Source organism: Ipomoea nil, unplaced genomic scaffold, assembly GCF_001879475.1.
Source record: "Ipomoea nil cultivar Tokyo-kokei standard unplaced genomic scaffold, Asagao_1.1 scaffold1562, whole genome shotgun sequence".
In the NCBI taxonomy this organism is placed as follows: Eukaryota; Viridiplantae; Streptophyta; class Magnoliopsida; order Solanales; family Convolvulaceae; genus Ipomoea; species Ipomoea nil.
Window position 1 is genome coordinate 2,320,735 of NW_017617990.1, and position 71,433 is coordinate 2,392,167.

General features: G+C 36.9%; 8 protein-coding genes and 1 long non-coding RNA gene across 12 annotated transcripts in view; 3 read left to right on the top strand and 6 right to left on the bottom strand.

Annotated features, from left to right (window-relative positions):
- The window catches only part of LOC109189735, a 4,254-nt gene extending 3,350 nt beyond the window's left edge, over positions 1-904 (top strand). The window contains exon 3 of the long non-coding RNA XR_002055616.1: positions 895-904. This is a non-coding gene — a long non-coding RNA (uncharacterized LOC109189735). The remainder of the gene's footprint in view (positions 1-894) is intronic.
- Positions 905-10,993: 10,089 nt separating this feature from the next.
- Positions 10,994-11,742, top strand: LOC109189746 (14 kDa proline-rich protein DC2.15-like). Its single transcript, XM_019340352.1, has one exon. It carries the CDS (start codon positions 11,075-11,077, stop codon positions 11,486-11,488), a length of 414 nt encoding a protein of 137 aa, XP_019195897.1. The 5' UTR covers positions 10,994-11,074; the 3' UTR covers positions 11,489-11,742.
- A 3,860-nt stretch (positions 11,743-15,602) lies between these two features.
- LOC109189747 (NADH dehydrogenase [ubiquinone] 1 beta subcomplex subunit 8, mitochondrial) lies at positions 15,603-18,824 on the bottom strand. The gene is made up of 4 exons (XM_019340353.1): positions 18,550-18,824; positions 18,337-18,423; positions 18,095-18,190; positions 15,603-16,009 (listed from the first exon to the last, which is right to left on the bottom strand). Exons 1-4 carry the CDS (start codon positions 18,685-18,687, stop codon positions 15,953-15,955), a joined length of 378 nt encoding a protein of 125 aa, XP_019195898.1. The 5' UTR covers positions 18,688-18,824; the 3' UTR covers positions 15,603-15,952.
- Positions 18,825-19,590: 766 nt separating this feature from the next.
- On the bottom strand, positions 19,591-22,049 carry LOC109189745 (L-lactate dehydrogenase A-like). The gene is made up of 2 exons (XM_019340350.1): positions 21,365-22,049; positions 19,591-20,261 (listed from the first exon to the last, which is right to left on the bottom strand). Exons 1-2 carry the CDS (start codon positions 21,971-21,973, stop codon positions 19,818-19,820), a joined length of 1,053 nt encoding a protein of 350 aa, XP_019195895.1. The 5' UTR covers positions 21,974-22,049; the 3' UTR covers positions 19,591-19,817.
- An 8,848-nt stretch (positions 22,050-30,897) lies between these two features.
- LOC109189748 (autophagy-related protein 8f-like) lies at positions 30,898-36,388 on the bottom strand. Of its 4 annotated transcripts, none has more exons than XM_019340355.1 (7): positions 36,194-36,388; positions 35,934-35,992; positions 35,807-35,862; positions 35,378-35,430; positions 34,983-35,101; positions 34,676-34,858; positions 34,499-34,635 (listed from the first exon to the last, which is right to left on the bottom strand). In XM_019340355.1, exons 2-6 carry the CDS (start codon positions 35,968-35,970, stop codon positions 34,752-34,754), a joined length of 372 nt encoding a protein of 123 aa, XP_019195900.1. In that variant the 5' UTR covers positions 35,971-35,992; positions 36,194-36,388; the 3' UTR covers positions 34,499-34,635; positions 34,676-34,751. The 4 variants fall into 4 exon arrangements, with proteins under 4 accessions (XP_019195902.1, XP_019195901.1, XP_019195900.1 ...); XM_019340354.1 differs by having other exon boundaries at positions 35,934-35,989; positions 36,170-36,387; XM_019340357.1 differs by lacking the exons at positions 34,499-34,635; positions 34,676-34,858 and adding an exon at positions 30,898-31,247 and having other exon boundaries at positions 35,934-35,989; positions 36,170-36,379.
- Positions 36,389-52,291: 15,903 nt separating this feature from the next.
- Positions 52,292-52,759, top strand: LOC109189714. Its single transcript, XM_019340323.1, has one exon. The coding sequence runs from the start codon at positions 52,292-52,294 to the stop codon at positions 52,757-52,759; it is 468 nt and encodes a 155-aa protein (XP_019195868.1).
- A 1,903-nt stretch (positions 52,760-54,662) lies between these two features.
- Positions 54,663-58,352, bottom strand: LOC109189699 (short-chain dehydrogenase TIC 32, chloroplastic-like). Its single transcript, XM_019340310.1, has 8 exons — positions 57,929-58,352; positions 56,469-56,700; positions 56,294-56,373; positions 56,009-56,162; positions 55,803-55,881; positions 55,387-55,471; positions 55,137-55,183; positions 54,663-55,024 (listed from the first exon to the last, which is right to left on the bottom strand). The coding sequence occupies exons 1-8, from the start codon at positions 58,032-58,034 to the stop codon at positions 54,854-54,856; spliced, it is 954 nt and encodes a 317-aa protein (XP_019195855.1). The 5' UTR covers positions 58,035-58,352; the 3' UTR covers positions 54,663-54,853.
- Positions 58,353-60,420: 2,068 nt separating this feature from the next.
- On the bottom strand, positions 60,421-62,658 carry LOC109189715. The gene has a single exon (XM_019340325.1). It carries the CDS (start codon positions 62,656-62,658, stop codon positions 60,421-60,423), a length of 2,238 nt encoding a protein of 745 aa, XP_019195870.1.
- Positions 62,659-65,120: 2,462 nt separating this feature from the next.
- On the bottom strand, positions 65,121-68,351 carry LOC109189773 (pentatricopeptide repeat-containing protein At3g58590). The gene is made up of 2 exons (XM_019340391.1): positions 68,111-68,351; positions 65,121-67,681 (listed from the first exon to the last, which is right to left on the bottom strand). Exon 2 carries the CDS (start codon positions 67,519-67,521, stop codon positions 65,212-65,214), a length of 2,310 nt encoding a protein of 769 aa, XP_019195936.1. The 5' UTR covers positions 67,522-67,681; positions 68,111-68,351; the 3' UTR covers positions 65,121-65,211.
- Between the last annotated feature and the right edge of the window lie 3,082 nt (positions 68,352-71,433).

Below are 71,433 nucleotides of genomic sequence, written 5' to 3' on the forward strand. Positions count from 1 at the left end.
AACCCCTCGAACTCTTGCCCCTCGAATTGGCGTCCGTTGTCGGTGATGAGTTGCATCAGGACGCCAAAACAGCACAAAATATTTTTGTACATGAAGTGTTTGCAACAGGCACTTGTTATGGTTGCCAGCGGTTCCGCCTCTACCCACTTGGTAAAGTAGTCCACTGCAACTATGAGGTACTTTCTTTTTCCCAACCCCATGGGTAGAGCTCCCACTAGGTCCACTCCCCACCTGTAGAAGGGGATGACCGAGCTGATGGGGGTGTAGCTCGTGGCGGGTTGGCCGGGGGTGACCTGGAAGTGCTGGCAGGTCTCGCAACTCCTAGCGTAGTCGGCGCACTCCTTGGCCATTTTGGGCCAAAAGTACCCCTGTATGATGGCCCTTCTGGACATAGCGAAGGCCCCCTGGTGGGCGGAGCAAGTCCCCTCGTAGATCTCCTCCATGACTAACCTAGCCTCGTCTGGGTATAGGCAGCGCAGCAAGGCACCGTTGTAGGACCTCTTGTAAAGTGTGTCCCCCATGATCACGTACGTGGGGGCTCGACGTTTCACCAGCTTGGCGTCGACCTCGTCGGGAGGTAGTGCACCTGTCTTTTTGTACTCCTTGAGGTGGTACAACCAACAAGGAGGTCGGGTCTGTACAGGTAGGAGCGGGTAGGCGTCCAAGCTCAAACTCTTGAAACCTTCAATTCGGGCTATTTTTGAAATATGCTCCGGGGCCCCTTGGGCAAGCTTGGATAACATGTCAGCATCTGTGTTCTGGTCTCGGGGTACCTGTAGGACCTCGTAATTGATCAGCTACCCCAAAAGTTTGAGCACCACGTCCCTGTACCTCCTCATTCTTTCATCACTTGCTTTAAATTCACCTGTGACCTGTCCCACCACGAGTCTAGAGTCAAATCGGATTTTGAGCTTCTCCACCCTCATATTTAGCGCGAGGCGGTGCCCCCCTAGGAGTGCCTCGTACTCGGCTTCGTTGTTGGATAATTTGAACGCGAAGCGGAGGGCGTAGTAGGCCCGAAACCCCTCCGGTGTTATGAGGACGACTCCACTCCCGCAGCTTTTGGTGCTGGATGACCCGTCCGGTGAGAGGGTCCACCACTCCTCCTCTTCATCCCGGATCCGCTCCGTGGCCTCCCAGGCAGTTCACTAGACTATAAAGTCAGCCAGTGCCTGCCCCTTGATGGCGGGTCTGGGCTTGAACTGGATGTCGAACTGGCTCAGCCGCATGGCCCACCTGACCAACCAGCTTGCCGACCCCGAGGCCCTCAGTACTGTGACTAGTGGCTGGTTGGTGAGGACCTGTACGGGGTGGGCCTGGAAGTAGTGGTTCAGCTTCCTTGCCGTCACATCTACCGCGAAGATGGCCTTTTCCACGGGTGTGTACCAGATCTCCGCCCCCCTCCCCCCCGTAGAGCTCGGCTCTTATAGTAGACGGGCCGTTGGACCCCCTCGTCGTCCCGGGCCAGCACGGAGCTGACCACGGCCTGCGAGATGCCCAAGTACAAATATAGGACCTCCCCCTTAACGGGTTTGGCCAAGGGGGGAGCGACATCAGGTACGTCTTGAGGTCTTTGAACGCCTTCTGGCACTCTTCGGACCACTCGAAGCCCTTGGTCTTTTTTAGGACTCCAAAAAACGGCAAAGATTTCTCGGCCGACCTTGAAAGGAAACGACCCAGGGCTGCCAACCGTCCGTTGAGGCGTTGGACCTCCCGGAGGGACCTCGGAGGTTCCATGTCCAGGATGGCCTTGACCTTGTCGGGGTTGGGCTCAATGCCCCTCTTCGAAACCATGTACCCCAAAAATTTCCCTCCATGCACCCCGAATGTGCACTTTTTGGGGTTCAATCGTAAATTGAAACGCTGCATAATTGAAAATACCTCGGTAAAGTCGTCCGTGTGGAGGTCGACGTCGGTGCTCTTAACGATCATGCCGTCGACGTAAGCCTGCAGGTTGCGGCCGAGGGCCTACTTGAACACCTTGGCCACCATTCGGGTGTAGGTGGCACCTGAATTTTTCAGCCCGAAGGCCATGACCTTGTAGCAATAGACCCCCTCTAGTGTGGTGAAGGCTGTCTTCTCCTCGTCGGCCTCCTCCATGAAAATCTGGTGGTACCCCCTGCGGTACGCATTTAGGAAGCTCATGAGGGCACAACCTGCGGTCTCGTCCGCCAGGTGGTCAATGTTGGGGAAAGGAAAGGGGTCCGTGGGGCAGGCCTTGTTGAGGTCGGTGTAGTCCACGCACATCCTCCAGGTGAGTGGCTTTGGGGCGAGGACCACGTTGGCTAGCCAGGTGGGGTATATGACCTCCCTGACATGACCGATCTCCAGTAGGGTGTCGACCTCCTTTTTTACGAACTCCCTCCTCTCGGCGGAGAGGTACCTTTTGCGCTGCTGGACTGGCTTGACCGCGGGGTCGACAGCCAACTTGTGCGTGATCACGTCTCGACTGAGGCCCGACATATCCTCGGGGCCCCATGCGAAGACCTCATTGTAGCTCCTGATGGTGTTAATTATCCATGCTCGGAGCTCGGCCGGGAGGCCGACCCCTACCTTCACGACCCGGTCGGGTCGGCTGAGGTTGAGGATGACCTCCTCTGTCTCGACCACGGGCTCGGCCCGAGGTTGACCTACTTCTTCCCGAAATGCCTTCTCGGCGATGGTGTGGACCTGGAGGTCCTTCTGACCAATTTGGCGGCAAGCCTTCAAGTAGCAGCTGCAACTTACCTTTTGGTCCCCCCCGGGCGACCCCGACCCCGGCTGGTATCGGGAACTTGAGGCACAGGTGCTCCTTAGAAATCACGCACCTGAGGTCTTCTAGGGCAGGTCGGCCGAGTATAATGTTGTGGGCGCAGCTGATTTTGACGACTACGAATTCGACCTCCCACCTCCTGGTGTGAGGTGGGGTACCTATCTCCACCTCTAAATTGATCGACCCCTCCGTCTCAATTGAGTCCCCCGTGAACCCGGACAGGGGGGTCCGTACTTGCTCCAGCTGCCCTCTTGAGAATCCCAACTGGGTGAACGTGTCGTAGTACATGACGTTCACCGAGCTACCCATGTCTATGAGCACCCGGTGCACCATTACGTTGTTGATGTCCAGCTTGACCACCAGGGCGTCTCGGTGGGGGAGGGGCCCATCTGGTAGGTCGGCGTCGGTGAACGTGATGGGCTCCCTCTTCGGTTTCTTCTCGTGGGGGGTTCGTGTGACCTCCCCCACATACAAGCTCCTCGCCCACCTCTTCTGCTCGGCTGGCGAGCCCCCTCCCTCGGGCCCCCCGAAGATGACGTAGATGGTACGTTTCTTCGGGGGCTGGGAGTCCTCCGTCGTCTTCTCCTCCTCCTCGGAGTTGTTGTTGTGATCCCTCTTACGAGGTGCCGAGGTGGATGGCGCCTGGCCACCCTCTTTTCTCCATACATTGCCTTGCTTCTGGCCTTGCACCTGGCCGGGCTTCTTAATGAATTGATCGAGGTAGCCCATTTAGATGAGTTCCTCGATTTGCCTCTTCAGGAGGATACATTCGTACGTGTCGTGTCCTTTCAGCCGGTGGAACCTGCAATACTTGTTGGGGTCCCCCCTCGATGATATCTTCAAGCACTCCTCTTTCGGGAACACCACGATCCCCTGGTCCTCCGCGTGCGCCAGGATGGTACCCACAGGTTGTGTCAGCGGGGTGAGATAGCGCGTGGGGTTCAGCCTAGGCCCCTCAGCATACTCACGCCGATGTGGCCGTGGCGCCTTGCGCTCCTCCTGGGGTGTCTTGTCTTTTCGACCTCTCCCTTCCTCCTGCTCCTTCTTCCTCTTCTCAGCGGCCTCGGCATCAGCGTACCTGGCTGCCCTGTCCATCAGGTCGGTATAGCTCCTGGGGGGGTACCTGATGAGGTCCTGGTGGAAAGCGCCCGACCTCAAGTTGTTTCGGAAGATTGGCATGGCCGACTTCCCATCAAAGTTGGCAACCCCCATGGCCTCCTTCTTCCACTTGCTGAGGTACTCGGCTAATGACTCCGAGCTCCCCTGCTTCAGATCGCACAGGTCGGCGATTTGCTTTCTCCGCTGCATGCTGGTGGCGAAATGAGACAGGAATTGCCGGGTGAGGTCCGTAAAGGTGGTCCGGGAGCAACCCGAACCAATCGTGCGCCTGCCCATTGAGGGTGGCGAAGAACCCCCTACATAGGATGGCGTCGGTCGCCCCGGTGATCATCATGGCGGCCCGGTACCGGGTGAGGTGCGCCCGCGGGTCCGTGGTCCCCGAGTACGCTTTAATGGTGGGAAAGCGAAAATCTCGAGGTAAGGGCTCCTCCATGATGGCATTTGCGAACGGGGAGGACAACACATCCTGGGGCTCTGGAGACCCGTCCCTCTCGTCGATCTTCTTCTGGAGCTCGTCCATCCTCCTCCGCAGCTGCTCGACCTCTTCCCCCCGATGGGAGCTCGGAGCTCTACCATTCGTTTCACCTGACCGTTCGACCCGGAAGGCCTGTTCACGCCGAGGTGGGGCTCGGGTCCCCCGACCTGGTGACCTCCGCGAACCCACCTCTTGTCGCGACTGGGCTCGGGGTCCGTGGCTTGGCAACCTCCGGGTGACTGATTGTCGTCGTGCTTGCCTGCGGGAGCATGATTCTGCTGGGGAGACTCGTTGGCAGCAAGCCTTGGTCCCAACCTCTCTCGGGCTGGCACCCGACTGCCCAACCTCTCCATGGCAGGCCTGGTTTGGTTTGACCTCCTCTCCTCGTCCTCCTGACGTCGGTCACGTCGTGAGTCCCCTCCTCCCCGTGTGTCCGTCTGGTGGGGCGAATTGACCTCCCCCTATGTGATAGGTGCCTGGGGCGGCCGGGTGCTTGGACCGCTGCGCCCCCGGGTGGGATGAGGTGGAGGAGGTGCCGGTAGCCCTTCGTCGACGTCCGGGTCAGCAGGCATACACGCTTGGAGGTCCGCCACGACCCGGGCCAGCCCTGTGGAGGCTTGCTCAAAGACCGCCATCCCCTCCCGGATGAGGGCGAGATCCTGAACAGGGGGGCGGGAGGTGGAGCTCCACCACTGCGGTAGTTGGTGAGACGATCCCTCATGTCTCCCCCCGACCTGGTAGAGGTGGCCGGTTGGAGGTTGGGGACCCCCTTGGGGCCGTTCCCGGTCGCAACGGGCTGGGTGCCGCGGGAACCGTTTGTGTGGCGAGAGTTGGATCTCGATCTTGTCATAGTAGCTGGTCGCGGTAAACCACTGGACATAGAACACGCTTGAGCTGGTACAGCAGCTCTCAACAAGAGCACCAATGATGGATTTAATTAAACCGGGGTGGACCCGAATCAATAAATCCGGATAAGAACGTAATATAAATAATATATAAATAAATGAAATGATGTCGTAAGGCCGTGAGACCGTATATTGTATTAAATGCCATAAATTGACTATTACAATGTTTCTCGGGACAAAGTGTATGTAATAGATGTAGAATGTAGATAGAATGCCCTTTGTTAGGACAAGGAGGGAGGTTTTTATACAAGCTAAACCCCCCAACCACCTCCATCTAAATCGGGGGATGGTTAGATCACTACTTTGACCGGGCCCGGGTGGACCGGGTCGGGTCAGGTCCCGAGCTCGGGTGGTACCGAGCTCCCCTACCCGAGCTCGAGCAGGGTCGTGCCATCTGATCCGAGCCCCACGTAGCTCGGCTCGGGTCGGGGCACCTCCATGGTGCTCCGGGTCCGTGTTGTTCTTGGGCTCCCACGTGGTGCTCCGAATCCGTGTTGCTATCCCGGGTCGAGTCGTGGGTATAATAATCCATCTGAGGAGACAAGGTATATGTTGATTGGGTGGAGCCTGGAGGCAAATGAAACATTTTTAACGTGGAAGGTTTCAAGTGTGAATTGAAGTGAACCAAATTGACTTCTCAAAATTTTACATTACCTTAAATTATCCTACCAATGTTTCTTTAATTTTTCTCTTCCAACCACTAGGAGGAATCAAACATGGGCTTATTGTTCTTTAGACCAATTATTGTATAATTGAAAGAGATGAAAGTAAAAGACAATATTTTTCACATTGGATCTCTTTGGACCAATGTTAATCCATCAGAAATTTGGGGTTGACATTGGTAGGTTCCTGTTTAGCCCGTGACTCAATTAATAACGTTTTTTTAGTGGCTGCATACAATGATACAATTACAAACAGTGTGGTAAAAATTAGCCTAAGCTGCTGCCTAGACGCCCCTAAGTGGAGGCGATTTAAGCTCTAGGTGGCTTTTAGTTAGCTGACCGACTAACCGGTTGACTAGGCGCCGAGTTTGGCGCCTAACTCTGCCTAGTTGGCGCCCAACTCGGCCGAGTGGTATTTTTTACTTGCTCAGTTGCTCCTCTTCTATATCCCTAGCTCCATCCATATACTCAACTAACCATCTAACATAGTTGATTAGTTTGTGCGATTATAATACTTTAACAATTCATAACCTTGAGTGAGAAAAGTATGAATGATATACTCGAATTACTCGACCGTCTCGAAGGCACTTCTACAACATTATTTACAGAATTATTAAATCAATAAATAGTACAATTTAGGTTAATTCTTAGACTTTCAATTATGGTGACATTTCTTGATTTTTTTTTTTTTTTGAGAATGACATTTCTTGATTAATGATTCAACTTAATTTTGCCATTAGCTTCCATGGTGTATTGGTGTTTCCCAATTTAATCCCGTAATAAATATTGCCTTATTTTCGTAAACTTTGAGGCCTAAATGATAAATTATTATCTCACTAATAAGGGTGAAATTTTCAATGTTAATGCCATTTAGCCACCATTTTTACTCTTGTAGTTAGATCCAAACATGACACTCAATATCTAACTTTTGTTAAATTATCTCACTGCACTGAAAAAGTTTCAAAGAAGTTAAAAGAAGGAATTAGGAGATAAAATAATTAAGAAAATATTTTTTAAAAAAAATAAATGAATATAAAAGTTGATTTAACTAATTAATAAGAAACACAAGTAAAATAGGTCGATAATGAGAGTAATAATAAATGTAATAAGTTTCTTTAAGCAACGTTGAATCTTGTGAATAGACTAACAATCATTTGAAAAGTTTTTGAAAGGGTGTTGCTATTTACACCACCCTTTGGTCAAAACTAAGTATAAAGTATCTTGAAATTATAAAAAGATGAACACTTTCAATAATTACATAGGTGGTGTAAATAGTCAAATGGGGTTTCATTTTGCTATTTGCACCACCTTGGTCAAACCTCATTTATGAGGTGTAATTAATACTTTTTTAATTCAACATTTAATTAAGAGAAAATAGTACTTTTCCCCCTAAATTATATACTTATAGTATTTTTTCCCCTTAATTATTCATGTTAGCATATTTGCCCCCTCAATTATTCTAAAAGTGACGATTTCCCCCCTGATATATTAAATTGACATTTCTACCCTTAAAGTAAACATTTTATTTATTTTTCTTCTCTAACAAATTATTGCGTATACGTAGGGATGTCCACGGTTCGGTTCTAACTGAACCGGACACTATAACAATCGAATTAAAAGTTTCTGGTTAAGGGAAAATTGTACACTTTTTCCCTCTGAGTTATATGATTATAGCATTTTTTTCCTCTTAGTTATTTGTTTATCCACATTTGCTCCCTCAATTATATTAAAAGTGACAAATTTTCTCCATTTTATGTTAGGTGAACATGCATGTTTACCCTTAAAACTAAATATTTCATTTATTTTTTCTTCTCCAACAAATTATTGTTTATATGTACAGATGATTATAGTTCGGTTCGAACAATTTTTTATTTTATTACCAATTCAAAATTTATTTATTTATTTATTTATTATAAATTCTATTTCTTATTTTTAAAATAATATAAATTCAATAATTATTTTATTTCATTTTATTTCATTTTTTCGGTTCTGAATCGTAAGTATAAGCAAATAAAGTTGTGTTGTGCCTTCACAATTAGTTATATTTGTTCTATATTTTCTTAAACATTTTTAACCCTAAGAATCTAAGCTTCACTCCCAAGGTTCGAACCTATGACAATTTATTTGAAATGGTAATTGAAATGTCATCATATTACATGATAGTTGGCTTAATCATATTATATATAATAATCATATAAAAACCAATTGTTGTTAAATCAAAGTAATTGTAGATTACTAGTATATATGTCCTCTAATGAAGGTGTGCATTCCTCAAATTAAAAAGAGAAAAATCAAATATAATCTTAGATATAAAATCACACTCCAAAATGCCATTGGAACGTAATGGATTGTCAACTTCAATATGATTGCGAAAGCCTAAGAAATCAATACTTTTTCCCCCTTTTTAACAAGAATGAAGTTGGGAAGAGTAATATATAACACGTGTGATTGCAAATTAAAACAAACTCCCTTTAGCTTTGCCTACGATTCAGAATTGAAAAAAATAAAATACAATAAAATAATTATTAACTTTATTTTTTAAAAAAATAAGAAATAAAATTTATAATAAATAAATAAATTTTGAACGGGCAATAAAAAAAAAATTGTTTGAACTGAACCGTGACCATCCGTACATATAAACAATAATTTGTTGGAGAAAAAAAAATAAATGAAATATTTAGTTTTAAGGGTAAAAATGTCTATCAAACATAAAAGGAAGAAAACATGCCACTTTTAATATAACTAGGAGGCAAATGTGGATACATGAATAACTAAGAGGGAAAAGTGTTAAAAGCATATACCTAAGGGAAAAAAGTGTCATTTATAATAAATATTTGTTTAAAAAATAATGTTTGACTAAAATTAATGAAGGTGGTGCAAATAACAATTTTCTATTTACACCACCTATAAAGTTATCACGCCTATTAAATAGGTGGTGTAAATAGCAATTAGGGTGGTGCAAATAGAATTCCCCTTTTGAAAATAGAGTCTAGCAATAACTAAACTTTATAAAAATATTGACCTATAATATTTTTATAGGTCAATAAGTATTATATTTTCCCTATAAAAATATAACATTTTCAGTGTATTTATAAATGAGCCAACAATATAATGCTTTTTAGTGAAAAATGTACCGATACTTAATCGGTTCATATATAAAAAAATATTACATTTTTGTTAAAACAAAAAATATACTAATTGAGACGCTCTCACACAAATTTTAGTAAAAGTTAATTAATGTATAGAGTTAATACCCAAAATCGTCCTCGACTATAGTGGTTTTTCTCAATTTCGTCCTAAACGACTTTGGTGACCTAATATCGTCCCAGACTTTTGTGTTTCACTAAATTTAGTCCCAGACTTTTGTGTTTTTGCTCAATTTAGTCCTTCATTTGTTATTCTGTCCATTTGGTGTTAAATAAATAGACAATTCAGTAATTTTAATATTGACATCTCTTTACTCATAGACATGTGAACTGCGAAATCCTTTTTTTTTTTACGAATTACTCCCAGAATTACTCCTAAAACTGCGAATATAAAATTTGATTTGCAGGTCCGGGAGTAATTCTAGGTGTAATTCGTACAAGAAAGAGGAATTTCGCACTTCACAAGTTGAAAGTAAAGAGAGATCAATATTGACATTACTGAATTGTCCCTTTATTTAACACCAATTTGACGGAATAACAAATGGAGGACTAAATTGAGCGAAACACAAAAGTCTGGGACGATATTAGGTCACCAAAGTCGTTTAGGACGAAATTGAGAAAAACCACTATAGTCGAAGACGATTTTGGGTATTAACTCTTAATGTATATACCAAATGAGTTTGTATCTATAAATTGCTTTTTTTTTTTTCTAACGCAAATCCATTACTTGAGGATGTGTACTGAGTAAACTTCACTTTTGTCAAATAATCTACAAATCACACCGGAGAAGTAAACTCTTCAGCTCCAACTTCTTTATTTATAATGTTTAATTAAATCTAAAATATAAATAGGAATCAAGATTCTTCTAGGTACTTAGACCACAGGTTATTGGTATGAAACTTTGACATGCAATGGTCAATAATATCAACTAACTCTCAAAAAGGAACCCAAAAAAACAAAAACAAAAAAACAAAAAACAAAAAAAAAAAACAAAAAACAAAAAAAACAAAAAAACAATAAGGGAAAGGAAAATAATGACTTAATTAGTAGGACAACATGCATGCTTAGGAGGGGAGAAAGGATGTTAGAATTACTCTCTAGCAATGTAATTGATTGTGAAAGTTATGATACTAAAATACTAAGAACAAACTCAATAGAAATATTCAATTGAAGCTATACCAGAAGGTTATGAATTTGATTTTATTATTCTTGCCAACACCCTCTCAGTTGAGCTTATCACATAGGGTTGTTCTAGTGCAGTTTACCTCTCTTGTGTGATTTGCATGCTATTACACATGAGCAGAATTTATCCAATACACAGTCTTCCTTTTCGGTTTACCTACCATATGTAATTTGCGAGTTATTCTATAGGAGCGGGGTTTATCCCGTACGCACAGATCGTAACTACAATCTTATATATATATATATATATATATATATATATATATATATATATATATATATATATATATATATATATATATATTTATAGGGTAGAGCAATCCTATTCGTTTTATTTAATTTATATATATGCTATTGAGACAATGAGGATTACCTTCAACTATTTACTATGAAAAAAATCAAGATTAAAATTCGAATCCCGAAAGAAATATAGTACTAATAAAGAAATCAGAAATTTTGATTGGAAGAATGTGAATGCAGCATGCATGCAGACAATGAACAAGTTATCTAGGGATTAGGGAATGGTATATTAATATGATCAGATTTGGAGCTAATTACAGAATATTAATTAAGTATATACGGCCTTCACTTACATCCAAGATTTGAGAAAATATGCTTTATTCTCTTGCCAGGTAAAATTCCCGTTGTCACACATGGGAATATATAAATGCAATTTTCTTTCTTTATTTTATTATTATTTTTCGCAAAATTCACCCTATAAAACTCACATTTCCTTGTTTCTCTTCATCACCACCAAGAAAGTAAACCACTCTTCAATTCATCTATTATAATCCCTCTTGAGCTAGCTAGCTTGCTTACTGAGTTCTTGAGAGATGGATTCGAAGGGCTCTAAGGTTTTCGCTCTCTTTCTTGCAATCAACATTTTGTTCTTCACCGCAGTGAGTGCCTGTAGCACTTGCCCGACCCCTAACCCTAACCCTAACCCTAACCCTAATCCAAACCCTACCCCTTCACCGTCTTCTGGTGGGAAGTGCCCTAAGGATGCCCTAAAGTTGGGTGTTTGTGCCAACCTTCTTAATGGCTTGCTCAACGTCACTGTCGGCACGCCTCCCAAGACTCCATGCTGCTCACTCATCCAGGGTCTCGCCGATCTCGAGGCTGCCGTTTGCCTTTGCACTGCCATCAAGGCAAACATCCTTGGCATTAACCTTAATGTCCCTCTCTCCCTAAGCTTGCTGCTCAATGTTTGCACCAAGGACACACCAAAAGGCTTTACCTGCCCTTAAGTTAATTGATTCTTATATGAATTCAATGTTTATTTTGAGGTTGTTTTTGCTTATTTAGTTTGCATGTAAGATTTAGTTCGAGCATGCATATATGTCTTAATTTAATTTGTTGTTATTGTTGTTGTTTGAAGCTAAGTGTTCAATGTAGTATGTTATGCTGGTTTTTTTAATGATTCCAAGATGTTTGGTATCTACTCTCATTGGAGGTTTGTGTCTTGTACACAGTTATTAGCAAGAAGATATCCATATTTTTTTTTTCTAAATAAAAACATCATTATATTATGAGTAATTATAAATTTCATGATATAGCTTATGGATTGAGTGACTGGAATTAATTAAGAGTCAAATATATTCCTTTTGTCCTAAAAGGCGCAGCTGAGTAGAATATGATTCTCGTACTTAGAATGTCACGAGTTTAATTTTTGCCAACATTTTCTTAATCAAGCCCGTCTTACAAGGACTTCCTAGTGTGATTTACAAATTATGACACAATATCAAGATTTATCTAATTCATACTCAATACATATCATCACATAGTGAATACAAATTTTCCTCGCTCTCGTCACCTTTAAAAAGAAAAATATTATGGAAATAAACTGCATTCAAATTAACCCTTAGCTTATTCAACTGGCCTGGCCGGTCGGGGTGACATGTCTGTAATATTTGTCAACTTTTAAACAGTCCATAATTGAATCTAATAGATTAATCAATTTTCGTTTTCTTCCATTAATTAATATAAATGACACTGTTTCGATCTACGGGGTAATTACACATTCCTATCTTAGAGGGAATCTCGGTGAACAACGTAACTCATTTCATTTACTATACTTTGAAGTTTCAATTCCTTCCATTCATATTTGAATTTCATGTTTGCTTGTGAACCTTGTTTTTTTTTACAACGTAAAGTCATACTTTATAAGTATGAATTTTGTACCTCATCGTTTCAATTCAGGATCCATAATGATATGTACACCATGGTCCATGATATAAATTGCCCTCTCATTCGGCTTTCGCACTTGACAACTCACCCCTCCAGGGCTCCAAACTCCAATCCTTATACCATGGAGGGCTCAGAGTGCACTGTGGAACTTAGTGCATGTGTATGTATCTTATGTTGTGAGTTTTTATGTATGTTATGAAATTTTGTACCTTAAGAATATGAATTATGTACATGAAACAAATTAGTAATTGTGTCTTATGTTATAAATTTATTTTTGTATCTTGTGTTGTAAAATTTTATGCCTATGAACTAATGAACACAACTTATATACTTAAATCATATTTGAAAAATAAGTAAATATATAACATGTGTATGTGTCTTGTGTTGTTATTTCTTGTCTTGTGTTATAAAACTATGTACCTTACCAATCGTTATACCGTGCCCAAGGGCGCACATAGCAATGTGCGCCCCGCGTCTTCCAAAACGGCGTCGTTTTGTTAATTTCAGGTATAAAATTCTGTGCACTTTATTATATAATTCTGTACATTCGAAACATGGAAATTTTCAGTTATAAAATTCTGTGTTTCCAGGTATAAAATTCTGTGTTTCCAGGTATAAAATTCTGTGCATTCTATTATATAATTTTGTACATTCGAAACATGGATTTTTTTTTAAGATATAAGAGTTTATGTGTATTATACTAAGAGTTTATGTATATTATGTATTATGTTAGATTATGTGTATTATCCTTTCAAAAAATAGTATGTGTATTCAGTTATAAAATTTTGTGTTTTCAGGTATAAAATTCTGTGTATTCTATTATACAATTCTGTACATTCGAAACATGATTTTTTTTGTAAGGAGTTAACAGTAGACACGCGAAAAGGTACAAAATGACATCATTTTGGGGTGCACGGTATAATTTGCCGTACCTTACAAGTATGAATTCTGTAACTCTCGTTCTGATCCAAAATCCATAATGCAATGTAAACCTTGGTCCATGATATAAACTACTCGGGACGTTATGCCATGGAACCGTGTTCACCATGAATGGTGAACACCGTTCCAACGGTGTTAGTACACCGTTATCTTTTTTTTTTTTTTCTTAATTAATTGCGTGATTTTTCTTCTTTATTTTCACATTTTGCGGTTTCACTTTAATTTGAGGTGAACAAAGATTTCGGACATTCATAAATTATGAATTCATGCCTGCACATTCACTTTGGAACCATGCCTACACATTCCCGTTCGAAATCACGGACATTCATAAATTATGAATTCATGCCTGCACATTCACTTTGGAACCATGCCTACACATTCACTTTGGAACCATGAGATTATGAATTTTCTGTTATAAGATTATGAATTTTCTGTTATGAAATTATGAATTTTCAGTTATGAGATTATGAATCTTCTGTTATGCGATTATGAATTTTCTGTTATGAGATTATGAATTTTCATTACATTCATAATTTCGGACATTCATAAATTATGAATTCATGCCTGCACATTCACTTTGGAACCATGCCTACATATTCCCGTCCGAAATCACGGACATTCATAAATTATGAATCCATGCCTGCACATTCACTTTGGAACCATGCCTACACATTCACTTTGGAACCATGAGATTATGAATTTTCTGTTATAAGATTATGAATTTTCTGCTATGAGATTATGAATTTTCTGTTATAAGATTATGAATTTTCTGCTATGAGATTATGAATTTTCAGTTGTGAGATTATGAATTTTCTGTTATGCGATTATGAATTTTCTGTTATTAGATTATGAATTTTCATAAAATTCATAATCTCATAACAGAAAATTCATAATTTGATCAAACGCACGCCGTTAAATCCACATCCACGAATTTTTTTTTTTTTTTTGCCTAAAAACGACATCATTTTGCCTTATGTTCACCATTCTCGATGAACACGATTTCATGGCATAATTTGCGAAACTACTCTTCCAAGGCCAATCTCTCCATTCCTCCTTGATCCATCCTAGGCCCAATATAATTTCCTCCTATGTTTCATGGGTCTGGCCCCTAGGCCCCATCATTTTGGTAAAAATGAAAAAAAAAAAAAAAAAAAAAAAAAAAAAAAAAAAAAAAAAAGTAATAACAATAAAAACCTAATTAAAAAAAAAAAAAAAAAAAAAAAAAAAACCTTTCTTCCATGAGATATTTTAAAATCTTTATCACTTTGGATTTTTTTTTTAAAAAAAAGGGGGGAAAACCCTTTTATAACACAAAGAGTCAATTTTATTTACTTTCTCAACAACAAAGAGTCAATACCGCATCCACTAAGGCTCAATCTCATGACCTCCCATATGAAAGAGTCATTACATGTCATCTAAGCACGTGAGACTCAATCTCATGATCTCCCATATGAGAGAGTCACTACATACCATCTAAGCACAAGGTACTTTGCTAATATAATAACATTTGGATGCATTTATATTAATTTTTTTTTCCACCAAACAAATGATAAAATATAAAACTACTTTTTCACACATACAAGTCGAGTTAATTCCATAAACAGTCCTTTGACTAGTGAGATTTATTAATTTTTATCTTTTAACTTTTAATTAAATCATAAATAGTCGTTTGACTATTGACATTTACTAATAGTCATTGACTTTCAATTTAGCCATAAATAATCTCTCAACTATTGATTTTGTTCCAAATTTGGTTCTCCAATTAAATATTCATAAATAGTCAAATGACCATCTATGGTCCAATTGAAAGTCAAAGATAAAAATTGATAAAAATCAATAGTCAATTGATCATTTATGATCCAATTGAAAGTCATAATAAAAAATTGTAAATGCCTGCTTGGGAAAGCTATCCATATAGAGTTAATAATACCAAGGATTAGATGAACCTAATTTGATTACCAAATATCAGTAGATGTTTTACAATAATATAAGCTAGCCACCAAAATAGTGACTGATACATAAACTTCAAGAACATATACTATTCATATTGTTCTGAAGAATCTGCAGTGATTCTTAAAAGCTCTGGCATGTCTACCATATCAACAATCACTTTCATATATATATATATATATATATATATATATATATATATATATATATATATATATATATATATACATGCAGGCATGCATAATTTCAGGTTGCAGGTTTAACTTGTAAACATATAAACTATTCTTGGCTTATAAAACCCAATTAAAGAAAGAACAAACATAATTTCAGTAATTACATTCCGAGTGTCGGAGAAACTCTTTAAAGACCATTACAGAGACAAAATTAAGAAAAGTTTTACGTGTCAGACAGAGCTATCTTAAAACGTAAAAACCATTATTCATATTGTAGTGATCCAGAGTATTCAGATTCTTGTAAGATGGCAAGAATGATTAGTGTGCTTTCAAAACTAATTTCAACTATTTGATTGCAGATGTTCAATAAAGCACAATAGTTTATAGTTTTATTTTAACCTCAAAATGAAGGAGGGTACACAAGAAAGCATGCATCGAGCTCATCCACTGACAATCAGATACCTACGGCTCTCCTCCAAGCTCCACTTTCAGGTTGTCATATGGGTATACCTTCGGTGTCTGATCAAGAAAAGAACATGTAAAGAAGTGAATCAACTTCAGGCAAATAATAAGAAAACTAGAATGAGAATACCAACAGAAACAAGGATAAGAGGGCACAAAGGAGGCTAGTTAGTCTGCTTATCTATTGCATTTGCCATTTAATCTACTATGAAAGTTGAATGTCATTCTGCACTTCAAAGAGGTAGAACAGAGAGAAGAGAAATAAGATATGGCCAACTGGGCTTTCTTTCAAAGTTAGATCAGTAAACTGCAGCTATACCCCAACAGCACTTGATTTCAAACTGCTACAATAGAGATTAATAACATAATTTCTTTAGGTGGGCTGTAGATTTTAACTTTTAGGGGGCGTTTGGTTCATGTTATATAACATAACCAAGGGAATGTGACATTCCAAAGCTCACATACCAGTGTTTGGTTCATATTATCTTAGGGAATCTGACATTCCCAAGGAATGTCACATTCCCTCCACATAGGATTTTGAAGGGAATGTGATTCCCTTCAAAATCTTAGGTAATGTAAGATAACCTTAGTTATGTTAGTTTATTTTATATATATATATATATATATATATATATATATATATATATATATATATATATATATATATATATATATATATATATATATATATATTTTATTATGTTATATTAGCATATAAAATAATTTTGTTTCTCAAGTTCAAGATTTTAGTTAATATTTTAAAATCATGTAATTATATATGATACCGTTATCTTATTTATTTATTTTAATTTTTAAATTTATTAAAATATGTTAAGGATATTATAGTGTGTATACAAGATAATCCTAAACCAAACAAGATTATATTACATACCCCAATTTTAACCAAACACAGGAATCTAACATTCCCAGTAATCTAACATTCCCAGCAATCTAACATTCCCTAAGGTAATCTGACATTCCGTGAACCAAACGACCCCTTAATATTACTCTGTGTTGTGTGAATGGTTTGAAGATGGTTTTGACAAAGTGTAGGGTGCTGAGGATCAAGAAAAGGGTATTAAGGGTCTTTGCAATATTAAAGGAGATGCATCAACTATTATCTGCTCAAGAGTGAGCATGTTGTCAAGTGGGATATAAAAAAAAATGACGGTAGAATAACAGCAATAATCTTTTATGTGAGGCTGAAACATATGAGAGTAGGCAGTTCAAACAGAAAAGTGTCAAAGACATCATTATCAATCACAATAATAAAGATATGAAAGTAAAGTTTCTCATGGATAAAGTATAAATACAGGGTTTTCACAAGGATGACAGAAAATACAATTTTCAACATATCAATTTTGTATCATCTCTTAGAGGAATTGGCATATGTATTATGTATAAGCACACATAAATTGAATAACTAAGATACAGAAAGGCATATATTTGACTGAGTTATGAAAGGATTATATACTAAATTTCTAGAAGGCTTGGCATGTCTATAATCAAATTCCTAAAGATAGTTTTCAGTAGGTGGCAGATCAAAGGGATTTCCTTGATTTCATATAAGAAATACAAAGACTACAAGAGAGCACTTCCACAGAAAATAAAAAATGCAAAATGTCTCGTTTTATTTCATGTATACTTTTTAGCTTAGTGCCCTGGAAAGTTATTATCTTTTAAGTATTTTATTATGAAGAAAAGAAAATAAGGCATTCAAAGGACAAAACCTTTGCACCTAGAAAAAAGTAAATACATAATCTTACACATACCCAACAAATAGCACTGCCGACACAATATGATATCAACAATCATGCAAAGATACCCAATTCTTCATGTTAGTCATGTATTTCGTGTTAACTTATGAAGATAGTATAGCACAAGCAAGTATGACTATCCTCTACAGCAGCAAACCATCGTCATTCCCTTTTGACAAAAGGCTCTCTCAGTTGAGAGCATTATGCAAAGAGACCACACAATGAAAGCAGCATCATAACATATCTTGGCGCAAGTAGATTTAATTTATTTAATTTGAAACATATATGCCATTGCAACTTGATTTCATCCCTTAATACACAATATGTAAGCTAATCTGATACAATGGCAATAACCAAACAAGAATAAATGAACGTTGTAACTCACAAATGGGATTTTGGAAGCTTTGTCATTCCAGACAGCCATCAGTCCAAGAGAAGCAAAAAATCCCAATCCACCACACATCCAAGCCAATGCTTCATACTGATCCAACAAATAACACAATTAAAAAAAAAAAAAGAAAAAAAAAAAAAAAAAAAAAAAAAAAAAAAAAAAAAAAAAAACTCAATTTAGCAATGCTATATCACCTCAAAAAACAAATCAATAGAAGGAAAAAGCACAAATCTAACCTTTCCAACGGTATCGGCAATACGATCAATACAGGGTTCCGGGAACGGAGTCCCATTGTCCCACATGAGTTCATCATTCACCGGGAGCTAAAATGAAATCAAAACGCCGAAACTTAATTAGGGCTTCATACTCTAATAACTAGAAATGCAAAGAAAATTCACACTCATATTACATAAACTATCAATGTATCTATTTGGGGAATGGAAAATTACAGGTTTATCGGGAACAATATGTTTGCCGACGGGGAGGCCCATGCCGGCGCGAGTACGAAGGGAGGAGGCGACGGAGCGCGCGACGACTCCTCTACCGCCCATGATGTGCGCCGCTGCTTGGCTCAATCTTCCGGCCATTTTCCGATGATCGGATCGCTCGCTGATTTGGGGATTTCAGTGCAGAATCAGGTAGGGTAAATGTTGTTGAAGCTTACCTATCAGATATCAAAGGAAGGAAGGCAGGAAAAGTTATTTCCATATAAGCCCCATGTAAAATAGGTTATTATATATCACCCCCAAACAGAGTTCAAAAGTTCTTGCCATGATGCTAGTGAAATTGTTAACTGAAAAAATATACTCCGTAGATAATTTTAATTTTAGTATTTTGGCTGTTTTATTTTAATAATTTGTGTTGAATTGATTAAATTTGATCTTTTAAAAATTGAAATTTTTTCAATTCTTTTTATCAAAACAGGAGACCCAAACTTAGGCACTCTTCCTCGCTCTTCACTCTATGGGTGCTCGTCACCTGCACTATATCAGTAAAAACAAACTCTTCTAACTCCGTAATTTTTGTCTTAATAAAGAATAAAAATGTGTCATTTTTATACATACTAAGTAAATAAGAATAAATAGAATTACAATAATATAGGTTATCTATAGAACTAGAGTCCATACGAAAAATAATAATTTTAGACTATTTCGAGACGTATCAAAGAGTTGTAGTCACTATTAAGAAATTTATTTTGAGTCATCCAATTAGTACATCGATTTGTTGCGCGGGGTATATGCTTAAATATACATCCCCAATATCAATCAATTAACTTTCGAATAGCATTGGTTGTGTTACAATTTAGGTCAAAACAATCATCTATTTTGTTAAGCGTTGAATTACAAGCAAAATGTCCTTACATGTCTTCTTTTTTTTAATAATAAAGAATTTAATTTAATTGATTTTGGTCGTGCTACACACTATTATACATGAACAAAATGTACTAGTGTACACTCTTGAATAGTAATTATAGGTTTCCTTCTTCACCATTCTAGTAAAAATAACTTAAATTAAACTTTTCTCATTAATAATTTGTTACATAAGATTTGCATTCACCAACTCTCTTCAACAAAGATACAAAATAGTGGAATACAGAGCATGGATAAGTTAGACAAAAGTGAAAAGCCCCACAGATCCAACAACAATAAACTTAGAAGTATAAAACACAATAACCACACTTATGTGTAATATATCATGGCATGGGCTCATCCTATGATCAAATTTCCAACTGGCTTTGGACCTCCAATATGGTCTTAGCAGACTCCCTAAGCTTCTGCTCTTCCTCCTCAGTAAGGTGCACGTTGGTAACGCCCAACACGCCCCATCTCCCGAGCTGCGATGGCAAGCTCAAGAAAACTTCGCCCCCCTCGATGCCATAGAACCCCTTGGCGAGGACCGAGACAGGGTGAATCCTTCTCTGGTCACGAAGTATGGACCGAGCCAGGTTAGCCACAGAGTAGCCAATTGCCCAAGAGGTGTAGCCTTTCAGACTGATCACTTCATACGCACTCTGCACCACGTCTCGGTGGATGTTCTCCAGCGTTTCCTTCTCAAACGCAATCTGTTGCCTCTCAAGAAAGCTTAGAACCGGTACCCCTCCTATGCTTATGCTTGACCACAGCGCCACTGAACTGTCACCGTGCTCCCCAACAATGTACGCCTGGTGCAAGAACCCACAATTCAAGTTACCATTGGGGGCAGCAGATAAAATTTACCACACAGTTTCCCTATGACAGTAAGAAATCAACAGCCAAGACTAGCTTTTGGTAATGAAAAGAACAGCTGCCCTCAGTGCCCTGGTGGCTTATACCATTCATTTACATATTTGAAACTTTGTCGAACCAAACGTGATTAGCAGACGCAACCATTAAAAGATGGAAAGTGACAGCAAAACAATTGAATCAAATCGCAAGTTGCAGGAGTCAACTGGGCATATTTCAGGGCGATTTTGATAAGAGATACTAACTATATAATGTCACTGTCCTATGAATAAGTAAATAAACTGCAAAAACATATGGCAGCTCAAGGTTTGTTATCTTCAGGAGAAAAAGAAATTGAAAGGTATTGGTTCACGAAAAGATTAGGTTGCTTTCATCAAACCATTGGCGACGAGCTGACACAAGAACTAATTCTGAGTAATTTATCTTTTTCCCAACTTTCTGCAATTTAGCACTGCTCTATAGTCTATACTGAACCAATAAAGATTGTAGTTCTCGTTGGGTGACTTATCGTTTAAGGTTGATTAAGGTTTCTAACATGGTATGGATTTCCAAATTATTTCTGCAACTTAGTACTGCTCTTATAACAAAATCAAAGCTTGTAGTTTCTACTGAGTCTCACATCACCTATCTGTCTGCTTTGAATGCAGTTTATTAGCCTGTTAAGACTCACCATTTTAGAAGCTAGCTTTTGAAGTTGATTAAGGTTTCAACATGTGACATCACTTAATTTTCTGTAAAAGACCCGAGAAGGTTAACCAGCTTAAGTTAAGCATAGTTGATTCGCTTAAACCAAAAAAGCTAATAATCTGCTCGCACCTAGAGTCGATTTGAAATCTTGTAGTTATCGAGTTTCCCCTAATTTTCTAAATTTCTAAACAATATCAATTGGCATTATAAATGATTTCATTAAGGCTGTACTAATGGAGTATACTTGCTAATAATAATAATAATAATAATAATAATAATAATAATAATAATAATAATAATAATAATTCCTTTAAAAAATAATAATAATAATTATTATTATTAAAAATAAACTTACTTGAACGTCCTGAGCATTGACATCAAGGTGATCAGCAATGAGGGATCGGAAGCGGGAAGAGTCCAGGTTGGTGCCCGACCCGATGACCCGATTCGGTGGGAAGCCGGAGAGCTTCCAGGCGATGTAGGTCAGTACATCCACCGGATTGGAAACGATGAGCAGAATAGCATACTGAGAGTATTTAGCCAGCGGCGGAATGATGCTTTTAAACAACGAACAATTCCTCTGGATGAGATTCAGGCGGGTCTCGCCCGGGTTCTGTCTGGCACCCGCCGTGACGATGACGAGATCCGACCCGGCCGTTATGGAGTAATCGACGGAGGCGTGGATCTTAGTGCGCGGGAGAAAGGCGGCGGCGTGCTGGAGATCGAGCATTTCTCCGCGGAGCTTATCGGCCTTGGCGTCGACTAGGGCCAGCTCGTCGGCGAGATCCTGCGTGAGGATCGTCTGCGCTATAGCCATGCCGACGTTCCCGACGCCTATGACGGAGATTTTGGTGTGTCGCTTGGTGGGAGACGGCGGCGCCGCGTTCTGAACGGACTTGAAGAAGGCCTGGTTTAGGTCCAGCCCGCCCGGACCCAGTGAGGAAGACGATGAACTCTTATGCATTGTAGAATTCTATGATGCTCTGCAATGGCGTATAGTTTCTAGCTGAAGAAGAAAGAAGAATATATTTGCAGTATATATAGAAAAATCCAGTTGTCTTCAACGGTCAACGTTCAGAATCCACGAAATTGAAAAACAGAGGCCAATGACTAATTTTCAAGATATTTTACTAGGAAATGTAATATCGGTCAATAATTATTTTTTCAATTTATTGAAACATAAAGAATCAATACTGTTTCTATATTAGGATTGAACCCATAAGTCCATGACTACTACTAAACTATAACAGAGTGTTTGATTGAGGGAGGGAATTACGTGTAAAATGAATTGCAATGTCATCGGGGATAAATTACAAGGAATAAAGTTGGAATTTAAATTTCAATGTTTAATTTATAAGAATATAATTATTGAGAATTTCAATTTTAATGTTTGGTATACATGAGAATTGAAAAGGGAATAAGTAATATAAAGTCTAAAATATTTATTGTTGTTGTGGACATTAATTTTAAGTTTTTTTTTTAAAGAGGTAATTTTGTCTCATGATTTTTTTTTTCTTCTTAAAATCTATGGAATTAAAAAATTCTAATGAGACGTGAGATTTTAATTCCATGAAAATAAGGGAACTGTAAATCCATAGAATTGTAATTTCTTCCAATTAAGTGAGAATTAAATGAGAACGAAATTTAAATTCCCTTCAAAATCAATCACAGTGTAAGGTGATTGACAATTTTCAAAGAATTAATTTAAAAAAAAAAAACAGTAAAACATGTTGAAATATAAAATATTGCATTGCTGCTTTTTAGGTCATCAACATTATATTTATAGTACGGTTTAATATATAATAATAGTTCTAAAAAAGTATAAATATATAAATTGTGTTTTTAAGTCAAAACACATCACAACTATTAAGATCATTAAATTTTAATTGGTATTTAAAATGAGCTTATGAATACAAAACAAGGTAATGAATTATATATATGTTAACATTGTGTGTTCGTAATATATAAATTGTAAATTTTTAAAAATTAAATTGTGATAGTTTAATATGTAAATTATGGACATTTTTATACGGGTCTACTGAATAATTTATGCACACATAAAGAATGTGTTGCATACAATAAATAAAGCATATTAATATGTAACCTAATTATCAATTTAAATTTTAATAAATAGAAAGCACATCATTATTCAATCCACCATTACTAAAGTTTAATGTTTAGAAACATATGTTTAAAGTTTAAACCAAGGTACATGTTTTCAAATATTATTATCATATAATTCACACATTTCACATTTGTCCCCACAGGGTGAAAAATATAATATCTCTCGTCCCTATTTAAGAAATTAAGAATTCACTTGTGGCCTTAGAAAAAAATCCATTGGTTGAGTATTTTTTAAAAATGAGTATAAATTTAATAAGCAATCAAAAGAAACTTTTATAAGCAATCCAAAGTATAACCACAATAAGCAATCCAAAAAAAAAAAAAAAAAAAAAAAAAAAAAAAAAAACAAATTTAATAAGCAATCAAAAGTATAACCATAATTCAACTGAATTACCATGATTTATATTCTTCCAAATATTATGTCGAGACAGTTTGTGAAGCTCTTGAAATTAGGGATTCAACTTTTTAAAAAAAATAATAAGATATCATTACGTAGTGTAGAATTTTTATAAGTTGAAACCTTGGGAAAAGTCTTATTAGTTGGGAGGCTTTATTTTAATGACTAATTACACTTTTTGAAATACAATGGGCGGTATGTTGTAACCGAGTAAACCGACAACTTTTATTTATTCTGGAATTTTACCTTAGTATAACTAATGACTAATCCTTAGACATTGATTTTTTTTTTCCAGAAGAAATATGTTCCACTTGTTGAACAAGAAATATGTTCTTGTTCCAGAAGTAAATAACTTTCCAGCCGTCTATGACCTTCCAATAAATTTCGTAAAATATTTCAAAACCATATTGAAAAAAGAGTAAATACCCAAAATAGTCCCTCGACTATACTTAAATTCACAAATTGGTCATCGACTTTCAATTTCAACCAATTAAGTCCTTAACTTTGTAATTTTGACACGATTTGGTCCTCCATCTATTTGACTGTTTGTTGACTGTGATTTTTGAGGATATATATGTAATTTCATGGTCCATCGTCGATTTTTTAAGGTTCCGGTTGCATTTCCAGACCGCACTGTTACATTTGAATCCACTGCCGAAAGCAATCTACCAAGTCCGATCGCCTTTCTTCATCCTCCCTTTGGATTCAATGTAGTTGAGTTCGTACAAGAGCGAAGAAGACGGCGCGTTTCCGAACCAGTGCAACGTCATCCTGGAGGCCTCCACGTGCTCCGACGAGAGCTGAAGGTTCTTCTGGAGATCGTCGATCACGGTCAACAAACGGTCAAATAGATGGAGGACCAAATCGTATCAAAATTGCAAAGTTAAGAACTTAATTGGTTAAAATTGAAAGTCGGGGACCAATTTGTGAATTTAGGTATAGTCGAGGGACCATTTTGGGTATTTACTCTTGAAAAAATATATTAATAAATAGTACATTGACAGGCTTTGACAGGCCCGCGTTTCAACAGCTCAATCATTATTGCATGGATCATGGTTCATACAATTGTGTGGATCATAAATAAAAAGTACATTTTTAATATACTATGAGTACATTATTTTTATACGTATGATACATTTTTAATATACTAAGGGTACTATAATGTACCTTCAGTACGAAAATAATGTACTTTTAATTTATTAAAAATGTACATGATATTTATAGTTCACACAATTGTGTGGACCATGGTCCACACAATAATTTACGTCAATAGCTCTACTCCATGGTACTTGGAGCATATGTCAACCGGCCCAAATGTAGATGTCTCAATCGTTATGCCGTGGAATTGTGTCCACCTTGTAAGGTGGACACAGTTATATGTTCATAATTACTGAACTCTATATTCATAATTTTTGAACTTCATATTCACAATTATTGAACTTTATATTCATAATTACAAAACTCTATGTTTATAATTACTAAACTCTATGTTCATAATTATAAAACTCTGTCATAATTTTTGAACTTCATATTCATAATTATTGAATCTTTATATTCACAATTACAGAACTCTATGTTCACAATTATGTTCACAACTCTATATTCATAATTATAAAACTATATGAATTGAGTTTATAATGTTTTACTGTAATTCCATAAGTGAATACAAAGCTATTTATAGACAAGCTTTAACAAAGAAATAGATAACCACTTCAGAATAGCCTCTAACTACACAGGAATATCTAACTAATATCTAACTGCCTAATACTCCCCCTCAAGTTGAAGAGGGACACGGGACCACGCCAAGCTTGCACCGTAGATCACCAAAGCGAGACGAAGAAGGGGGCTTGGTAAAAATGTCCGCGAGCGGGTCATTGGTAGAGACAAAGTTCACCTTTAAGGCACCAGTCGTCACTTTATCCTGAACAAAGTGGTACGGTCCGTTGCTTTCTAGATGTCCAAGAAACAAGATTGGGGCCTAGAAACATGGCGTAGCCCGCAATGGACTTCCGATCTAGAGAGCAGTCAGCCCAGTCAGAGTCTGAAAAGGCATACACTACCGAAGAAGACGACGGTGTGAGACGGAGACACAGATTCTGCGTGCCTTGCACGTAGCGCAACACCCGTTTGAGTGATGCCCAGTGATCCTGCGTTGGCCATGCATGCATTGACACAGGCGATTCACAGAGAAAGACAAATCTGGGCGAGTGATTAGTAGATACATCAGGGATCCAACAAAACGTCTGTACGACGTTGGATCGTCGAGGAGAAATGACCGCACAGTAGAACTAGAAGTAGCTAGCGCCATTGGAGTGGATAACGGCTTGCAAGATTTCATGCCGGCTTTGCGTAGGAGTTCCGACATGTACCGCTATTGTGAGAGCATCAAGCCATCTTTGGTATAAGTAGGCTCGATGCCTAAAAAGAACCGAGGCCGACCCAGATCCCGAATGCGAAATGAAGTAGACATATGGGCCATAACACTGTTGATCATGTCGAGTTTGTTGCCAAGCAGGAGAATATCATCCACGTAAACTAACACATACGCCCGTACCTGTCCAAAGTAAAAAATAAATAAGGAAACGTCTGTTTTGGACGGACGAAACCCAACTTCTAGCAAAAAGTCGTGCAGCCTCTTAAACCACGCACGAGGGGCCTGTTTAAGCCCATACAGCGAGCATTGTAGTTTACAAACATGTTCAGGAAAGTTCGGATTTGTATAGCCGGGTGGTTGGCGCATATAGATGTATTCGTCAATGCGCTCATTTAGAAAGGCGTTGTGGACATCCAATTGGCACATAGTCTACTTATTCGACACGGCGAAGGCCAGGAGTAGCCGAATGGTGGGTCGGTTTGACCGCCGGACTATACGTTTCGGAGTAATCCTCGCTCGGCACTTGGTTAAACCCCTTGGCCACGAGTCGGTCCTTGTAGCGGTTGATGGTGCCATCGGATTTCCATTTAATACGAAATACCCATTTGCTGCCTATTACATTTATGTCACGACGTGGGGGGAACTAGACGCCAGGTTTGGTTTTGTAGTAAGCCGCTGAACTCAGTGTCCATTGCCGCTTGCCAACGTGAGGATTTAACAACTTGCGAGTGACAGGTGGGCTCATCGTCATCTATGGAGGTCGCCATTGAAGTCGGGCGTTATTCCGGATACTGTCGCCGTGCATGGGTTGATGTTCGTAGCTGCATAACATGAGTCCGGACATTAGGCCTCACGCCATGGCGCCTGCCTGTGGTAGTTGATGAAGTCGTCGGGTGAAATGAAGAGGAGGCAATGCCTGCTGTCGAGGAAGAAGTCGACAGACTCGACAATTGCGACGGGTGTGGCAGATTCACGACCGGTGAAGGCGCCTGCATGGGCTGGACTGGAGATGGGGTATGCAAGACTGGAGCACACGCCCAACGAAGCGTAGTCTCTTTAGCTTTAGGTCCAGTCTGGACTGCAGGGTGTGCGGTCGCATAGGGAAAAACCTCCTTATTGAATCGCACATTTCGAGCAATGTAAATGCGACCTGAGTTCCTGTCCAAACACCTATAGCCAAGACATGTGATGGTTTTATTGGGACCGGGTCCACTATAAACCGGGTATAGGAACATAGGACAAGGGTAGGGCACTAGGCCCAGAACAATACGTACAAAAGCCCGAGGTACATACCCAGGCGGCCCAAATACAAAGAACAAGGCCCACAGGATAGGGTATAGCTAAATATGCTACTTGCAGGAATCGAACCCAGGTGGTTGGGTTGAGAGTATGAGATCAAGACCACTAGACCGTAGTGCCTATCGTGTCTGAGTTGCCCTTAGCTAAGGATCCGGGACCCCTATTTATAACCTGCCCCCTCCCCTCCTGGGCCTCCACGTGCCCCACGTGCTTTAGTCGCCACTCCCTCATTTTCCGTACGCCAATCTGCACGTCCACCATGCTTCATAAATTCCCGTGCCCCTTACACGCACCCTGCACACGCATCCCCCACTCCAGGCCGCCGGGCAACCCGCCAGAACGCCGTAGGCCGCGCCCCCTCCACGGGGTGCTGAGCCCGCGCCCAGCCAGCGTCCCGCTCTGGCTGCGGGCGCCGGCGACCACCGCCCTCACGTCCCTGCGCGAGGGCGTCCAGCCGCCGTGCCCCTAGGTCGTGCGCCGGGTGCGGTGTCGCCAGCCGGGGCCAGCGACCCGCCCCTGGCCGTGGGCGGTAGTGGCCGCCGCCCCCGTGCCCTCGGGTGGGGAGCGCCAGGCCCGCGCGCTGTGGTCGGCTGGGGCCAGTGCCCCAGCCGGCGGTTCTTCTGGCCACGGCAGCCGGCCGACGCCGGCCACCCCACGGCCACCTACCTCCCCCCCCCCCCCTCACGCCATACCTACCTCCCCCCTTCAGGTCCATGCTCTTCACCCCGGCCCACCATGCGTGCTTGTCTTCCTAGCCCAACAAAACTTGGGCCAACCTCCTTCTTTCACCACCCCCAGTTGGGCCAATACTTTCCCAATAAAATGGACCCCCTTGGGTCCCATATCCCCATCAACATGAATATGGATATCCCAGAAAAACACATGAAGTAGACCGGTTGTCCATTTTGTGTTTATTGTATAGATGTAGGCACGGGAAGCATTCGCACTCGAACACACGTAACAAACTGTAATTAGGAGACTTGTAGTATAACTGGGAGTAGGGACTGACGTTTTGGGAAACAGTATAAGGTAGACGATTTATTAAATGAACGACAGACTCGAAGGCAAACAACCAATATTTTTGTGGTACATGGCTTTGGGCAAGTAGAGTTAGCCTAGTTTCGACAACGTGACGGTGTTTACGCTACGGTCTTTCTGCTCGTGTGTGTGTGCGGCGACGACTGTCGGTGTAAAATTCTTCGCCGTGTGTAATTTTCGGTATTCACAGCCCATATCCGACTGAACACATTTAATAGTGGTCGAAAATGAATTTTCCACTAACGCACGAAATTTAGCAAATATAGAATAGATATCCGATTTAGACTTCATTAGATAGTACCCAAAAAATCGAGAAAAATCGTCCACACAAAGGACAAAATACCTAAAACCATCTATAGAAGGTACCGGTGACGGTCCTCAAATGTCAATGTCCGTGAATATTAAATCCAGTACAGACTGACTCGATATCTCAATACGCGTGAGTGGGAAGCGCACAGACTTACCCATTTGACACGCGATACACAATGAGTTTATTGAATGTAACGAACCACTAACAGGACAGCTAGTAAGAACCTGACGTAGGACTCGGGTATGGGGGTACCCAAGTCTATTATGTCATATTGTGGGAGACGTTTTGGCTGAGAGTAATGCAACTGGAGAATACGCGGTGAGTGAGTACATCCCGCCGTGACTTGGACCTCTAAGAAGAATCTCTCGGGTGATACGGTCCTTCACAACAAAATGGGAAAGGTGAAATTCAAAATAAACAATCGTTGTCACAGGTGAATTTATGTACAGATATTAAAGAGGCCCGTAATTTACGAACATGTGGCCCATAATTTAGGGACATGCAATACACTATTTAGGGACAGTGACTGAGACTTGGGCAATAAACTTAAAGAACCTGTGTTATGAATGGGCAGACCTGAACCATCACCCACGCGCAATGCTCCGTCCCTGGTGTATTGCTCAACATTACTTAACGCCGCTGCATTTGGGGTCGCATGGGCATTAGCGCCAGTGTCCAGGAACCAGAAGTTGGAAAATAAGGCGGTGTTGTAGTCCACTTGAGGCTGATGCGAAACAATGTGAGCTTGTGGCGTTGTGACTGCGAGCCAGGATGCGACGAAGCCATTCGTTGACCATACACATCAACAAACCGCCTGTAACAAGTGAGTCCCGTATGCCCAGGGCCATCACAGAGATGGCAACAAACGCCACTGTCGCGACCACGTCCTCGTCCCCCACCACCTGTTGTTGTGCCCACGACCTCGTCCATTGTTGGAGGGCGACGGGGACTGCTAAGCCACCATTACCGCCGGCTAGAATGAAGAGACAGCGACGACTCATCCGGAAAGAGGCATTGGTGAGTCGCTAAGAGATCCACTACCTCAAGAATCGTAAGTGGTGCGCTTTTCGTCGTGAGAGAGGCGACAAGGCCGCGGTACTGCAGTCGAAGGCCACAAAAAACATGGAGGTTCTGCTCATCAAGGCCAATTGGACGGCCAGCTTGAGCTAACTGCTCAACTAGAACCTGCGCCTTACTGAGATACGCCACCGAAGAGGAGTCGCCTTGCCGGAGACTCTGTAATTGAGTGAGCAAACTGAGCGACCGAAACGAGAGGTGGACCCCAACACCGTTTCAACCACGACCTAGACGGCACGCAACGTGGAATGGCCAATTGCGAGGTAGAGAACCTCCTCCGACATAGACGATATGAGCATGCTGAGGATCGATTGACCCTGTTGGACCCATATCGCATGGCTCGGATTTGCAGTAGGCATGGCAGTCGACGATGATGATGCAACGAGGAACTCCGGTGGATAGGTATGAGTGCCATCAACATCAACGTAGCCATACAAGTTGTATCCACGCAAGAAGGGGGAAGAGAAAATTCGAAGAAGAGAGCATGCTGAGGATCGATTGACCCTGTTGGACCCATATCGCATGGCTCGGATTTGCAGTAGGCGTGGCAGTCGACGATGATGATGCAACGAGGAACTCCGGTGGACAGTTATGAGTGCCATCAACGTAGCCATACAAGTTTGATCCACTCAAGAAGGGGGAAGAGAAAATTCGAAAAAGAGAGCACCTGCTGCAGCATAGTCGAGGGTCGCTGCTCGGAGATAGTAACAGCAGCCGCCGAACCATCAGTCGAAGTGTTCACCGGAGCCGGGAGAGAGGCCGCTGCTTGGAGATAGTAACAGCAGCCGCCGCCGAACCATCAATCAAAGTGTTCAATCAAAGTGTTCGCCGGAGCCCGGAGAGAGGCCAAACCATCAGTCGAAGTGTTCCCCGGAGCCGGGAGAGAGCCGAGAGAGAGGCCGCTGCTCGGAGATAGTAACAACAGCCGCCGAACCATCTGTCGAAGTGTTCACCGGAGCCGGGGGAGAAGCATTGTCAATTGCGGTCATAGGATCGAGAATGACAAACTGATACTAGATTGAGTTTATAATGTTTTACTGTTATTCCATAAGTGAATACAAAGCTATTTATACACAAGCTTTAACAAGGAAATAGATAACCACTCCACAATAACCTCTAACTACACAGGAATATCTAACTGCCTAATATCACTGTATATCCAAGAATAATTATTGACAACCTAAGATTTCTGAACTACCTGACTTTCCCCATTCTTAATCATTCAAGAGCAGGTAATCCTATAGAAACCATGTTACAACACATATGAAATGAAATCTCAAATTAATTATATTAAAAGAAACAAGGAGAAATAAACAAAGGTGAATCCAAATAATTATTAAGATAATCTGCCACATTCTGGGAATATAGTCAACTTGTCTGCAACTATACACAGTTAAATGCTATACATAGTGAAGCTAAAACTATTATCTGTAAAGCAAACAATAAAAGTGAACTTGGTTTTGATGAGTAATGGCAAAGCTGCAAAGAAAGTTTTCCCGTGGCAGTATTGGAGGTCTAAAGCATGGTGTTGTCACCGAATGTGTTCTCCCCGCTGTAGGTGACATAGAGGAAACCATCTTCGTCCTTCTTCTCGTCATATACAGCAGACATGAGTGCTCCTGCGGGGGCAAAGAAGTAGAGAGGAATACAAAGTTCATGTTAAGATTTCAGCAGTTTATGCTAAACAACAGCAATTTGGAAGAGCCACTTCGTGTCACTAAACCACAAGGTCATTGGCAGTTTGATGGCATTATTCTAAACGGGTTTTCGCAATATTTATCACTTACCTGTTGGTGGGAGGACATTATCAACAAATATGAAAATTGCTTTCTCCGGGCTCAACTCAATCCTTTTGCGAATCACATACACGAATTGCCCTACCGTGAGGTCAGAAGGGACGAGATACCTGTAAGTTTGTCAATTAGACACCAGCAAGAGAGAGAGGCCAACAGGGAAATTTACCGTTTGATGAGATGATCATAGAGTAATAATGGTCATGGTGAGACGAAGCAAAAGAAAAGCAACCTCAAATTTTAGTTTTCGAGTTGTGTTAGGCACATAAAAAATGAAAGGAGAACCCTCGGAGTGAATCAAACATCTCTAACAGACTAAGACAAAAATCCCTTCTTTGAAGCTTGTGTCCCTCAACTGATTAACACTGATATCTATGATAATAGGAGTTCTAATTTTGCCCTCTATCTGGCCAAATTAAATAAATAACTTCAAACGTAAACACAAAGGAAGGCTCACTTTTTCTTGTCAATGTTCGGAATGTCGCTTCTCTCTGCCTTCTCAACAATCACCTACAAAACAAAGAAACAAATATACATAGAAATGACGGGGAACTTCCACAATATGAATCTCTGATTGTGTAATTATACATTTATACTCAATTCCTCCCGTTAACAATATTTAGATGTTAGACACTACACAGATGAACATCTTAAACATCCCCCGGTCCATTAGGGAGGGATTCATTATTGATTGAATACAGAACACAGAGAATGGGTAATCATTTTTGCCAGCAACATTGATGAAGCAAAACCAATCCACCATCAATAAGTGATTTGATATATCTCAAGAAAAAGCAATATTGATCAACACAATCAATTAAAACTCTGTCCAATTTCCTTGCATTTTAGGCACCATTTGAAGTTATGGATAAAAAATTTAGGTTAAAACCAATGATTCAAATAAAAAAATTAGGGCAGAAACTTGATATTCTCACCGGAATTCTCTCCGAATATTTTTCCCTAATCCGGCTAGCCTCAACCCGCCTCTTCTCTGAAATTATTCCACTCAAGAAAATTAACACCAATTCAGCTACTACACAAACACAAACACAAAGCAAAATCATACAAACCAAGATCATGCTGTTGCTTGAATGAACTCTTCGCCATCCCGTCCGATTACAGCAACCTAAAAAGTTGAAAATCTTTTCATTAATTCCGAGTACCCAAACACGATCATAATGCTTTCTAAACCAAAGCAGTCATAATCTCGAATCCCTTTTAATTCCGTAGCAATCACAAATCAAACATATCATTACCCAATAAAAATCAAACCAAACACTAGAACGAGAAAAATAATTGCTTTTAATTTACAAATTCAGAACAGCAGCAAAGAGAACGAAGCACTAAACTTAGGTCTCTTGTAATTTCCGCAGTAATTACATCTAAGTTTTGGATTATCTAAGAAAATCTCAAACAATCAATCATCAATGGAAAATACAAAAGTAGAACCAACCTAGAATGATAAAGTTGGAAGAAAGCAGATTCTTTGTAGAGTCGAGTGAATTCTTGTACTCTCTGCTTCTATCTAGTCTAGTGTATATATATAGGGAATAGTAGTGAATGAAGTAGAATTTCAAAAGTAAACAAAATCCTCTTTATTTTCGATTTTATAGGTAATTGGATCGGAAGTAAAATTGTAGAGGAGGACTAAAATAATTTGTATTCTTATAATTTAAAACTTTTTTTTTTTACTTTAATTATTTTAATATAAAATATAATTTACTATAAATAATAATAATAATTTTTCAATAACCTTGTGGTCTGGTGACATGGAGTGACTAGAAAGTTATGGATTTGAACTTTAGTGGAACAGTATTGGCTCTTTGTGCTTAGAGTGTGTTTGGTTCGGGTCATCTTAGATTACCTAAGTAAAGTAATTTGAGTCTGGTAATGTTATATTACCTTGCGGGTCATCTTAGATTACCTAAGTAATCTGAGTCTGGTAATGTTATATTACCTTATTTGATTCAAGTTATAAGATTACCTGGTAATGTTATATTACCTAAAAGCTTGGGCGGTAATGTTTCAAGGTAATGTGATTACCTCAATTTTTTAGGTAATCTTAAATTACCTTGAATTATTCTAACTTTGCCCTTGTTAACTAATCCTTATATTATAATAATAATAATAATAATAATAATAATAATAATAATAATAATAATAAATATATGTTTATATAATCAAATATACATGTGTGTATATTTATATATTTAAATTTTTTTTTAATATTTAAGTATTGATATACATTAATATAATTCATATAAATAAATAAATACACACACATATAAATATAAAAATAATATATATATATATATATATATATATATATATATATATATATATATATATATATATATATATATATATATATATTGAGGACATTATAGTAAATTGATCCATATAATCTAAAATATAACTCTTAACCAAATAAGGTAATATTATATTACACAATCCAAGCCAAACACAGAAGGTAATCTTACATTCCTAAAACCTCACATTACCTTCCTGGAGGTAATCCTATTACTTGGATAATCCAAGATTCCATGAACCAAACACCCACTTAGTAGGTTGTGATACAGATATTATATTGTTTACTACATTGTAACAGAGTCATGTAGATCTTTATATCTTATTTCTAATAATATAAGTTTGGGTATTTTCTTTGGAGGAAGGTTACACTCATTTTTACACCAAATATTTATCTATTTTGTATTTATTTATTTAGGATTAAAGTTGATTTAGGTAAGAAGATTTGCAGGGATAAAGGATAGAATTTTTAACAAAAGATTAAATTGTGTAAAACCATCAAAGTCAATGACTAAATTGAGCACAAAAAGTCGTTTAGGACTAAATTAAGTAAAATCACTATAGTCAAGACTATATTGGGTATTAACTCAAATAATTAATATTTATGAACATATAAAAAATAGTAAATATTGCACTTTTTGAGTGAACTGCTATTCCACTTTAATTGCAATATTCTCTATTTATTCGAGAGCAGGTAATCCTACGGAAACCATGCCACAATAAAGATGAAATGCAATCTTAAATTAATTATATTAAAAATAAAAAACAAAGACAAATAAAATCCAAATGATTACTAAATATCTGCCACATCCTGGGGATATAATCAAACTTGTGTGCAACTATACACAGTTAAATGCTATACATATATAGTGAAGCTGAAACTATTATCTATAGACTATAAAGCAAACTGAAACTATTATCGATAGACTATAAAGCAAACTGAAACTAGATAAAAGTGAAGTCGGATTTAATCCAATAATGGTGAGGCTGCAAAGAATGTTTTCCCGTGGCAGTATTGGAGGTCTAAAGCGTCGTGGTGTCGTCCCCGAATGTGTTCTCCCCGCTGTAGGTGACATAGAGGAAACCATCTTCGTCCTTCTTCTCTTCGTAAACGACAGACATGAGTGCTCCTGTGGGGCAAAGTAGAGAGGAAGAGGAAGTTCGTTTTGAGATTTCAGCAGTTTATGCTAAACAACATGCTACTAGTTCATATGGCATTATTCTAAAGGGGTTTTCGCAATGTGTATCACTCACCTGTTGGTGGGAGGACATTATCAACAAATATGAAGATTGCTTTCTCCGCGCTCAACTGTATCCTCTTGCGAATCACATACACGAATTGCCCTACCGAGAGGTCAGCAGGGACGAGAAACCTGTAAGTTTGTCAATTAGACACCAGCAAGAGAGAAAGGCCAACAAGGAAATTTACTGATTTGATGAGATGATCATAGAGTTATAATGGTCATGGTGAGGCAAAAGCACAAACAAGAAGCCTCAGACTGAATCATATATCTCTAAGACAGAAAAAAATCCCTTCTTTGATGCCCTCATGTCCTTCAAATCTATGATAATCGGAGTTCTAATCTTGCCCTATCTGGCCAAACTAAATAAATAACTGTAAATCTAAGCACAAGGGAATGTCGGCTCACTTTTTCTTGTCAATGTTTGGAATGTCACTTTTCTCTGCCCTCTCAACAATCACCTACAAAACAAAGAAACAAATATACATAGATGAACCAAAACATGAAGCAGAAAGGTCTGGGGAACTTCCACAATATGTATCTGAATCTCTAATTGTGTAATTATACATTTATAATCTATCATTGAGGGATTCATAATCGACTGAATAAAGAACACTAGGAATGGGTAATCATTTTTGCCATCAACATTGTTGAAGCAAAACCAATTCCACCATCAATTAGTGATTTGATATCTCAAGAAAAGCAATATTGATCAATCAATAAATTCAAACTCTGTCCAATTTCCTTGCATTTTAGGCACCATTTGACAACAGAGAAATTTAGGTTAAAAGCAATGATTCAAATACAAAAATTAGGGCAGAAACTTCATATTCTCACCGGAATTTTATCCGGATATTTTTCCCTAATCTGGCCAGCCTCAACGCTCCTCTTCTCTGAAATTATTCAGACAGAAAATTAACACCAATTCAGCTACTACGCAAACACAAAGCAAATTTATACAAACCAAATCCATGCTGTTGCTTGAATAAACTCTTCGCCATCCCGTCTGATTACTGCAACCTAAAAAGTTGAAAATCTTTGCATTAATTCATAATGCTTCTAAATCAAAGCAGTAATAATCTCGTAATCACAAAGCAAACCTATCATTATCATTACCCAATAAAAATCAAACCAAACACTAGAAAGTAAAAAATAATTGCAGTAATTTACTACTTCAGATCAGCAGCAGAGAGAACGAACCTTTTTTTTTTTTGTTGTGCTGAAGAATGATCGGTTTGAAAGAAAGCAGATTATTTGTAGAGTTAAGTTCTTATCCTTTTTGGACTCTGGTTCTATCTAGTCTAGCTATTCAATGAAGTAGAATTTCAAAAGTAAACAAAATCCTCTTTATTTTCGATTTTATAGGTATTGAGATTGAATCGAATGAGAAGAGACGATCAAGTAAAATTGTAGACTTATCACGATCATTAATTTTGGTAAACCGTTGATCATAAATGATTAACGGTTTTAAAATATGCCAACTAGCGATAAATAAGTATGATAATATTTTGGTAAATATTACATTAAATGTACTTTTGTAATTATTCAGGACTTTAGGAAGGTTCTTGCGTGACGCGTGCTTGCTTGTTGAGCAGCAGGTATGGGAAGGCTTGGGCTTCAAGAAAAAAAAAAAAACACTATAGTCAAAATCTATTTAGGTAACTAAAGAATTTGTGATCGAACCAACTCTTTTAAATGGAAGGTCATAGTGTTTAAATCTCAATGGAAAATTTTCAGAAAATAGAAAATAGAAAACATGTTTACTAACACAGTTTTTCATTTTGAAAACGGAAAATAATTTTTGAAAATTTTTGAAAAACTGGAACACACTTAAAAACTGTTTTTGGAATGAAAAAATAGAACCATCTATCATCTATTTAGTTATATGTCACTATAACCATATTATTATAATTACATTCATTATCATCTTATTTTACTTAGCACTATCTTTTATCTTTTCTACTCACTTTACTTATTTAAACATAATTTATTTGCTTACACTTTAAAGTTATACATTATTTATATTATCAAAATTAAGAATTAAACTCTATATAATGTTTTAGATTTTGATTGAACTCAATAGATTATTAGTTCAAATATTTTTAATTATGTAACATCATAGTACAAGTTCAGTCCAAATATCGGATATTGAAATTTCATATACATTAAAATTCAAAGTAAAAGTAACTCTTTGTGTTTCAATGAGTTGAGAAAGTATGTATATATGAATATACTACATTGTAACAAAATCACTTATACTTTAAAAAAAAAAAGTCTATTTATGTATGTCTCTTTTTAATCTATATCAACCAAGTTAGAAAATGACAAAAATGAAATGAGATATTCATTTTAAATTCAAACTTCTGCCCAATTATATTATTGAGGTGCAAATTTTGAAACCTTAATCAAAGAAGATCAAACTTCTTTCACTTGAATATGATCATTGATTTTGTAAATTAGTTTATTTTTAAATAAACAATAAATTGTCATTTTTTTTAATGAAATTTGGTCAATTTATTTATGAATGTTAATTTATTAGATAATGTGTATCTCAATTTATTAAGGAGTATTAGTTAATTTACAAATAGATGGCTATTATACATGTGTTTACAACTCCCCAAATTGATGAATGTTGTTAGATGAATTAAATAAATTTTGTTGGATAAATTGACTAATGTTCCTAACATAATTCTTGAATTGATTTACATATAAATACATAAATATGTTGTTAAAATGCATAAATAAAAAAGTATTTATGAGAATGTAAAAAATTATAAATATGATTTCTAGATGGTAGCTTAGTTATAGAAAAAATATTTTAAAAGAAATTTTATTTGAATAATCATCGGATCAAAGTAATCCAATAGTTTTTACTGTATCTCTCTCAACTCTGTTTGACACGTCTAGCTAAAAAGTTAGTAGCTAATAAACTAACTAATCTGTCTATACACCAAGACTATGTGGTCTAATGGTATCCGAGTTGGACTTCCATTTGGAAGGTTGTGAGTTCGAGCCTCAGTGGAGGCGTTATTGGTTCTCTGTGTTTCAGTAGGTTGAGAAAGTATATGAACAGATACTACATTGTAATAGAGCCAGTAGCATTCAAAAAAAGTCTATACTATATATATAAAAACAAAATCCTGAACTTTAACTTCCCACCCAATTTCTAATAAAATATATTATTTTCTACTTTCCTAATTGTAATATAATTCTACGTTAAAATTTAGAATATATTGGTTCCTACTTTCATATTCGTACTATAATTCTACATTAAAATTCCTATTCGTAATACAATAGGACAATATATATATATATATATATATATATATATATATATATATATATATATATATATATATATATACTATTTTTTTACATGCATTGCGCGATTGGGATAATGTCCAATGTTTTTTTAAAAATAAGTACTTTAAAATATATCAAGGCAATATTATATTGGAATTGTTCATGCATAGATAATTGAATATTAAATTTGTGTATTTAAATAAGCAATTCTAAGTTTACAAATGCAAGATAATATAGTCAAGATTGATTATAATTGTCAATAAAATAATTGTATAGGTATAGTTGAAACCAAATACGGGACATAAGGGAAAGCAAATAAAAATTAGCGCATAAAATATTAAATATATACTATTATTCAAGAGCTAACTGCTGATTGCTAAACAAAGACATTGCGAGATAATTTCCCATTTCAATTTGTTGTGTGATTTGAATACTCTTTTGTCAATAAATCCCTAAGTAGTTAATATGATTGGCTTAATTGTATATTTTTTTATTTTTTTTTAAATAATAATTATTATTATTTTATATATATATATATATATATATATATATATATATATATATATATATATATATATATATATATATATATATATATCCTTAGGTCATTTTACATGTTAATCTAAACAACTAATTTTTTCAAATATATTTTTACTAATCGTTGATATAATTCGCTGATCAAATTCGCTAATATAATCCGCTAACTGCTGATTGTCAAACAAGGACATTGCGAGGTAGTTCTCACTTCAATTTGTTGTGTGATTTGAATACTCTCTTTGTCAAAAAAATCCCTCACGTAGTTAATATGATTGGCTTTATTAATTATATTTTTTTTTAATTTTTTATGATATTAATAAAATACTTGGTAAATAAATATATAGCATCATTTTGTATTATAACTTTGATATTTAATTAAAAAATAGTGCACAAAAAAAGATAATAGACAATGTAGTGAATACAATCAATTGATGAATTTGAATGTAAAGAATTTGTACATTGGAGAAATATAACTAATAAAATTATTTCTCTTAATTAATTTATTGATAATGGATAATTTTTTTTTTAATAAAATCATTGTAGGGACAATGTAGCGAATATAATCAATTGATGAATTTGAATGTAAAGAATTTTTATATTGGAGAAAAATAAATACAATATAATATAACTAATAAAATTATTTAATTTCTCTTATTTAATTTATTGATAATGAATAATTTTTTTTTTTTTTGAATAAAGGCATTGTAGACACATAATTTTAAATTAAAAAAATGCATATGTATTATTTTTTGTTGTAGCTACTAATTATTATTTAATTTAATAAGAGTAAAATAGAGTACTAATTATGCCAACTTTGATTGAGATGAGGTTCGATCCTAAGACCTTTCTTATTGAAATGAGTAAGTTAATGGTGAACTAACAGAAATTAACAGAAAAGTTAACGGATAATCATATTCATTAAGGATAAATTAGGAAATCTTAAGGAAAAATTAAAATTTGATCAATCTGAACTATTCATTTGATTAAAAAATTTGACGGCCATTTTTTCTACCCATTATAGACCTAACTCTCTTGGGCTCTTATTAGTATACTAGTTTTTTACGCGCATTGCGCGATTTGGATAATGCCCAATGTTTTTTTTTTTTTTTAAAATAAGTACTTTAAAGTATATTATATTGGAATTGTTCATGTATAAATAATTGAATGTTGAATTTGCATATTTAAATAGGTAATTCTAAGTTTACAAATGCAAGATAATATAGTCAAGATTGATTATAATTGTCCATAAAATAATTGTATAGGTATAGTTGAAACCAAATACGGGACATAAGGGAGAACAAATAAAAATTAGGGCATAAAATATTAAATATATACTAATATTGAAGAGCTAACTGCTAATTGTCAAAAAGGACATTACGAGGTAGTTTTCCACTTCAATTTGTTTTGTGATTTGATACTTTTTTTCTCAATAAAGCCCCAAGTAGTTAATACGATTGGCTTAATTATATATTTTTTATTTTTTTAAAACAATTATTATTATTATTATTATTATTATTATTATTATTATTATTATTATTATTATTATTATTATTATTATTATTATTATTATTATTATTATTATATCCTTAGGTCATTTTACATGTTAATCTAAACAGCTAATTTTTTGAAATATCTTTTTACCAACCGTTGATATAATTCGTTGGTCAAATCCGTTAACGCTAATCGCTAACTGCTGATTGTCAAACAAGGACATTACGAGATAGTTCTCACTTCAATTTGTTGTGTGATTTGAATACTTTCTTTGTCAACAAATCTCTTAAGTAGTTAATATGATGACTTTATTAATTATATTTTTTAAATTTTTTCATGGTATTAATAAAATACTTGGTAAATATTTAAATATATAGCATTATTTTGTATTATAACTTTGATATTTAATTAAAAAAGTAGTGCACAAAAAAAGATAATAGACAATGTAGTGAATATAATCAATTGATAAATTTGAATGTAAATGATTTTTACATTGGAGAAAAATAAAGACAATATAACTAATAAAATTATTTCTCTTAATTAATTTATTGATAATGAATAATTTTTTTTTTGAAGAAGAATAATTTTTTTTAATAAAGACATTGTAGGGACAATGTAGCGAATATAATCAATTGATGAATTTGAATGTAAAAAATTTTTATATTGGAGAAAAAAATAAAGACAATATAACTAATGAAATTATTTTTCTTATTTAATTTATTGATAATGAATAATTTTTTTGAATAAAGACATTGTAGACGCATAATTCTAAATTAAAGAAATGCATATATATTATTTTTTGTTGTAGCTACTAAATTACTATTTTTTAATTTAATAAGAGTGAAATAGAGTACTAAATTTAATAAGAGTAAAATAGAGTACTAATTATGCCAACTTTAATTGGGATGGGGTTCGAACTTAAGACCTTTCTTATTGAAATCAATGAGTAAGTTAACGGCGAACTAACAAAAATTAACGGAAAAGATAATATTTAACGGAAAAGTTAACGGATAATCATATTCATTAAGGATAAATTAGGAAATCTTAAGGAAAAATTAAAATATGATCAATCTGAGCCATTCATTTGATTAAAAAATTTGATCGCCATTTTTTCTTCCCATTATAGCCCTAACTCTCTTGGGCTCTTATTAGTATAGTAGATACTAGTTTTTTTACGCGCTTTGCGCGAATGGGATAATGCCCCATGATTATTTTTAAATAAGCATTTTAAAGTATATCAATGCAATATTATATAGGAGTTGTTTATGCATAGGTAAATAAATGTTGAATTTGTTTATTTAAATCGGTAATTTAAAGTAGATAAATTGAAAATAATATATGAGAGATTGATTATAATTGTCACTAAAATAAATGTTTGCAATTTTGTAATAACTCTAGTCTAAATACTTAGTTTTAAAGTGATAGTCTAAATAAATACAATTTTTAGTTTAAATTTCTCTAATTCTTCATAATTCTCTTTTGGGTAGCATTGTCATTGTTTTCATCTTCAGTGGGCGAGGCTGGCTGCCTACGAGCCCCCGAGGAACTTCCAAGAACGCTAAGTCAACCCAAACAAGTTAATGTGGAAATATGATTGTTGTGCTCTTCCCTTAATCATCCCCTTGCTATGTGTTAATGTGTATCGGTTGTTGTTGATATTGAGTGGTGGCCACTACTGTTGTTGTGCATGTTGTTGATTGGTGATTGTTGATGATCATTGATTGATTATGATTGATTGTCCATGATGAGAAAAGATGAGAAGTGATTGGTGGAAAAGAAAATGTTGGTGGTTGGCACAACGAGTGTCCGGTCATTGTACTGAAGGTACAGGCCTAGCGGTTACTATGCTATAGGCACAAACCCACCTTAGACTATCTTGCTAAAGGCATGGGCCAGGTTATAAGTGTTGCGATGCCATGTCAGGGCTATATGCACTGAACATGTTCTTTCTTTTTTATTTTTTTGTTGGTAGTGTGTCATGTGCCATTAGGTTACTGGGGGTGGCAGCATAGAGAGATTCATCATGCAATGAGATTATGGTGTAGGAAGCTTTAGATTTGCATTGTTGCGTATATGACTGAGATTTTAGTTGTAATATGGACAATGATGTAAGAACAATTTTATCTGATAAAAAAATAATAGTATAATATTTGTAAAGTAATGTACAATTGTACCATTATAAAAAAAATATAAAAAATATTAATACCATAATGACCTAAATCATTCTAATAATGCAAAAGCATAATTGAAATATTAAGTTTGTTCTAAATAATCAAAAGAAGATTAATTAAACGTTTTTTTTTTTAAAAAAACTTAACCTAAATTTATTATTATTTTTTAAATAAAGAAAATCAAATGATTTTTAAAGTTCCCGATTTATAATCTTTGATGCTCAACTTTGAATGCTATGTATTTAGTCGGGCTAATTACTTGATCAAAGTTTATGTCTAATTTTATATTGTATATGTTTTTAATACATTTTAACATATTCATAATATATGTTTAAAAATTATGTCAACTCTAATCGGGATGAGGTTCGAACCTAAGACCTTACTTATATAAATTAATGAGTATGTTAAGAATAATAAATAGTTAACGGAATATTCCGTTAATAAAGTTTATACTAACGGAATTTAGAGTTATTTTAGGGAATGAAATAATATAATAGAGGGTAAATAAGGAAAATCATTAAAAATTACTAAAATCAAAATAATATTAACCATTCATTTTAAGAAACAATAGGACCGACATTTTTTTGTTCCAGTTAAGGGCCTAACATTATTCGCTCTTATTAAAAGTGTAGAAGATATATATATATATATATATATATATATATATATATATATATATATATATATATATATATATATAATTAATGTAATAATGTAATAATAAAATAAAATTACAATAATAATAATAATAATAATCCAAACAACACTACATACAAAATAAAATTAAAATAAAAAAAAAAAAAGAAGAAGAAGAATACAAATGGTTCCTCTTTGTAAATGATGTTGGATCATTTTGATCCCACATCGAAAATGTTAGTAAAGAGGATATCTTGAGGTCCTCTATATAAGAGGAACTCCTCTTACAAACATAATTGCTTGTCCATCAATGTGGGCAAGTATTAAGAAGTCAAAAAACTCTTATTTAAGAAGTCTTAGCTTAATGACTTTTTATTTTAGTTTTTTTTTAAAATTTATTATTTAATATTAATTAATTATTATTTATTATTAGGGGGGTTTGAGAAAGAATAACCCAAAATGTATATGTGTTGTTTTTGTTTTTAGCAGTTTGGAGTACAATTGCCGAGTTATTAAATAATATTTTTGATGTTTTGATTAAAGACAAAATGTTAAAATGACGAATTTGTCAATAATCTAACAAGGTCATTATCTAATAATTATTATGCAATTTAACAAATTAATTGTATAGATATAAAAGTTCGTTTGGAAAGTAGGAAAATAATTTCTAAAAAATGAGTTATTTTTCAGAAATATTTTTTCTTTTGGGAAAAGGGTCAAAGTATACTCAAAACAGTAAATCAGTACAACAAGGTATAATTAGTTATACTCAAAACAGTACACCATATTTGCAGTGTCCCACAGTAAAAATTAAATTTGAACATACCTTGACAAACTGTACTATATATCCTATACATTGTTGATTTGCAGCCTATGACAAGTTTAAATATCTGCAGTAACAAGCTCAAATTTTATTAAACTTTCAATTTCATATAATTTATCAAAAGTCTTTTAATATACTTTTTTTCAATTTCATATAATTTGTATTGAAATTCATATATATATGAATATAAAAAAGAGAGAAAAAATGCAGGGTTTTTCATTACTTACAAACACTTATAATGTCTTCTGCTAATACTTCAAAACTGCACATAACACAAATACACTACATACTAAATTAGTGTTTATGTTAAATAAAAAAAAAATGTGTAGTTCATAAGAATGTATTAAACAAAGTGAACTTAAAGAATAAAATTCTCACTTCTTTTAAGGTTAACTAATTAACAGAAATTGATTAGTGATACCTAGAAAATATATATATGACTTTAAACTATAAGATTCCAGGTTTCAAAAAATTGATACAAAATGATAGAAACTTAAAGTCATAATGTTCTATATTAATTTTTTGAGAAATAACACTGCAAAATATGCATATGCAACACAATTAAATATGAATATGCAACACAATTAGTAATCATAAAATAATATGTTGGACATAAAATAATAGATACAAAATGACAGAAACTTAAAACCATAATCTACAGATTTTTTTTTTCAATAATTAATACTGCAAAATATGAATAGGCAACTGATGGCGTTCACACCAGCAACACAACACAAGGAACCTGAGTAATATCTGTTTGGAGGCTCAAGAATCTTTTCCCTAGATTATATTAAATGCATTTTCATTTTCCATGTGTCTTTTACAATTCCTAGAATTTGAATGTTACGTTGCTTTGTTTTATGCCTATATATTAGGCCATTTTGTAACCAGAAGAGGGACTTGAAAATTATTATGAATGTACTTCCTGTTTTGTTCTAATGAATCATTAGAATTCTTTGTTCAGCTACTGCGTTCTGCATCAGTTGGTATTCAGAGCCATTAAGTTCTTAGGCAACAAACGAGATAGCGGTACATCCCTCTCAAATTGTTACGACCCAAAATGGTTCGAGATGGCAATACCGGCGGTGGTAGCAATCAACCCATTGGCGATGACCGTGGGGTAGAAGCCCTTTGGGCAGCATTTCGAGCACACGAGGATAACTCTAACCGCGAGTTCCAAGAACTTCGTGGTATTCTTGAAGCTATACGTTTGGGAATGAATGGTGGTGGGATAAATCCGGCTGCCAATCCCAGACAAAACCAACCTGTGGAAGGAGCTATTCCGAGGCAAGCACAACACCCACCCCGGCGCTATAACTTTCAGGAGCAAATGGATGACAGTGATGACGAAGATACTACAAGCCACAATTATCCTGCACAACGACGAGAGTACTACAGACCCAAGATTGACCTTCCTTGCTTCAATGGCAACTTAGACATTGAATCTTTCTTAGACTGGTGCTATGAAGTTGAAAGCAGTTTTGAGATGCTAGATGTCCCTGAAAACAAGCAGGTTAAGTATGTTGCAAACAAGTTACGCGGTGGGGCATCCGCTTGGTGGGATATGACTCAGAATAATAGGAGGAGGCAAGGAAAAATGCCTGTGACCTCATGGAGAAAAATGAAGAAGCTCATGATGGGGAGATTTTTGCCCCCTGACTATCAGCAACAGCTATTTCAAAAATATCAACGTTGCTCTCAGGGAGGTCGGAGCGTGAATGAATACACAGAAGAATTCTATCGGCTTGGAGCGCGTTGTAATATGTCTGAGACTCCTGAACAACAAACTGCACGCTACATAAATGGGTTGAGATTTAATATCCGAGAACGAATGGCTTTGGCTCCAATTTGGACGGTTGATGAAGCCTATAATATGGCTTTGCGGGCTAAGGAATTGTTGTCTCAAGCTACTTCTCGTAAACAGTCCATGGCAGCACCGTCTAGAAATACTACAGAGACCAATTCCCAGAGAACTACTCCAAACCAAAATTTTGTTCCTTCACTATCTCATAATTTGCAGGAGGCAGTAGGCAATAATTCTAAATTCCAGCGACAAAAAGGTGGTGAAATATCTTCTAAAAGTATTGCACCAAATCCTTATGCAAGACCAATGACGGGCAAGTGCTTCAAATGTGGTGAACCAGGACACCGCTCAAATGAATGTCGAGCTAGAAAATCTGTCAACCTTGTGGAGGAACAAGATGAGTTTGACGAAGAGGGAGTCACTAATGAAGATGAAGTAGAGGTTGCCGAAGAAGTCGGAGAACACTTAAATTGTGTTGTACAGAGGCTTCTATGCACTACTGAAAGAAATAATCCTGCCCAAAGAAACAACATCTTTCGAGCTCATTGCAGTGTACTGGGAAAAGTTTGTAAACTTATTATTGACAATGGAAGTTGTGACAACATTGTATCCAAGGCACTTGTGCAACGTTTAGGACTGCCAACTAAGCCTCACCCGAAGCCTTACAAATTGGGTTGGATAAAAGAAGGGCCATCTGTTATGGTGATGGAGGTTTGCCGTGTGCCGGTTTCTATTGGGAAGAGCTACCAAGACACTGTGACTTGCGAAGTCATTGACATGGATGCATGTCATATTCTTTTAGGAAGACCATGGCAGTTTGACGTAGATGCTATTTACCATGGGCGGCAGAACACTTATGAATTTTTGTGGAAAAGTAAAAAGATATTAATCCCTCCTATTTCTTGGAATGTTGCAGACCAAAGAAAAACATGTGCTGTCACTGCAAATTGGAAGGAATTTATTGCAGAAGCTAAAGACTTCAAAACTATCCTGCTAGTGGTGGGTAAGGAAATAGACTCTTAATATTTTGTTCCTGATGAGCTGAGAGCTTTGCTAAAGGAATTTTCAGATGTTGCACCAGAAGAACTTCCTGATGGATTGCCACCTTTAAGGGACATTCAACACCAAATAGATTTGATACCCGGAGCAAGTCTACCTAATCTCCCACATTACCGCATGAATCCCGTGGAGAATGAGGCTGTAAATAATATAGTTGTTGAACTATTACGGAAGGGATTTATTCAAGAAAGTAAGAGTCCATGTGCTGTGCCGGCATTACTCGCTCCAAAAAAGGATGGCAGTTTTAGAATGTGCGTTGATAGCCGGGCTATTAACAAGATCACCGTCAGGTATCGTTTCCCAATTCCGCGATTGGATGACATGCTAGACCAACTCCATGGTGCTACTGTTTTCTCAAAAATTGACCTTAGAAGTGGATATCACCAGGTGCGTATTAAACCTGGAGACGAATGGAAAACCGCTTTCAAAACCTGAGATGGTCTTTATGAATGGTTGGTAATGCCGTTCGGGTTGTCCAATGCTCCTAGTACTTTCATGCGGCTCATGAATGAAGTCTTAAGGCCTTTCAATGGCAAGTTCATTATTGTATATTTTGACGACATTCTGATATATAGTCAGAACCAGGAAGAACACCTAAGGCATCTAAAGTTGATATTGCAAACTCTTCAGAAACACAAGTTGTACATCAACTTAAAAAAATGCTCTTTTATGGTTGAAAAACTTGTCTTTCTTGGCTTTGTGATTAGTGCAGATGGAATACGAGTTGATGAAGAAAAGGTGAGGGCAATACGAGAATGGCCGACTCCAACGACCGTGGGGGAAGTTCGAAGCTTTCACGGTTTAGCCACCTTTTACAGAAGGTTTATTAAAGATTTTAGTAGCATTGCAGCTCCCATCACTAATTGTTTGCGTAAAGGAAATTTCAAATGGGATGAGGTGGCTAATGCTAGCTTCAATGAACTAAAGGAGAAAATCACATCTGCCCCTGTTCTTGCATTGCCAGACTTTAACAAAGTTTTCGAAGTTGAATGTGATGCCAGTGGCGTGGGAATAGGTGCTGTGTTGTCTCAAGAAAAGAAACCAGTGGCATTCTACAGTGAAAAACTAAGCCCAGCTCGTGAAAAATGGTCTACTTATGAACAGGAACTCTATGCAGTGGTACGAGCTTTGCAGGTTTGGTCTCATTATTTAATGCCTCGTGATTTTGTGATTTACTCAGACCATGAAGCTTTAAAATACTTTCAAAATCAGAAACACATGAACAAAATGCATGCAAGGTGGTCATCTTTCCTTGAGCAATTCTCCTTCGTGATTAAGCATAAATCTGGAGTATCAAATAAAGTGGCTGATGCCCTTAGTAGACGAAGGAGCCTGTTGATCACATTGCAAAGAGAGCTCATTGGGTTTGAACTACTAAGGGACCTCTATGATTTTGATGAGGATTTCAAAGAAATATGGAAGAAAGCTCAACAACACAACTCAACTCAAGACTTTCATATTTTAGATGGATATCTGTTCAAAGGAAATCGCTTATGCATCCCAAGGACATCTTTACGGGAAAAGCTCATTAGGGACTTGCATGGTGGAGGTTTAGCAGGGCATATGGGCAGAGATAAAACGATTGCTAGCCTAGAAGAGAGGTATTATTGGCCACAATTGAAGAGAGATGTGGCCACCTTTGTGAAGAGATGCTCTATTTGTCAAACCTCTAAAGGGCATGTGCAGAATACTGGTCTTTATACACCTTTGCCAACTCCAGAGAATATTTGGGAAGATTTATCCATGGACTTCGTGCTTGGCCTTCCCAAAACACAGAGGGGAGTAGATCCGGTGTTTGTGGTGGTGGATCGGTTCTCCAAAATGGCTCATTTCATCCCTTGTAAAAAAACTTCTGATGCTGTTCATGTGGCCCGACTATTTTTTCAAGAGATTGTTCGTCTTCACGGTGTCCCTCGATCCATAACATCTGACAGAGATTCAAAATTTCTCTCTCATTTTTGGACGACTCTTTTGAAGCGCTTTGATGCAAGTTTGAATTTCAGTAGTTCTGCGCACCCACAAACGGATGGTCAGACTGAGGTCACAAATCGTACTCTCGGGAATTTGATCCGGTGCATTTGTGGAGAGCATGTTAAGCAGTGGGATTTTGCTTTGTCACAAGCTGAATTTGCATACAATAGCTCTGTTCATATGTCCACTGGGCGTTCTCCATTCTCTGTTGTGTATACAAAAACTCCACGCCATGCTGTAGACCTTCTTCACTTACCGAAGGTTGATGGGATACACAAATCTGCCTCAAACATGGCTGAACAAGTCAAGAATGTCCATGAAGAAGTTAAGGCAAAGTTGAGCGCTTCAAATGCCAAATATAAAGCTGCAGCCGATAAAAAGCGCAGACAACAATTGTTTCAAGTTGGAGAACATGTGTTAATATACTTACGCAAGGAGAGGTATCCTGCAGGCACTTTTCACAAACTCAGTCCAAAGAAATATGGCCCATTTGAGATTCTACAAAAGATCAATGACAATGCCTATGTCGTGAACATACCAGATGACTAGAAGATTTCGAAAACCTTCAACGTTGCGGATATCTTCAAGTTTTATCCTGGCCAAGAGTTGTATCCAGATGAAGCTAACTCGAGGACGAGTTTTTCACAGGTAGGGGAGTATGATGGCGTTCACACAAGCAACACAACACAAGGAACCTGAGTAATATCTGTTTGGAGGCTCAAGAATCTTTTCCCTAGATTATATTAAATGCATTTTCATTTTCCATGTGTCTTTTACAATTCCTAGAATTTGAATGTTACGTTGCTTTGTTTTATGCCTATATATTAGGCCATTTTGTAACCAGAAGAGGGACTTGAAAATTATTATGAATGTACTTCCTGTTTTGTTCTAATGAATCATTAGAATTCTTTGTTCAGCTACTGCGTTCTGCATCAGCAACACAATTAATAAGAGAAATATATATTATGGAACAGTGGATTGCTGAAATCTACGCTATTGAGAAATATAGATCACTCATTAGGACTGTGACACTGTATAATGTTTACAATGTTGGCTGATCATGTTTTGGAAGCTCCTGATTATGTGTGGAATGAATGCAGAAACAAAGGTTTTTTTATATAATAATTACAATTAATCCATTCATATATAGAGGAGGAGGGAAAAAAAAGTAAAGGCGATATGGTGAAATGGAATATATTTAAGGTATAAAAGTATAATTGCACAGATATTAGTATAATTGACTAATAATTATTATGGTAATTAAGCTAAACATGGATCGTTGGATTTATTTTTATAATAATTACAATTAAATTATTTATCCTTTTTTTCTCATATTTATTTTAGTAATAATATAATTATAGAAATCATATCACATTTTGAGTTTTTAAGGTAATTGCAGACAAACGAGTCATATATTATTCAATTAATTGAGTGATACTTTTACACTAATCTTAGAGCATCTCCAACGGGAGGCCAATTTTAATCCCCAAAACACCATTCCTTCAAATTTCACTCTCCAACGTGCGTCGCCATCGCGCTATAACGCCAAAGGGAATGTCGTTAATGAACAGTGCAGCACTATATTTGGCGCTGCACTATTCATCCGCGCTATAATGCCAAAATGTCCCTTTTGCCCATGCTTTTTTTTTATTTTTTATAATTTCAAGTATATCCTTTAATTTTTTATTTTGTTAAATACTTATATTTAAACTTTGTATTATTAAATAAAAATTATACCATTTTAAAGATCTCATTAAGACGATCAAAACAAGACTAATATTAAATATATATTAATTAAAATTCCAAATACATTAAACATAACTAGAACATAATAAAAGTTAAAATACGTACGACATACATCAAACATGACTAGAACATAATAAAAATTAAAATGCATACGACATAATAATAATATTAGAAAATACAACACAATTTTGAGCAAATATAATAAAATTAATAATTTCCTAGTCCACTCCCACTTCCTCCCAAATTATCAAAGAATTTATCAAATTCACGATTTGATTCAACTCCTCCTCCATGCTCTTGATTTCTCTCTGCAACAATTTGTAGTTGTTGGCATCTAATCGACTCACGCACAGCTGGATCTTCTATCAAATTTAAATTCATTCTTAAGATTTTGTTATCTTCTTTTCGTTTTGCTAATGCCATTTTTTCTTTTCTCAATGTTATTTTGTTCGCATCATTTTGAGCATTAAGCAAATCAAGCTCATATTGTTTTTGGAGTAGCTCATGATTGTTTTCGAACATTCCTTTGAATTGTGCAGTTTGTTGTTCTATTGCGGCAATAAATTGATTGCGCTCATCCGAGAGTTTATGCTTCATCTTTTTCTTCTTCCTTCCCGTAGGACGTTCACCTACATTGTTCATTTCATTACAATGTTCATTAGTTTCAAAATCATCAGCAAATGAGGAAGAGCATATTGACTTCTCGGTTCCGAAAGATTGTGATTGTGATCCTTCTGAGAATATTATATTTCAAGAATTTCTTGCTCGGCATAGACAAATTAAAGATAAAGAAGCTCATTATGCACTCCGTAATGCATTGATTGAGCATTTGTGGGAACGATTTAGTAATTCCGATAATTAAATGTACTAGATGTTGTATGTTGTATTATTATTGTGGAATAAATTAAATTTTCAAAAATATTGTTAAATTCAATTTTTTAAAATAGTTAATGTTATAAAAAAAATTAATGTTAATAAAAATTATTATTTACATTACAAATTATATTTTATATTAAACTAATTAACTTCGAACTAAATTATATTAAACTAACTAAATTCGAACTAATAATTGAAAAATAAAATTATTTTAGTGTAAAAGTTTGGTGTTTTGGTGTAAATGGGTTGGAGATGAATAAAATTTGGTGGGAGAATATGCTGAGAATATTCCTTCTGATGTGACATTTGCTGGAAAAATTTGGTGTTTTGGAGATGGAGGGGTTGGAGATGCTCTTATAATCAAATAAATGTATATTTTCAAATATTAAAATTGTTTATAATTTCATCTTTAATTTTATTATCTAAATATATAATTAAATAAATTATCCGTGCATCGCATGGGTAATTGGACAATTATTTAATTGAATTCAAGCAAGGATAACATAAAAAAACATAATCGATCCAACTCATTTCAACAATTGCACAATATAATATTTGTTATTATAACTTATATAATTGTATATCGATTCAAATATTCTTAAATATTATAACAAATCAATTTCGTGCAACGCAAGAGTGAAAATACTAGAATTTTAAGAATATTTGAGTCGATATACCATACAATTATATAAATTATAACAACAAATATTATATTGTGAAATCTATTTAATATTAAAAATACAACAACATTAAAATTCATATCCCTATTTTTCCGTCAAGACTCAATATTGAATCAATGATATTTAGTTTACTCCAATATATTTATTCGACTTTGTTATTTACTTCTCATTATTTATAAATAAACTAATTTATTTATTTTTTATATTTTTTTCTTTTAAGAGTTGATGTTATCGGATTCAGATATAAATACAGATTGCTTTGGTGGGGAGTTAGAGAAGTTGCTATCTTTGTGGGGGAAGAGCATGAAAGACTTTTCAGAAATGCTAATTCCAGACGAAACTAGCATATGTTTGAGTGAAAACATGTTGATAACTGAAGAGTTAGCATATGACAAGGAACCGTTGAAGACAAAACATAAAACATTGGTAACACAATTGACCGACGAGCAAATGAATGTTTACGGCTCTATGATGAATGATATTTATTCCAATGGAGGTGGATTGTTCTTTGTGTATGGTTACGGAAGAACATGCAAGATGTTCGTGCGGAGAACGTTATCGTCAAAGATAAGGAGCCACGATGATATTGTTCTAAATGTTGTTTCTAGTGGAATAGCATCTTTGCTCTTGGCCAGGAGGCAGGATAGTGCATTCCAGATTTCCTATACCACTTTGACCTTGTTGAGCTTATAATAAGGAGCAAATTGATAATATGGGATGAAACACTAATGACGCACAACCACTATTTAGAGATTTTGGACAAAACCATGAGGGATCTATTGGCGTTCATCGTACCGAGTAGTGCTGAAAAGACTTTTGGTGGAAAGACAATAGTTTTGGGCGGCGATTTTAAACAAATCCTGTCGGAGAAAATATTAATTCTTCATACGTGTGGACAAATTGCAAGGTACTAAGGATCACCAAGAACTTAATTGAGACTATGGACCTTAGCTTCAGAGGAAGATAGACAGACGGTTGATTGGTTTTCAAAATGGATTGCAGACATCAGAGATGAGATTACAAGGTTTGTAAACAACGGTTCATTTGAGATCGATATTCCAACATAGTTTTTGTTGAAGTGTGGACACAATCCCATAACAACTATAGTGGAAAACACATTCCCAAGCTCGAGATATGACATGCTTGATGAGTCGCAGCTAGAAGGCCGAGCGATCCTCTCGCCGACTTTAGATGTCGTTGATCAAATTAATTAGTACATGTGCAACATGAATACTACAGAAGGACGAATATATTTAAGTTGTGACTCTTTGTGTAAGGCAGAATCAGATAGTGAAAATGTATCAGAAGTACACACTCCTGAATTCTTAAATAGTTTGAGATTGTCGGGTCTTCATAATCATTCATTGACATTAAAGGTCGGCGCACCTGTTATGTTATTGCGGAACATAGACCACTTTCTTGGTCTTTATAACGGGACGCGACTCATCATCACAAGATTGGTAGATCACATTGTCGAAGCAATAGTTAATGGGACACATGAAGGAACCAAAGTTCTTATCCCTCGAATGTCTCTCACTCCTTTTGATACGGGATTGCCCTTCAAGTTCCAGTGTAAACAATTACCGTTGATGCTTGCATATGCCATGACTATCAACAAAAACCAATGTCAAACACTATCTCACGTTGGGTTATTGCTAAAAAAATGGTCTTTAATCACGGACAATTGCACGTGGTTTTCTCCCGAGTCACCCATCCTGATGGCCTGAAGATGTTAGCTCTAGACAAGGATGGACAAGATTGTGTTGTGACTACCAATGTCATCTACAAAGAGGTTTTCAATAATGTGTAAATACAATCGATGATATGATGTTTGTTTGTTTGTTTTTTTTTTTTCCAAAATGACAAAATTGCTATATATCTAGACACAAATATATCCTTTATACAAATGAATTAGGATAGAAATTGATTACTATAACTAAGTTGCTAGAGAACGAGCACATTTGTCCAATCACTACCAAAAAAAAAAAAAATCATAAACAATGATATATAAAAATCTCTAAAGTTATAGCACCGCATGCATACATCTACACATTAACTATTAATTTGAGCAATTACTTGCTCGAATTCAAGCAATGATAACATCAACAAACATAAACGATCCAAATCATATCTTCAATTGTAATATATAACACTCCGTATTTGATGCTATAATTTAAATAATTGTATATCGATCCAAATATTCTTAATATATTATAACAAATTCATTCCGTGCATCGCATGAGTGAAAATACTAGTTGGAATTAAAACATTTGATAAAATTAATTATTGAATTAGCTAATAAATGTAAAAAGACATAAAAGGATAAACTAAGATATTATAATTTTGATTAATGAAGGGTAAATAGTGTCATTTTTGTGATTTAGTAAAGATTAAAAAAATTAAAAAAAAAAATTTAAAAGGCTAAAGCTTATTTTCAAATGTTATTTAGGCTAGCGTTTCAAAATAAACTACTATTTTAAATTTCTCATATTTTAGTGAACAAAGCTGAGCTTATAGCTTATTTTTATTTTAAAATAAGTTATAAAAATAAGCTCTACCAAACGGAGCCAAAAACTTAAGCTTTAAAATTTAGAAATAGAAAAAGATGGTAAAATCTTATTCATTTTCTTCAAACAGAGATATGAAGATGGACAATCTAATCACTACAGAGAGAGTTCATCCTGCAATTAGTTTCAGACAGACACAACATTCCAAAGCAGAAATCTTAGCAATGAAAAAGGTAAAAGACAGGCAAGCATAAAGAGAGGAGAAGAAGATGAAATCCATTCAAACTGGCTCCTGGCTTGTTAGATTCAAGCTGAAATCCCAAAGTTTCTTCGCCAACTCTGCATCGGTAGCAAGCGAGCTCGGCTGTGAAATGTTGCTGTCACAAAAGTACTCGCCGCTTAGCCCTTCAACCTGTGGATGCAATGCGACATAGCACGTAGTTGCAGCGCCCTAGATATGATCAACGAGAAACCACGTTAAGAAAAGATTCAATCGAGATCCTATTCGTTGGTTGAATCCAGAGTCGTTATTCTTCAACGAAGGATCGAAAGACAAGACGCACCTGTGGGATGTTTTTTATGACGTATTTCCCAATCCAGTTAACAATCCCTGTGAGGAGTTGAAACCATTTGTTTTTTATGGCATTACTATTTTTGAGCATATATAATATAATATATAAATATAAATGTGCAATCCAACTGTCAGCTTATGCTTTTAGTTCTTCTGAGGTTCAAAACCTCGAGGGCACTTCCCTTGCAGATATCGTAGCAATAAGAAAAAAACAAATCTTACGAGAGGCTTCTAAGGTTTACCATCGAAGAAACCATTATGACGCAGAAGATTGGTGGCGATTGCTCCAGGATGAAGTGAATTTGCAGTTACCCGTGCTCGTTCTTCCTATACTCAGAGAAAGACGGGAACTTAGAGACAATGTAATGGAAATTCCTTACATGACAAACGCACTCACAGAAAAACGACATTTTCACTTTTGGTCCCATGACTACTACAGATTTCCTTATTTGGCCAGCATTGTCGCCTTTTTCTCCTATCAGTTGTCTATTGTTTCTCCTAGCGTCTATCATCATTTAAAACAATTCTCGACTTCCCATTTCCTTTTCGGGAGAAATGTGAACAAGGGTCATTAACAAAAGTATACCAAAACGATACACAAAGTATTGGTAATATATCTATGCATTAGTTACTTCATAGCGTTTAGTAATAGTATTACCATCAAGCGCCTTGCAAGTTCAGTAGCGTGCAATATGTTGGCGAGCTTCGATTGCCCATAAGCATATATTCTATTATAACTGGAATGACACAAAACGGAAAAGATAAAATAACTTGGGAGTTGAAAGGACAGAATCCAATACCAGATGATTCTAGGTGAAAAGTAAAAGAAAGAAAAAGTTAACTTAGAATATCATCATTGCCTACCTTTTTTCATCATTAATTTTGTTGAAACGAATTCCTTCACTGTATGGTAATTGATGCGCATTCGATGAAACATTAACAATCCTTCCTTCTTTGCGGCACTCATAAGCTGTCCGTTTCATCTTTTCCAACAATAGATTCGTCAAAAGAAAATGACCTGCACAAACCGCTCTTAAAATTGTATTATGCATTTATGCTCGATTGAAAGGTCCTCGTACCAGGTGATATGTTTTCTACAATTTGCTAGTTTAAATATGTAAACCAAATGTCAAACGTTAACTCACTTACCAACGTGATTAGTTGCAAATTGCAACTCTAAGTTGTCTTGTGAGAGTATGAATGGCGTAGCCATAACCCCTGCATTATTACTTCGAAAACCAAAATCATTGTTATCGTTTTTATGGGGAAACATAAGCATCTCGATAACTCCAATCAATGGTTAAATGTTGTATGATTGCCTTACATGAGGAGGTTCAAGGGCAAACCCGAGGCGTTATATTCTGACACGAACTTCCTAACAGACGCCAGGGAGCTAAGATCCAATTCCATGACATTGACTTTAGCATTAGGAGTCTCTTTAACTATTCTTCTTGCAACTGCTCTACCGCTTTCTAGATTGCGAACTGCCATAATTACATGTACGCCACGCAAGGCTAGGACACGGGCAGTCTCTGCTCCAATGCCGCTCGAGGCTCCTGAAATATGCAGACAACAAGGACCAATATTAGACTCGAATATGGGGTTTGGCTGGTAACCAGAGCCCACGCTACTGAAAATTTTCCTATTATATATTCATTGTCTGCCTCGTTTCGTGAAAATCAGAAAGTGCAAATATCCAAATGACAACCAGTGAAAAGTCAGGACCTTTGAACATCTACATTGATAAGGCTCACAAGAACCATCTTCCCTAGTTCTGAGATTCTAGGCATGAAAGACTTCATCCATTTTAAGTCACCAAGAACACAAAAATCAGGACACCATGATATACTCCCCAAAACTGAGGCCACTGATACATACATACATATGTCAAAGAAGAATACTAAACAAATGTATGCACAGCTAAGTTGGTTCTTGAGTGGTAGATTGTGGACAAAAGCACATGATAGAGCCATAACTCTCACAGAGTCACAGTGTGGGAGTTACAGCTAGTGTGGTATTGTGGTGGGCTTCCTCCCACCACGGGTCCACTATCTTGTCGGGCCGAAGTGTGAAGGCCCCGAGGATCAGCCATATTTCTCACACTGTGGGAGTTACAGCTAATGTGGTGGGCTTTAGCCTTCAGGCACTGATCCTCCCACCATGGGTCCACTATCTTGTCGGGCCAGAGTGTGAAGGCCCTGAGGATCGAGCCATATCTCTCATAGTGTGGGAGTTACAACTAATGTGGTGGGCTTCAGCCACTGGTCCTCCTACCATGGGTCCACTATATCTTGTTAGGCTGGAGTGTGAAGGCCCTAAGAGAATTTCACATTTTCTGGACAAGAATACTAAACAAATAATAACACTAGAAAGAAACTATGATTCATTAACTGTCTTGCAATTACTTCTTCTAGGTATATGAAAGTCTAAAACCACCATTCAAGAGTCTTTTCTCTTTCTTCATTTTGCTCCTCACTAATAAAATCAACCTCTAGCTTGTAAAGACCTTTCCTTTTTCCCTTTTTTTTTTTTTTTTTTTCTTCCAGGAAAAGAAAACATTATCTACCATATTGTATGAACATAACAAGGATCAAAGAAAAAAAAATTTCTTTGCCCATCACCTAAACCCCTGATCATTGCATACAATAAGTTGAGCAAAATAACAGAAGATAGTAAAAATTAATGAGACAACTCATAAGTGGAAATTGGAACACTTACAATAAGATACAGAAAACCCAGAAAGTAAAAATTAAGTACACAGAAGACAAGAAAGAATTAAGGGACCTGTAACAATGGCAATGAGGTCAGTTCCATCAATCCCTTCGGTAACTTCTTCGGCTGTTGATGAAGCTGAGAACCCAGATTCCCCTTTTATCCCAAAAATCCACATTTCTTGTTTCTGAGAAAATTGATCACGAATCAAACTACGTATTCAACACTGTGAACTACGTTGTGGCTTCATCTATACGACATTGTTGCCGAGCAGTTTTGCTTTTTATTGGGGGAAAAAAGGCGGCTTTTTTCTAGAAGAAATTGCACATTGGGTCCTCGAACTTTGAGATTTGTTCGAAATTAGTTCGAAGGTTTAAGGTTATAGAAACTTCTTGAACGCATGCCGGCCCACACTTCCCCTCCCCACGCCGAGAAATCGGTGGCCGGCAACCATGCAAGGGTTTTGTGGCAGCATGAGAGAAATATAAACTTTTAAAAAATGTTTTGAGTTTTACGGATTTTTTTTTTCTTTTTTGAGGATATCTATGCAGATTGCAGAAGATAGATTGCCTCAACAGAGAGAAGAAAAGAGAAAAATCCAAACATATATAACTATATAAGCAAGCTCTAGTGCAAATAGAGGTAATGATTTGTGTGAAAATTGTGTAGAATGTGTCTTTTTAGTCACGAGTGGTCATTATTTAGAGGTGTATATTAAGTAAATCGGTAAAAGATCACAAGAAATTAAATTAATAGGGGTGATTATAGTTCTGTTTGAACTGAATCAAAAATTGTAACAATCGAACTGAAATTGGAGAGATGGTTACGGTTTGTTGGAACTTTTGTTCTGATTCTGATTTATTAAAATCGGGAAATAGAATAGTTAGTTTTGATTCTGAACTGGGAAATTTTTTTTTAAAAATGAATTTGGACTACTCTAAAAATGAAAAATAGAATTTATTTTTATAGAGAGTTCGAACTAGAGGTTCAAAGTGAAATCACACTGAATTAACCATTCAAAATTAGAATCGAATCGCGGTTATATCTATAAACTAGCATAGATTGTCTATAACTGATCGGCTCAATCAAAAAGTCCAATAATCCACTCCTGTTAAAAGTCAAATTTGTTACATTGTAGTTACCAAATCATTTGTCTAATCAACTTGACTGTAATTGTCCCAAACAATAAAATTAAACAGTGTGGAGACAGTTGAAATCTACAGACTTCGAGTAGAGCTTTTGTTTTGTGACGATTCATGAAAAGTTGAAAATTGGTTTTATGATGAATTTCACAGCCATTTGAATGTATGGAACTATGAAACAGTAGTAAATGGAATGCAATTATCAAGAATTTTATTTTTTGGTATATCTAGCACCAAGCCTGAGTTGCATGACATTCTTTTAAATGTTGTTGCAGTCTGGATTTTATCCTTCTAAAAAAGGATTGACACGTTGTTGGAGATACTTACAACTGTCGTAAAGTAGAGCTATTATTTTTTTTTTGATTGGTCAATCTGACTATGCTCGAGATATGAAAGTGGATATTCTTAAAAAGGATTGCACCCCAATGGTTTACACGTTCCCTAAGATGCTTACGACTGCCAGCAAATAATTGGTCAATTTAACTATGATTGGGATGCAAAAGTGGATATTTTGAAAAGCATTGCACCTAAATGGTTTACACATTCCTCAAAATTCTTACACCATGTCAGCAAAGTAGAGCTATTAACTTTTTTTGATTGGTCAATCTAAGTTATCTAACTATGATTGGGATGTGAAAGTGAATATTATGAAAATCGATTGCACCTAAATGGTTTACACATTCTCCAAGATACTTACAACTGTCAGCAAAGTAGAGTTATTAACTCTTATTTATTGTTCAATTTAACTATGCTTGAGATGTGAAAGTGGATTGATACACACCCAAGGGAATGGGTGGTTTACTCACGCAAAAAAAAAAGGTAATCAAAACAAGATTGGAAAGCAAGAAATCTGGACAGCAAATCAGGCAAATCAAACAATCAACACACTGATCAAGGGACAAGCTTAAATCATGCAACCTGACAGAAATAAATCAGCTTCTCAATTATCTCCCTTTACTATATTTATTTTATGCATTGCATTATAAATTGTAACCTCCTCAAGAGAGGAGGGCATCCAATAATCTTCCTTAGTCTTTAAGCTTTAGTAGCTAGGCAAGAGGCTAAAACTCTTGTGGGGCAAGAGCCTAAAACTCTTGTTGGGGAAAGTCTTATGACTTCCTATTTCTTTTCTTTAGTTTCTAGTCAATAAAAATACCTCCATTCTTTTTTCTAACATGGATATTCTAAAAAAAAATTGCACCTCAATAATTTACACGTTCTCCAGAGATGCTTATGACCAGGCCCTCTTTGAATTGGTCAATCTAGCTATGCCCAGGCCCTGGGGATTGATACAAGTTACTTTTTTACATCATACACCCTAAATTAGCACAAAAGTTATGAATTTAGCTAAAACAATTCCTTGGGGACATGAAACTAGGAGTACTACATATGATGAACAAACAAACCTGCACTCTCCTAAGCTCATTCAACTGTTAGACGAAAGTCAGGAGAGCCTGTGAGAGCTTTATCATCCTCTGCTGGGGAGAAATTCCAATGCTGCTGATGATCCTTCTCTTTGCTCAACGCCCGCCAATCGTCGATGTGTACCAATCTCTCTGAACATGAACTTGGGAGTAGTCTGTGGTTTAGAATCTCTAAAATCTTCCCAGATTTCCCCAGAAGCAAAATGGCAAAGCGGACTCGAGTCTCCCTCTCTTTGATGCTGCCCTGGTGGCATAGCATGAATATAACTCGGGGAATGTTGGTGAGACATGCCCCTACTATACCTGTTATCATGTCAGACAGTCTGTGGAACATCATGGTATTGTTGTTCTGAGGTTGTTCGTTTTCGTTTGTTAGCAGAAGAGCTTGGCATGTTCTGTACATGGAGTTAGCTGCAAGGATCTTTGCAGGCCACTTTGAAGGGGATTCTGCAAAGCAAATCGTTACGTCTTTCTGTTTGTATTCCAAGTATCTCTGCTTAGCTTCCTCAGAAAGGGCTTTGAGAACAGATTGTGGGCTGTCTTTTCCCATCTTTTGGAGGTCCAAATCGAGCCATTTATAGTGCAGATCGACGCCAATCCATACCATCTGTGCAGCCTTTCTGAGGTTAGTCAAGTCTCCATTTGCATCGAGCTTGTCCTCGAGAAATCTCATGTACAAAACCGCCTCGTTTACACACGATTTCAGCTCTTTGCTCAAACCGGGGTCGTTTCCAGAGAGGGCAATGGCAATGCTGGCGAGTGTGACAACGGGGAGAGCCCAGCAGTTGGGAGGTTCTTCAGAGTCTAGTGAAGGGATATGGTCATAGTCGAAATGGTTCACTCCCATGAACCCTTTCGTTGGGCACCAATTCTGCAGAAATTTGATGAGATTCTTCGGTTGCCTCTTTTTCTCCGTCTTGATCCAGTGGTCACTCACATCAAAGTTGCTCTCCATCATGAAATCTTGCAGTGTTTCCTCCCCTTCGAGATGCAAAACGTAACGACTAAGATCTGGCTTCGATTCGGGCTCTGAATCATGGCTTTCTATAGAGTTCGTGTCTCGTTTGATCAATCTCCTAAGGCCTATTAGCAACCAACTTACCCAGAAAAGAGAAACCATCCTAACCAGCTTGCTTAGACACACTGTTCCAATTTGCATCCAAATGCAGAAATCCAACAGATTTTCCTTTGCATTGTGTGCAAATTTTCTGACAAATCGACCTCGTTTTCTCAGGTCTAAAGGGGACTCTTTCCACAGAACCAAACTCCTGATCCAATAGTCCTCAACCTTAACCTTGTAATGGCAGGCTTTAGTGACTTTTTTCGGGCAACGAAAATTAATGGACTTGAACCACCTAAACCCCGGGGCGATTGTGCCTACTACTATTGCCACTGTCTGAGCCACAAGAATCAAAGTGGTAGACCACTTGTAATCAGACTCTCCAGTGCAGAACTCAAACGTCCCGGGCAGCATATACGAACGAAGCATGGCTTCAGCACATATGACCGTGCTGAGAAGGCAAAACGCACCCGAAGCAGTGCAGGTTACTAACCGGCTAGCCACGAATTGAGGGCTACAAGTGTGTGCCATCATCCAATATTTCATCAGCTCATCTTTCAGTTTCTCGGGCCTAAACTCGCCATGCCCGAGGCAACACTCTTTCTGTGCTAACTTGTACTTCTTGCTGTACTTCAAATCGAAATACGACCTCGTTGTGGGAACTGTAAGAGCCGAGGAAATCAACAGCAGAAACAGGATGAGCATGATTAAGATAACTGCAGCATGCTCTTTCCAGAATGTGTAAATCACACCGGTTCCCAATTGGATCCCAATGTTTACTATGACAGTAACTACAAAAATCCCCAAAGCCACAATGTTCATCATCAGCTCTTTGTACTCCATGGCTGCTAGAGAAGGCATCGAGTTAGACATTAGCGTGCAGATCAAAACGCCACTGGTGAGTTTCGCTAGCTGATCCTGGTGGCGTGGCATCGAGGAGTTGAGATCGACGGATAATTTGGTGGCAACTGCAATGATGGCTAAGGTTGTGGCATTGAGGGAGAAGAATTTGCAAGGGAACCAGAATTTCCTGTGGCGTAAGCCGTGGAAGACATCAGTAGCCATGGCTGCAGCACAGGCTGCAGATGCTACTGCTACATAGATTCCAATCCATGGCATCGGCTCGCTGTACCGAGATTCATCCAGGTTGCCATCCACAGTGCAGCCCTGTGGCATCTTTTCTGCAGAGAGATCAAGATTGTTCAATCTGATTCCTAGGATTTCTGGGCATGAATGATTTTACTGGGTTCAGAAAGGGTTTCTAGGCAACTTTTCTGCAGAGTGATCAAGATTGTTCAATCTGATTCTTGAATGATATCCTAGGATTTCTGGGCATGAATGATTCTAGTTTCTGGGCATCTTTTCTTCAGAGTGATCAAGAATTCAAGATTGTTCAATCTGATTCTTGATTGATATCCTGGGATTACTGTTATGCATATTGATTGTAGAGGAAGCAGGTTTACCAATAATTTTTCTGGGCAAGAATGATTTTACTGGGATCAGAAAGGTGAGATGTCAACAACAGATAATGTCATGGCTGATGTTTTATTGCTGAGGCTGCTGGGACATGATTGGTCCTATGTTATTTGACTTTACAACACCATTTTTAAATGCCATGATTGAAGCAAATTTTATTCACTGGTTAGAAATATTCTTACCATGATAAGTTATTTGACTTTAAAACACCATTTTTAAATCCCATGACATGGTCAGCTGGTCATTTTGGGGCTGGCATCTTTGACTGCAGTGTTTAAGTCTACAACATCCTAGAGTCTCTGTGGGCCATAATCCACATTGTAATATGGACGATCACTGATAAATGTTTATTTTATTTTTGGGATAAGAGTCAAATAGGTCACTCAACTGCACACAAAATTGCAATTAGGCCATTGAACTAAAAAAGAATGCAATTGAGCCATTGAACAACATAAAAACATGCAATTTAGCCCAAAATGACCTGTTGACCTGTTGTAGCAAGTTACCCATTTTTAATTAATTTTTAAAAATAATTTTTAATTTTTAATAAATAATTAATTAAATTAAAATTAAAAAAAAAAAAAACAGAAAACAGAAACAGCCGGCCGTTTCTGTTTTTTTTTTTTTTTTTTTTTTTAAATTATTTATTAAAAATTATTTTTAAAATTTAATTAAAAAATAGGTAACTTGCTACAATAAGTAAACAAGTCATTTTGGGCTAAATTGCATGTTTTTGTGTTGTTCAATGGCGCAATTGCATTCTTTTTTAGTTCAGTGGCCTAATTGTATTTGTGTGTGCAGTTGAGTGGCCTATTTGACCCTTATTCCTTTATTTTTTAAACTTAGGTGTCTCAGGTTTGTCGGACTAATCTTGAGCTTACAACACCTCGCGCCTAGAGTTGAGTTACTGCGGAAGTAAATTGCGAGTCTGGCAACGCACAAAGGATCCAAATAATGAACCTTCAGTACACAAAAAAATAACATTCAAAAAATAAACATTTAGGGCTCGATTACTAACGGAAACCGTTTTATGTTTTTTAATTTTTCAATTTTCATTCTCTGTTTTCTGTTTAGAAAACTTGTTTATTAACACTTATTTTTTAAAATTTATTTTTTTAGATTAACCTATAAAATTAACAAAAGTTTAATTTTGAGTGATTTTTAGACCTTATATTTAAAATATTTAAGATATATTTAATTTGGTTTAAATAGAATAAATATAATTTTTACTTTTAACTCTAATATATGTAAGATTTTTACCTTTGATATCTGAATCAAATTTATATATGTATATAATATATATAACTAAAAATACCCGAACCAATAACCTATTAAGTTCACCTAAAATTTAGTTCAAATAATATTAATATTTTTGAGTTAATATTTAAAATTTTTTTTTTGATATATTCATTTGAATGACATGTATATAGATATATAATTGTTACTTGAATTCTAATATATATGTAAAATTTCAATATCTGATATCCGGACCAAATGTATATTACGTTATAGCATAACTAAAAATATCTAAACCAATAATCAATTGAGTTCAATTAAAATATAAAACTTTGTATAGAGTTAAATTTTTAATTTTGATAATGTGAATAATGTCTAACTTTAAACGTAAGCAATTAAGTTATGTTTAAATAAGTAATGCAAGTAGAAAAGATAAAAGATGGTGATAAGTAAAAGAAGATGATAATGAATGTAATCATAGTAATTAATAAATATGTAAATAGATAATGGTAAAAATGTGGTTATAGTGACGTATAATCAAATAGATTATAAATTATTTTATTTTCCATTTAGAATACAATTTTTAATAGTTTTACAATTGAAAAGTTATTTCCTCTTTCAAAATGAAAAATCCTATTAGTAAATATGTTTTTTATTTTTTATTCTCCAATTCTCTAATTTTCCAAAAACCTGTAGAAATTTTTCAGTTAGTAAACGGCTCTTAATGTATTAAAAATAAATCTTCAATATACTAAAATGTAAACTATGGTCCATGGTATAATAATTGAGCTAGCATTCAACATGTTACCCTTTTCTTCTCTATTATTGCTTACACTGGAGCTGGGGCAACTTTTACTTGTTCGACTAATTTAAAACAATGTTAGATAAGAAAATTGGGGCTGCGAAGACAAGTTAATACTTTTGAGTTTAAGGTGCAATTTTTTACTATGATACCATAAATACTCTCCATTTGGGGTTTACAAATTTTTTTTTTTAAAAATTATTTAATATGATGACTCAATACATAAGTTCTTTTTTCCTCTTGCAACCATCAAGAAAAGTACGCCATATTGAAGCATTTGGAGGGAAAGGCATACTGGCAATGAATTTTTCAGCTTCTGCAACATGACCATACCTAGCCAACAAATCAACAACAATCAAATAGTGATCCATTTCTGGTTCAAACCCATATTTCGCTTTCATTTCCCCAAACAGAGCCATCCCTTGTTCAATAAACCCAACATGTCTGCAAGCTGAGAGGATTGCCATGAATGCCATCTTATCAGGCTTAATGCCCTCCCCAGTCATCTCGTCGAATTTCCTTATCGCTTCGTGGGCATAGCCGTGCAGGCCGAGGGATGAAATCATAGCTGTCCACGAAAAGACATTCCTTTTGGTGGTGTTGTTAAATACCTTTGTTGCACTGTCGAGGCTCCCACATTTCGCGTACATGTCAATCATGATGTTGCAGACGAATGTGTCGCAGGAGCTGAAATCGTTCTTGATGAGTAGACCATGAAGAGAGCTGCCCAGGCCGAGGTTGCAGAGTCTGGTGCAGCTGCTGAGGAGGCTGACGTATGTGTAATTGTCGAGAGAGACTCGAGCTCTCCTCATGTGTCCAAAGAGTTCAAAAGCCTCTTTGTGATCACTGTTTCGAGAGCAAGCTGCGATCAGAATGTTCCAAGATCTAGTGTCGGGGTCCTCGAGTGTGGAAAATAACTCCAGAGTCTTGTTATACTCGCCAATTCTGTTGTATATCCCAGCTACCACATTTGTGGAGACAACATCAAGCGGCATGTCATTAACAGCTACGAAGCGTAAGGCGTCAGTTATCAAACCATTTTTGGCATACCCGCTTATAAGAGAGCTTGATGCATAAGAATGCTCGAGGTAACCCGTCTTTACCAACCACGAGTGAAGCTGGAGTAATTCTACCACTGATGACGCTTTGATAACAATAGAAAATGAGAAGCCATTCGGATAAAAACCCAGGCGGATCATCTCTCGCAACAGCAAAATGGATTCAGGAGAGCCTCTATTCGAGTATCCCAGCATCAATGTGTTCCAAGAAACTAAACTCTTTTCACATATTTCATTAAAACAGCGACGTGCTTCTTCCAATTTATCGAATTTGACATAAAATTCCGTCAAAGCACTGCCCACGTACACATCATTTTCAAGCTTCTTCTTGATAACTTGTGCATGCAAAGCTTCTCCACATGACAGATTCTGCAGCCTAGAGCAGGAGTGAAGAGCACTAACAAATGTTATTTCATTCGGGGAGAATCCATTAGCATATATTTCCAAGAAAGCACCCAATGCTTTGTCTGGTGTATCACTCTTTGCCATTGCACCAATCACTGTGTTCCATGAAACAATGTCCTTAATTGCCATCTCCTCAAACATTTTCTTTGCAGTGTGAGCACCAGAGCATTTGGCATACATGTTAACCAGAGAATTCTTAACAGAAACTGCATTATCCAATCCATACTTCACTGCAACTGTGTGAACTTGCTCTCCTAATTCCATATCATGTATCCCGAGGCAACCAGATAGAAGGCCCACAAATGTGTACTCAGACAAATCCGTTCCACTCCTGAGTATTTCAACAAACATAGTCATCGACGTTTCAACAAATCCATGTTGTCCAAGCAATAGAATCATAGAATTCCATGTAACCAAGTTCTTTTCAGGCATGCTATCAAAAATCTGGCAGGCCTCGTGTAAACACCCGCACCTCCCAAGCATAGCCAACAGTGCAGTCCCTACAGTAGCATCAGTGTTAAGCAATGATGTCTTCTCAATCAGTGCATGCAATTGCACCACTTGATAATGATCCAAGAACTCACATGACAACAGCCCCCCGAAAGTAAACTGAGTGGGCTTAAATCCACACCTCCTCATCTCAGAAAACAGTCCCCAAGCCTCTTGTACATTCCCATCTCGACAATAGGCAGCAATCATCGTGTTGAAAGACACAGCATTTCTAAACGGCATTTCCTCAAACAGTTCCCGAGCAACATGTACATTACCAAAAAGAACATACTTCGACAGTATATTGTTGAAAGGGAAAACGGGCTGTGTTGGTGTAGAGCCAACCTTGATGGTGAGCGCATGAAGAGACTTAGTTCTGCAAAGTGAATGAATTTGAACCCATGTTGAAGGTTCTTGAAGTAGTTGTGTGCCTTCAAGGTGTTTGACATTTTCTCCATGATAAATACAGTTCTCTATAGAGGTTGAAAGGTGGAATTTTGGAGTAACGCGTAAATGGATTTTGATGGTGGAAAGATTTGGAGTGATGGAAGCCAATGAGATTGGCTTTCTCATGCATTCATGTCCTCTAAGTTGTCACTGGCTTCACGCATAGTCAGGTCATATAGGTGAACCAATATTATTTTGGTGCAAACTGGAATAGCAATTTCAACTACAAAGTACTAGACGTCTAGACTGACTGGCAGACACTTTGATTTCAGCCACTCAAATAGCCCTGCATAATAAACAAAGATTAAAGTGAAATTGCCAAAAATTAGCCATGCTAAAGAAATGCAAAATTTTCTATAACTTCAAACTTATCATGCAGAATTTGAATAGTTTAGAACAGAGTGTTGAGCATATAATATATATAAACATAAATGTACAATTGCTTAGGCTTTTAGTTGAGAATCAAAGGTATACTAACAAGTAACAATCAGACTAACATCAGTATTAATTTATTCCTTCAAATATGCCTTCAAAGTTCAACCTCTTCAAAGGTATACTAACAATTAACAATCAGACTCATAAGCATGACAAAATTAAAATAAAAACACATTTAATACAGCTAATTTAATTTCAAAACACATTCGATAGTTCAATACAGTGATATACAACTATATAATGATATACACTGACATTAAAATTAAAATTAATAAATCACCTGTGGTTGGACTGGTTGCCTAGGAAGCTTCATTGGAGGCAGAGGCAGTGGGAGACTGGCGGTGGAGGGAGAGGCCGGAGTGGGCGACCGCCGATGGAGGGAGAGGCCGGAGTGGGCGACCGGCGGTGGAGGCAGAGGATGGAGTGGGCGACCGGCGGTGGAGGCAGAGGCTGGAGTGGGCGACCGGCGGTGGAGTGGGCAACGGCGAGGGAGTTAGGGACTAGGGTTGGCACTTCGCGACTTTGGCTTGGAACGGCGATGAGTCTGGTACACTGGTGCCTGCTAAACTACTTTAAAATTATAAAATTAATCCTCCTCTAAAATTTTTTGAATAATTATAAAACTTATTCAGTATTTTTTTTTTTTTTTTTTAAATTCTCAACCATTGATAGATCTAATGAAGGCTTAAAAGTTAAAATCACCCGCATGGGCAGCTTAACTGGTCACCGAGGTGAAACTTTGAAAGAATTACCAGAGATTGAGTCTCACCAGCGGCAGTGTGGGAGTAACCTCTCAAAGGGGGTTCATGTTCAGTTGAGTTACCATGATTTACATCCTCCCAAATGCTCAAAGGGGGTTCATGTTCAGTTGAGTTACCATGATTTACATCCTCCCAAATGCTCTGTTGAGTTACCATGATTTACATCATCCCAAATGCTCTGTTGGGTCGGGGTGGTTTATGTTCAGTTGAGTTACCGGGGTGTAGGGGACCCTTAGAAAGAATGAAAGCTTAAAATCAGTCATCACTTTATATAGAAGTACTCTTATCTTATTTGATCTTTTATATGCTGTTCAGTTGAGTTACCATGATTTACATCCTCCCAAATGCTCTGTTGGATTGGGGTGGTTCATGTTCAGTTGAGTTACCATGATTTACATCCTCCCAAATGCTCTGTTGGGTCGGGGTGTAGGGGACCCTTAGGAAGAATGAAAGCTTAAAATCAGTCATCACTTTATATAGAAGTACTTTTATCTTATTTGATCTTTCCCTTATTTTATGCCGTCAAAACGGGCTTTTCTACCCCGTCCCGCCAAAAGGACGGGGCGGGCTCGTGTTTAAAAAACCTGTATAAAAAATAGACATTTTTGCCCGCGCCTAGCTCGCGGACTAACCCGCCAGCCTACCTTTTTATTTTTAAATTTTTTTTTTTGTAAAGTCTAAATCCTAATCCTAATCATAAATGGCTAAATTCCTAAAATAAAAATTAAAAACAAAACTGAAAGTCTGAAACTAAAAGCCCTAAGCAGAACTCCCTATTCCCAAAATCAGTTTTGCGATTCGTTTCTCCATCGCCAACCCTGTCGTCTGTGACACTGCGGTTTGCCGGCCACGAAAGCGACGTTGCGGTTGCCGCCGCATCCGGCATCACAGCCGGCCAGTCGACCACGAGTCACCAATTCACCACGACTAGCAGTCCAGCCATCCAGCAGCGAGCTAGCGAGCAACAAGATTCTCCGAAGTCTGAAAACTACATTGCAGGTATTTATTTTCCTTTTTTTTTCCTTTCTCGTTCATTTAATTAATTTTATAGTATACATATGAATGATATGATTAGTAGTTTACATTATTACATATGAATATATTATATATGATTACAAACAACAGTGTACTGATTTGTTTTTATTTTTATTTTTATTTTTTTTTATTATAAAAAAAATAGAGTACTGATTTTGTAATTTAGACATTTACTGCACGTTTGGTTCACGGAATGAATTTTGAGGTAATAGGAATGCTATTCCATAAGGAATGGAATAGGCAAGGAATAGAATATGAATTGTATTCTATTGTTTGGTTCGCGGAAGGAATAGACTTTAGGAATTATATTACAGTGTTTGGTTGATTTAAGGAATAGAAATGAAATATGTTTTAAAAGACATAAATACCCTTATAAAAATATGTGATGGCGGTGGCGGTGGCGGTGGCGGTGGCGGTGGCGGTGGCGGTGGCGGTGGCGGTGGCGGTGGCGCTGGGGTGGCGGCGGTGGTGCTGGGGTGGTAGTGGTGGCGGTGGCGGTGGCAGTGGTGGTGACGGTTGTGGCAGTGGTGGTGGTGACGGTGACGGTTGTGGCAGTGGTGGTAGGGGCGGCGACGGTTGTGGCGGTGGTGGTGGTGGAGGTGCTGCTGCTGGGTGGTGGTTTTGGTGGCGGTGGTGGTGGTGCCGGGGTGGTAGTGGTAGTGGTAGTGGTGGCAGTGGCAGTGGTGGGGGCGGCGACGGTTGTGGCGATGGTGGTGGTGGGGGCGACGGCGGCGGTGATGGTGGTGGTGGTGGCGGCGGCGGCGATGATGGTGATGGTGGTGGTGGCGATGACGGTAGTGAAATAGGATAAATTTATATATAGGATAAAAAAATTAGGTTAAAGAAATGGGTAAAAAAGAAAATAGAGTCTAAAATCTATTCCTGAGCATTCAGTAATAGGCTAATACCAAGGGGCCCCTAGTAATAGCTATTACCTTATTTGAGGTAATAGGCTATTATCAGGAATATTATTCCTGTAATATTACCAGGAATATTATTCCTGGTAATAGAAATGGTTATCAAACAAAGGAATATGCCTATTACTGGGAATGCTATGCCATTCCCGGCCTATTCCGTGAACCAAACGGGCCATTAGTGTATATAATTACTGATTTAGTGTATTGTGTCATTTGTACTGATTTAGTAATTTAGTGTATATAATATTATAATTACTGATTTCGTGTGTACTGCTCCGTCTGCATAGACTGCTCGTGATGGATTCTGTTTCTTTGAACCAAACTAATGATACCATTGCCGATGATGTTGTTGATGGAATGCCGGGATTGGATAGTTCTACAAAGAAAGGTAAGTCTAAAAAACTTACCTCTGATGTGTGGACTTTTTTTACAAAGATTCCAATTGGTGAAGATGATATTCAAATGCCAAAATGCAATGGTTGTTTAAAATAATTTAAAGCTTGGGGGGAAAGAATATGGAACTTCTACATTAAAGAGACACAAAGACATATGTAGGATGTTAAAGTATCATGATGTTAGCCAATTGTTTGTTAATAATGAAGGCAGACTTGCATCTAGGAAAGTAGATCCAAATGTTGCTAGGGAGTTGTTAGCTTCTGCAGTCATCAAACATGATTTACCATTTTCATTTGTTGAATATGATGGTATTAGAAAATGGCAAAAGTATTTGAATCCCAATGTGCATTGTATCTCTAGAAACACACTTGTGTCTGGCATTACCAAACTCTACTTTCAAGAAAAAAGAGAAGCTTAAACAAGTGTTGGCAAATCTCAAAAACAAAATTTGTTTAACTTCTGATGTATGGACTGCATGCACTAGTGAGTGAAAT

Coding starts and splice junctions, on each gene's coding strand:
- LOC109189746 (XM_019340352.1), top strand. CDS start 11,075: ATGGATTCGAAGGGCTCTAAGGTTTTCGCTCTCTTTCTTGCAATCAAC.
- LOC109189747 (XM_019340353.1), bottom strand. CDS start 18,687: ATGGCCGGAAGATTGAGCCAAGCAGCGGCGCACATCATGGGCGGTAGA. Junction 18,191..18,336: donor TTGCCGATACCGTTGGAAAG/GTTAGATTTGTG, acceptor TTGTTGGATCAG/TATGAAGCATTGGCTTGGAT. Junction 16,010..18,094: donor AAGCTTCCAAAATCCCATTT/GTGAGTTACAAC, acceptor TTTCTTGATCAG/ACACCGAAGGTATACCCATA.
- LOC109189745 (XM_019340350.1), bottom strand. CDS start 21,973: ATGCATAAGAGTTCATCGTCTTCCTCACTGGGTCCGGGCGGGCTGGAC. Junction 20,262..21,364: donor TCAATGCTCAGGACGTTCAA/GTAAGTTTATTT, acceptor TTCTTGCACCAG/GCGTACATTGTTGGGGAGCA.
- LOC109189748 (XM_019340355.1), bottom strand. CDS start 35,970: ATGGCGAAGAGTTTATTCAAGCAACAGCATGGATTTG. Junction 35,431..35,806: donor AATATCCGGATAAAATTCCG/GTGAGAATATGA, acceptor TTTGTTTTGTAG/GTGATTGTTGAGAGGGCAGA. Junction 34,859..34,982: donor TAATGTCCTCCCACCAACAG/GTGAGTGATACA, acceptor TTTGCCCCACAG/GAGCACTCATGTCTGTCGTT.
- LOC109189714 (XM_019340323.1), top strand. CDS start 52,292: ATGTTATCGGATTCAGATATAAATACAGATTGCTTTGGTGGGGAGTTA.
- LOC109189699 (XM_019340310.1), bottom strand. CDS start 58,034: ATGTGGATTTTTGGGATAAAAGGGGAATCTGGGTTCTCAGCTTCATCA. Junction 56,374..56,468: donor TTGCCCTTGAACCTCCTCAT/GTAAGGCAATCA, acceptor TGGTTTTCGAAG/TAATAATGCAGGGGTTATGG. Junction 55,184..55,386: donor TCATAATGGTTTCTTCGATG/GTAAACCTTAGA, acceptor AACTCCTCACAG/GGATTGTTAACTGGATTGGG.
- LOC109189715 (XM_019340325.1), bottom strand. CDS start 62,658: ATGCCACAGGGCTGCACTGTGGATGGCAACCTGGATGAATCTCGGTAC.
- LOC109189773 (XM_019340391.1), bottom strand. CDS start 67,521: ATGAGAAAGCCAATCTCATTGGCTTCCATCACTCCAAATCTTTCCACC.